Source organism: Amblyomma americanum, chromosome 10 (assembly GCF_052857255.1).
Source record: "Amblyomma americanum isolate KBUSLIRL-KWMA chromosome 10, ASM5285725v1, whole genome shotgun sequence".
In the NCBI taxonomy this organism is placed as follows: domain Eukaryota; kingdom Metazoa; phylum Arthropoda; class Arachnida; order Ixodida; family Ixodidae; genus Amblyomma; species Amblyomma americanum.
The window spans coordinates 139,324,273-139,396,361 of NC_135506.1; the positions used below are offsets into that span (position 1 = coordinate 139,324,273).

Below are 72,089 nucleotides of genomic sequence, written 5' to 3' on the forward strand. Positions count from 1 at the left end.
GGTACGGCCTCTCACCACGGGAACGACGCAACGAGGCACGACGATACTCTTCTTAGAGCAGGCGAGTGTCGTAGGCTCTACCACAGCTTCAAAAGATTCGCACTGATTGTGAATAGAGGAAACCCGCACGAATGCTGCAGAGAAAGCTGGTACAATAGTATCTTCTTCCACCGCAAATGCTCCAAAATCCGGTGTCGAGTTATCCACAAGAGCTGAAAGTAACGAAGAATTCAAAGCAACTTCTCCCGTACGACAGTCTAAAGTTGCACCACACTCTTGCAGAAAATCAATCCCAAGAATCACATCATGCGTTGACCGTGGTAGCACTGCGAATTCTGTTCTAAACGTTAGACCACCAATAACAACATCCGAAGCACACACACCAAGTGGAACCAAAGGTTCACCACCGACACCACGGAATAACGCTGCACGGTCACCACTAAACATCACTTTCCTACCTAAACGATTCTTAAACCTCAAACTCATAACGGATACGGTAGCACCAGTGTCCACAAGAGCCATTGTTTTCACACCATCAATAAACACTTCCAGTTTGTTCTTCAACATAAACACGGGCAGAGGTAGATTGGACGTCATCGACTCGCCGGCGGCCTCACCTCCATCGGCCGCGCCTCCTAGTTTCCCGGAGGCGGAGGGGATGCACGACGTCGAGGAGAAGGTGACCGCCGTTGGCGCTGAGGTGGCGGCGTCACACTGCGGTCAGATGCGGGTGATGAACTCCGCAAATTGCTCGGACGGTACGGGTCCCAAGTGGACGTTGGGGGTCTCTGCTGCGCGGTGTGCAGTTGCCCGTAAGTATTCGCCGGGGGTTGGCAGTCCTGAGAAGTTGGGAAACGACGGCGGCAATATCTAGCGATATGCCCTGCAATGCCACACCGGTAGCACAAAGGTTGAGAGCGCCAGCGACCGCCATAAGAGTCCTGGCGAACAAAGTCGCGACGTTGGCTGAAGCCAGGATCTCGCTGCTGACGAACCACGTCTTCTGGGTAGGTGGGCCTCCTTTCTGTCGGCTGGTGGCGATAACGTTGGGCAATGTTCCGATCGTCCATGGGCAAAGTGCCGTTGGGTGGAGCCCACGGAGTCGACAGGGCGGCAACATCTTCCTCCGGTGCAGAACTGTGCCGCAGATATTGTGTGTGGCAGAAGGTATCCCGGGATCTGGACAATTCCTCGCGCACAATCTCTCGAATCATATCAGCCATAGAATTTGGAGGACTGGCTTCAACACTGGCTATAGAGGTGACATTGGCCAATCTTCCGAATTTAGGGGTGATTCGACGCAGCTTAAGAGCTTCAAATGTTCTGCAATGTTCTATAACGTCAGCGGTGGTGCTCAGGCTCTCTTTGCTAATCAGGAAATTGTAAACATCTTCCGCAATTCCTTTTAGAAGGTGGCCGACTTTTTCTTCTTCAAGCATTCTGGAGTTAACTAGCTTGCATAACTTTAAGATGGCTTCGATGTATGCCGTGCAAGTTTCTCCGGGTACTTGCGCGCGGTGAAGCAATGTCTGTTCCGCACGCTTCTTCTTTGCCGATTCATCCCCAAAATTTTTCTTTATCTCGGTCGTAAAGGTAGCCCATGAACTCAGTGTATCCTCATGATTGTCGAACCAGTCAAGGGCAGTGGCGGCAAGGAAAAACACAACGTTAGCCAGTTTAGTAGCAGCGTTCCATCGATTGTATTTGCTCACCCGCTCGTAGTGTTTCAGCCACTCGTCAACGTCCTCTTCAGGTTTTCCAAAAAATGTGCGGGGCTCTCGATAATATGGCCAGTTGTTCGCTGTGGATAGCCCGGGTTGCTCAGCATTGTCGTCTCCAGGCATGTCCGATGGCAGTGGTGGGAAGCCTGCGAGTCTACGGCTCCTTCGGTAGATGGAATGCTCCGTGGTCGATACCCGGCACCTCTCACCAACCTGTTACGTGCTTTGCACGCACGGGGGTTTATTCAAAGAGGGGACCGGTCGAAGCAGGATGGAAGCAGGAAGCCTAGCAGCGTCCTTCAGCTCTCTCTTTTTCTTCCTCTTTCTCCGCGGGTCAGTCCTTCATCTTCTGCTTCTTCCGTCGAGGTTCTGTGGAAGCACGTTACAATATATATATATTAGCAGACAAGTTAAAGGAAATAAGGGGCCCGTTTGACAAATTTATGAAGGGAGCCAACAGTCACCGAAACCAAGGTACATAGGGGAACGTTAATTTTTTTTAATGTGTTATGCTTACCAGTGGGATAATATTACTTAGATTAATAAATCGCTTAAAGAAAATTACTTATAAAGCAGCAGAAAAAACAACCATGCCGCCGGTGGGATCCGAACCCACGACCTCCGAATATCGCGTCCGGTGCTCTTACCAACTGAGCTACGGCGACGGCTGTCCAATCTGCTGCTCTCGTGGGTATTTATGTTTACTGGGTGTAAGCGAGCCTTGAGAGTGTTCACCAGCCTCACCCTCGACCATAGCGGCGGACGTAGCACGTCCTGTAATACCGCGAGCGTAACGTAGAACGTCATCTAACGGCGAGGGCGGAAACTGTGCGAGAGCCCTCTTATGCTACCTATGGCATCAAGACTGCCAGAACCGAGACCCTCGTTAAGCTATTAGCAGACAAGTTAAAGGAAATGAGGGGCCCGTTTGACAAATTTATGAAGGGAGCCAACAGTCACCGAAACCAAGGTACATAGGGGAGCGTTAATTTTTTTTTTTTAATGTGTTATGCTTACCAGTGGGATAATAATACTTAGATTAATAAATCGCTTAAAGAAAATTACTTATAAAGCAGCAGAAAAAACAACCATGCCGCCGGTGGGATCCGAACCCACGACCTCCGAATATCGCGTCCGGTGCTCTTACCAACTGAGCTACGGCGACGGCTGTCCAATCTGCTGCTCTCGTGGGTATTTATGTTTACTGGCTGTAAGCGAGCCTTGAGAGTGTTCACCAGCCTCACCCGAGAGCAGCAGAGTGGACAGCCGTCGCCGTAGCTCAGTTGGTAAGAGCACCGGACGCGATATTTGGAGGTCGTGGGTTCGGATCCCACCGGCGTCATGGTTGTTTTTTCTGCTGCTTTATAAGTAATTTTCTTTAAGCGATTTATTAATCTAAGTATTATTATCCCACTGGTAAGCATAACACATTAAAAAAAAAATTAACGTTCCCCTATGTACCTTGGTTTCGGTGACTGTTGGCTCCCTTCATAAATTTGTCAAACGGGCCCCTCATTTCATTTAACTTGTCTGCTAATAGCTTAACGAGGGTCTCGGTTCTGGCAGTCTTGATGCCATAGGTAGCATAAGAGGGCTCTCGCACAGTTTCCGCCCTCGCCGTTAGATGACGTTCTACGTTACGCTCGCGGTATTACAGGACGTGCTACGTCCGCCGCTATGGTCGAGGGTGAGGCTGGTGAACACTCTCAAGGCTCGCTTACACCCAGTAAACATAAATACCCACGAGAGCAGCAGATTGGACAGCCGTCGCCGTAGCTCAGTTGGTAAGAGCACCGGACGTGATATTCGGAGGTCGTGGGTTCGGATCCCACCGGGCGGCATGGTTGTTTTTTCTGCTGCTTTATAAGTAATTTTCTTTAAGCGATTTATTAACCTAAGTATTATTATCCCACTGGTAAGCATAACACATTAAAAAAAAAAATTAACGTTCCCCTATGTACCTTGGTTTCGGTGACTGTTGGCTCCCTTCATAAATTTGTCAAACGGGCCCCTCATTTCATTTAACTTGTCTGCTAATAGCTTAACGAGGGTCTCGGTTCTGGCAGTCTTGATGCCATAGGTAGCATAAGAGGGCTCTCGCACAGTTTCCGCCCTCGCCGTTAGATGACGTTCTACGTTACGCTCGCGGTATTACAGGACGTGCTACGTCCGCCGCTATGGTCGAGGGTGAGGCTGGTGAACACTCTCAAGGCTCGCTTACACCCAGTAAACATAAATACCCACGAGAGCAGCAGATTGGACAGCCGTCGCCGTAGCTCAGTTGGTAAGAGCACCGGACGCGATATTCGGAGGTCGTGGGTTCGGATCCCACAGGCGGCATGGTTGTTTTTTCTGCTGCTTTATAAGTAATTTTCATTAAGCGATTTAGTAATCTAAGTATTATTATCCCACTGGTAAGCATAACACATTAAAAAAAAATTAACGTTCCCCTATGTACCTTGGTTTCGGTGACTGTTGGCTCCCTTCTTAAATATATATATATATATATATATATATATATATATATATATATATATATATATATATATATATATATATATATATATATATATGTATATATAATAAATGTGCAGATGAGGACTGATCGACTGCATTAAAAAAAGTTTCTCTATACTATTTCAATGCTAGTATTCATAGTCATGAACAAAGAACAGTTAACATTTTCTGTTGGGACATGATAGATTTAGGTTACTTAAATTAAGCATTTTAAAGGCTGTCGATGAAGGCATTGAGCCCAGCTCCACTGTGCTCTACATTAATAACGCCCTAAAATTGAAAAGAAGTTGAAGACTCGGGGGGGGGGGCTGCCCTCTCTGGAGAAAGGCTGAGGGGAGAACTGCCGCTCCTCCCCCCCCCCCCCCCGTTCGTTCGGGAGTCCCTGGCTGAAGGTGAAAACTAGGCACAGGGAAATCGAAGCACGAGGTAGTGAAGGTTTCGCTTCAAAAGTGAAATGCAGTCTGATGTCGAAACGCAAAAGGCACCCCTGTGCTGTTGTTAGATGTCAGTGCACATTAAAGATCCCCAAATGGTCGAAAATTATTCCTGAGACCTCCATTACAGCACCTCTTCCTTTCTTCTTTCACTCCCTCCTTTATCCCTACCTGTAGGCACAGTTCAGGTATGCATGGAGATATGTGAGACAGTTACTGAGTCATTTTCTTTCCTCAAAATCAGTTTTCTCTCTCCTTATGCATTTCCAGAGTTGTCATGAAGGCTAAAGTCGTGTATTAATAACGCTGTGCGAGGGCATGGAAGCTTACAACCTATGTGACGAGCTGTTTCGCGTCTGGGTAATGCTTTACTGTGGTTAGCACGGTAGCATAAAACTCTCAACTGGTGCATTAAGGAATTTCCTGTTGATCATTCAGTTACATCATCACCATCATACAACTGACTACACCCACCGCAGGGCAAAGGCCTCTCCCATGTCTCTCTCATTGACCCTGTCCTTTGACACCTGCGCCCACCGTATGCCTGCAAACTTCCTAATCTGATCTGCCAACCTAACCTTCTGCCGCCCCCTGCTACGCTTGCCTTCTCTTGGAATCCACTTCATTACCCTTAAGGAGCAGCAGTATCTTGCCTTCGCATTAGATGCCCTACCCAAGCCCATTTCTTCCTCTTGATTTCGACTGGGATGTCATTAACCCGTGTTTGTTCCTTCACCCACTCTGCCTGCTTCTGGTCATTTGACGTTACGCCTACCATTTTGCTTTCCGTCGCTCCCTGTGTTGTCCTTACCTTAAGCTGAACCCTTTTCGTTAGCCTCCACTTTTCTCTTGAGGGACAGTGGTACACTGACATTCATGATCTGAGAAAACCTGCCATATGCAGTCCATTCCATTCTTATCCTTCTATTATTTCCGTTGATGATTCGGATGAGCTGTCACTAGTCGTCCTAAGTGAACCTATTCCTCTGCCATTTCCAGCACCTCGCTACCAATTGGGAACTGTGAGGTGCTGGAACTGGTACTGCCAATTTTATTGCTGTGCGTTTTCACCGCCACAGTTAGTATCTAGCTTTCACGCACCCGCAGTTTGGAGTCAGCATGTTTAAGGTTGTTTCACAAGGAGAGTATTACTAAACATATGCAAATATCGTGCTTCTGTCACAGAAAGACTCCTGCTTGCGCGAATAAACATGCATGTTTTCGTTGCCTCATAGCTCTTAAATTCCGAAAGATACTTTGGCGTTCATATCGAATGTGCTTAGTGTTTGTTAATATTCATCGAGTGATTTTTCCAGTGTTTGTAACAGCGCTTTCTATGAATGCCTAGCCGGCGGCTCAGCGGCCCCCAGCCAGCTCACTGAAAAGCTGCAAAGAGTTGGCACTGTCGCATCCCACATGGGGGTTCGCTTGGCGAACCCCTTCGACAGTGATCGCCACCAAGCGGACCCAGGCGGCGAGTCCCAACCCACACCATCGGTGGCCGCCCTGCTTTCGCGCACTCAAGAGGCTTCTATTCCAGGAGCTAGTGGTATGACTTTTATTATATATATATATATATTATTAATACTATATTTATATTTATGTATTGTACTGCAAGCTCCAAAAATTATATATGAACTTATTTTTCCTGGAATACATATTCTGTGTATGTACTGCTTTTCTGTTTTTATGCCTAGAGGATTAGATGAAAGGCTCCAGCAAAATGAATTGCAGCATCCCTGCCTGGCGCTTGTGCCTGACCATTTTTTCTGTTGTAGGCTGCTTCTGTGCTTATTATTTTCTTTTTTCTGAGCATATGAGCTCTTCTGTTATTATTAAAGTGCGCATAACAGCTGTAGCCATGTCCAATTTTCTGTGGCATCTGTGTTGTCTTGACCTGTCATTAAAATATTGGCCTTTGTGACCAATTTTATCAAAGTTACAGCTAAGAGGTGCGAATGCACTGGCCGAACATATTTTCCAAAGTTGTCATCCAAGGAGCATGATTGGCAGTGTATGTGACAAATGTATTCCAGAAATGTTTCCCTTCGAAGCAGGCTAAGGGCATGTTTTATGCCTCCTGTTTTGTCACATAAACGAACTCTAACTGAAACAATGATTGAGTTACTGCATGACCCAAAATGGTAAAATGTCACCTAAAGGACCTTGAAAGCAACGAATACAAGCGTACAAAATAGCGCAAAATGCATTTAAAGTACCCGCTTCATTGTAAACCATTCAAAGGTTAAGGTAGCCTACAGTACTAGCAAAGATTGAAGAGTTTCTTGATCTAAAGTGACATTGCATTGGATTTGTCCTCATTTCAAGGTCTAATAGCAAGCACTTCCTCCGCATTAAGTGATGCAGAGGACCCGCTGTGGTCCTGGCACTATGAAGAGGGTAGCCCGCAGCAAGATGAGCAAATGAAAGAGGAGCCAGTGGCCACGGCAGCCTCTTTAACGTCAGCCACAACGGCATCCGCAGCACCCTCAGTACTTCCTGCTGCCACTACAGCAAGGGCAGCAGGTACCAGCCACATGAGCTCACAGAGGCAGTTGCCTGCTGTGCCACCTGCGCAAAGCGCCTTTTTTGTTCCAGCAACACCGGCAGCCGCAGCACCCTCAGTGCTTCCTGGGGTCTAGCCTTCACCTACGAATTACCTGACGATAATAGATTGCAGTTTTTAGATATCAACCTGTTTTTGAAGCCAGATCACACTTGCTGGATGTACTGGCCACGAGCCCGAAAAGACCTGTTGCCATACGAATCCGCACATTCCAAGACGGTAAAACGGGCCATTGCTACATTCTGCCTGAAGGGAGCCTTAGAGAGGTCTTGTGTTCATCTGGTGCATGACAGCCTCAACAATCAGGTTGGTAGGCTGCTGAGGGCTGGGTTCCCTTTTCCAGTTGTCGTCGCCGTGGCGGAAAAGCTACTACGGAGATTGAAAGCGAGAGCACCCCAGGAAGATCCCGTCCGAGAAAAAATCAGGCCGACGGTTGTTCCCTACATACACAGGGTATCACACAACTTGAAGAACGTAGCTAATCGCTACGGCGTGCCGGTGGTATTTTCTGCCCCGCGCAAATTGGCCTCACTCTGCCCTCGGATTGCTGCCCGAGAAAGGAGCATGCGAGGTTGCAAGAAGCGTCACGCCACTGAGTTCGTCAAGTGCACGGAGGGGGTTCTTTACGAGATCCCACTGACATGTGGAAAAGCTTACATCGGTCAAACGGGCCGATGTGTAAATGACCGGCTGAGGGAACACCAGCTTTCGATTAAGACCGGAAAAGGATCTAATCTGCCCTTACACTGTAGCGCATGCCCTTCGGCTACGCGTGATAGCCCATGCCTGCCTTTGCTGCCGAAAACGAGGATTTTGAGGCGTAGGCGTGACCAGATGGCGCGTGAAATTGCTTAGGCTTTTTTCATTAAGAACAAAAGAGATGACTGCGTGAGTGATACCTCGATAAGACTTTATCAGACAGAATGCAGATTTCTGGCTTGCGCTCAGTGACTGACATGGTGGTGTGGAAGTTATTAGTATGTGTTGTTCTTAATAAACCCAGTCGCAAGTCTGCGCCCGTCCTTGTGCCCTTCTCGTCCATGTTTGCATTATTTTGCGCAGTGCCTTTACTCAACGATGTACGACCGACTCGCCCAACAACATGCACCTCTTGAATTCTCTCCTCTCATCACACTTTGCACGCTGGAAGGTCGGCGCTTCTCCGCCGGCCCCACCTCAGGGGTGCGAAGCTTCCTGACCCACCAGAGCTACGCGGCTTACTGGCCGCGGCCATATTAGCTGCCCGACGTCTGAAAGAATGTAACCAGTAGCCATCTCTCAACTTGTATACGCATTTGTGAGCGACGGAGAAGGGTGCAAGCATGAAAAAGTCGCCGGGAAGTGCTGGCCAACTTTGGCGCGTGATTGTGGGTTCTCTGCAAGTGTAGAGGTGTATTCCTTAGCTCGGATGTTCATGAAAACCCAATGCAGTGATTGAGAGAGTTGATGTGCTCTCCTCGGAAGGTGGTTCACAACGCCTTTAAGTCTTGCTTGAATTTCAACCTCATCCAGCTTCTCTTAGTTGCTTTTTACTACAGAATGTCTGTGGTGTTTAGGATAGTCAAGCTGCCGCATTGCCTCAGTGGTTATGGCGCTCGGCTGCTGACGCAAAAGCCGTAGGTTCGATCCCAGCCGGTGCGGTTGAATTTTGGTGGAGGCGAAATTCTAGAGGTTTGTGTACCGTGTGATGTGAATGCACGTTAACGAACCCCAAGGAGTTTATATCTACGGAGCCATTCACTACTGCGTCCCTCATAACCCGACTCCGTTTGGGATATTAAACCCCCTTAAAGATAGCCAGTTGCTATATCCAGTTTGTAGTATGGTTTTATGCAGGGTAAAAGAACGCAGATTCTGTTTTTAGCTGCCACATGGTTGTGCAGTACGGTTTTAGTAATGTGTTCTGTTTGAACCAAATGTTTTGTCGCTCTTATTAATCAGTAGAGGTAAAGAGCGCGGCACTTCTGCTCTTGAGTTATTTCATGAGGACGTAACTGCCACTTTGAGGCCGACTTGGCACTTTCTACGGGGTTGGTTGACTGCACTTTTTAAACCTTCTTGTGGTCCAGCCACTTCTCTCCCGGAACACGGCGGTAGACTAAAAGCGGGTTTAAAAAGCGCCTCCGCTACATTTCCTGTTTGATGTTTTGAAGTATACGTAGTGCTATTTTTTGCTAATTCCCAGGTTTCCTGCATATGTAAATGAATGCTGTTTTGAAATCTAATTTTATTCCTTTGTTTGGTACAGTAGTTTTCCAGCAATGTGTTTTTCCTCATTATTTCTTTTGCATAGCGCGTAGGTTTCTTTACAGCTTTGTACCATGTATGATCATCTACTGAATCTAATGTACAGTCATGCCATGTTAATTTTACCCCTATTGAAAGGGGCCGTTTTTCTGGGACCAAACTTTTGGATTGTATTTATGCCTCATTCAAATGCAATGTCTATGTCGAGACAATGGACAGGGTGAAAATGCATATAGCCTATTGGGACATATGTATTTTTGTCTTGTTATTATGGACAGCGATGACAAACAAATCTGAAGTGCCTCTACCAGATGTTCTACCCCTTGTATATTGGTATTGATGGTTTTAAAGCTCCTCGCGTACACTAACGCTCCCGTGTTTCCCAATTTCCACATGCCACTATAGCAGGTTGCAGCCATAAAGCTTTATTTAAAGAATATTTGCTTCTTTTTCTTCACAATTCATTATTACGGCCAACTCACTTTATGGACACTTTTTGTGGGGAACACTGTCAAGTTTTTTGCTTGTGTGTGATGTTCCTGCCCAAGTGTTGGCCACTGTGGGTATTGCATAAATAAGCAAATAAAATGCAGCAGCAAGTGCACACAGTTTTTTGTTCATTTTGTAACAGTGCAATTTACAAAACTTCCTTGAGTTGTTGAAAACACCGTGTTCAAGAAACTATGGCATATGCTGAACAAATTTTAAGAGAACCTATTAACTCTCCAACTACACATAAGAGAGATGGGTGGGATGGTTTTCTCAGGAGGAGGAGGAAAGGCAGGGAGGTTAACCAGTGAATAATCGGTTTGCTGCCCTGCACAGGAAGAAAGTATTGAGGGGAGAAAAAGATGAAGGAGAAAAGACGGTTGCAGGAAATTAAGGTCTCTATGTAAAGTCACAGCGTTCAGCAAAATCAGCCTATCGTGCAGGCCAGAAGTCTTCACAAAGCGGAGCAGTGCCATGCGGGCCTTCACCGCCGGGGCAGTGGCCGAGAATCTTCGTTTCCGTCAGTGGGCGCAGGTCTAGATGCTCCAGTGCACGACAGAGAGAATGTCTTTCGGTGCTGTAGGCAGGGCATTCACAAAGAATGTGGGCTATAGTCTCATCACACCCGCAGATGGCACAGCAGGGCTGTCACACATACCTATTAAGAAGGAGTAGTGCTTGGTGAAAGCTACACCAAGCCACAGGCGACTCAACAAAATTGCTTCACGTCGCGGTAGGCCAGATGGAAGCCAAAGGTTTAGATCTGGGTCTAAGGTTTTTAAACGCGAATGCGAGAATTGGCCTGAATTCCACGCGGCAAGCGTGATGTCCCGCAACAGTGCTGCGTCGGCTCTCGTGATGGGGATGGACACACAATCACCCTCGTAGTCGAGGGTTTGACGGCATACCGTCTGGTCAGGAATCATGTTGATGCAGATTGCTGGTCACTGGCCAAAGTCAAAAGATGAAAAGACGTTTCGGGAGCACTACGGCTCCCTTGTTCACTATGAAGCAATCGGCGCACGGATTCGTCCTTTTGCAGCACCCAGTAACGTTTTTAATGATTTAGCATAGATAGGATGTAGAGTTCTGTCGTTCCTGTTTAATGTGTTAGACGATGTCTGTATGATAAGGGACTCATGATTCTGCCGTGCACTGCTTCATAGTGAACAAGGGAGCCGTAGTGCTCCCGAAACGTCTTTTCATCTTTTGACTTTGGCCAGTGACCAGCAATCTGCATCAATCACCCTCGTGGTGAGCAGTTCGCACGGTCTCGTCCGCACGGTCGTTGCCTGTGATGCCGCTTTGTCCTGGCAGCCAATGGTAAACAATATCGTGCCCTTTGTGGATGGCTGTGTGGTGGAGCTCTCGGAGTTCGGTGACAAGTTGTTCATGGAACCCATGACGAAGAGCAGATTGTAGCGCTTGGAGAGCTGCTTTTGAATCAGTGAAAACACACCATTGCTGCGGTGTTTCTTCACTGATATGCCACTTGAGAGGTTCATTGATTACCATTTCCAACATTACTGGACCCATATTGCCAGCCTTCACCAAGGACAACCGCGTCATTTCCCCATTCTTATTTCCAAGTTGACCAGTTCAGTCTTGCACTGGCGTCTGCTAGCCGTCCTGATTAGCTTGGTTTGTAGAGCAACTGCCCCAACGGGCAGTAGTCATAGGCTTGGTACCGGGATGAATTTATGCTTCAGTTGGCCGTTTGAAAGATAGAACAATGTCCTTTTCACACTTAAGTACCTATGGCCGCAACGAATGCAATTTTGCGTGATACAAAGCTCTGCACTGGCATTTTCTCATATCCATAACATAGAAGCTGTACGTCCGGGAGGTCACTTGAAATTAGGGGCTTGAGCTAGTGGCTTGCAAAAACCGCTTGTGTCTAACCTCCTAATTTTCCGGCACCACTAATGGATGTGCACAGTGAGTAGGTTTTTCTAAGTGCTGACACTGGTGTTTTTAAACATCAAAATCTAGGCTCCAACTGCCCGTTCTTCCAAGTGACATTTAAACTTGAAGGTTTCTTGGAAGCAGCTGTGTGCAGAGTGAGTTGCATGATTCGCCGTGTCTTCGTCATAACTTATCCGTCTTGATCTAGAAATGTTCTTTTGCGCAAATAAAACGACACACGAGAAAGGCGACACACACACACACACAAGCGCATGTGTGTCGCCTTTCTCGTGTGTCGTTTTATTTGCGCAAAAGAACATTTCTAGATCAAGATGAACAACCAACTCGCCCAACAGGAAGTTTTAATGAACTTATCCGTGCTTTGTTCAACAATTTACATACTCAATAGTTCAAAAAGCCTTCTGTGGTCAGGTATTGCAATAGAAGTGAAGGAATGCAGTCACTGTCCATAATTTTTTGTAGCTGTGTGGCTGGGTGTAGGTGCATGCTAATAAGCGATTCCTGCCTTGCTTGAAATCTATATGTCCTTAGAGGGTTTCGCTATGCAATTTGAATGAAATTATCATTTATTAGAAGCAGGAAGAATTATGGTACATACGTAATCATATGCCGCCGAGGCTGTAAAAGTGTGAAGGCTTGAACCGGACGCTCGGTGGATCATTTACAAATGTACAACAAGCAAGTAAGTAATTAAGTGGTTTATTAAAATAATAATAAAAAAAGAAAGGAAAAGATTTTTGCTAGCCTACCATCGATACTGAAGCACCTGAGTTGGGTCAGCAGAAATAAAGGATAGCAGGCAGAATGGAGAAATGAAATGAAATGAAAGAGGTGAGGGGACAGGAAAAGAGGATAGGAGGAGAGGTAATGTACACAAAAACTATTTACACAATGATAAATATGTACAGGTTGCGCGCGTGATTAGTTCATGGTGAAGCAATAAAAACGCGCACAGCACAATGTTCACTACAGCTGGAGGGGGCGCCCAACTGTTGGTCGTCCAAGGTAGCACTCGCTGAGCATTCGGCCACTGCGCGTAACTAACTGGCGGACACAACAACAAATAAAGAAATAAGAACTGGTGCAGTGCAACAGTGCATGAAAAAATCAGTTAAATATGATACAGTACAATATGATACCTTATGATACCGAAAATGATACAGTACAGTCTCAGTACAACACTACTAATAGTGTGAAAGCAGAAATACACAGGTGCAAGAGAAACAGTTTTTTCGCAGGTATTAAGGGCGAAAATGCAAGAACCATAGAAGTGTACAATGCGTATGTTGTGCTATTCATGTCGGCGCATGTTAAACGACTCCAGTTGTTCTAAATTATTTCCAAGCCTTCTATTGGAGCCTCTTTTATAACTCATGTCATTTCAGGGAATTAACCACCACAATTTAAAACTTTTATCCAATTTTAAGAAATATTTGGAACATGTGCTATGCAACAAGAAACAATATTCCATGGGTATTAGTGAACTCTTGAAGGGAAGGCTAGGATGTTGATTATTATGTAGAAAAAATGCAAGGAAAAATATAGTTGTCCTTCACACATCGCTTCTGCAAGCTGTATGTCCAGCATGATGATACCCCTCAGTGAAAGTACTGGGCAATGATCCTGTCTCTGGTTCTAAAACCACTTGCCGAATCCACTAGTGGCACTGCGGCTGGCGGCTGGGCTGCTCCAGAGACAGGAACCGGCGCAGTACAATCACGAGTGGCATCGTATAGTAGAGCGGGTGGGAAGGGGTCCATGAGCAGCCGGCCCAAGTTGTGCAGCGCCGCACATTCCGTAATCACGATAGGCACCGTGGCCGTCTTGATTTGTTGTGTCATGCCGAGGCATGGAAACCTTCTCTTCCACACCCCGAAGGTTCGCTCGATGGTGCATCGCGTTCTTATTTGTGACTTGTTGTACCTGTAGAAAATAAAAGTTTTCTTTATTGAGAGCTGCCTTTACCTTTGTTAAAACTACAGCTTGATCTTACTTGTACTGTGGACTTCCTGGTAGAACATCATCTCTCAAAGGAGTCATCAGGTATGGCCTGCATGCATAGCCCATGTCACCAAGGAGGATGCCGGGAATGTGCACCTGTTCGTACTGCACCCTGGCCCGACTGTTATAAAAAATGCGGCTGTCATGAGCCGAACCGGGCCAGCTGGCAACGAGGTCCAGAAACTGAAGTTTTGGACCTGTGATTGCCTGCAAAATAAATAAATTAGCACGAGTAAGATCGGCTTGGCCTGCACTGCGGCCACAATGTTATTCTGGAATATGGAAGTAAATAGTGTTAGGCAGCTGAATAAAAATGCATGCTTGTGTAAACCACTTGCATATAACATCAACACTGCTTGTTCTGAGCAATTTATATTCGTGAACACTGCATAAAAATGTTGCAGCAACAATGCAGACTTGTCTCGTACTGTTATGTTATTTTCATGTCTGTCATATTACTGAAGGCATGTGCTACATATGCAAAACAACTCCCTACTGTAATAGGTTACCTCTGCATTGAAAACAACTAAAACGAAGGCTTATTTGTGATGAAACAGCACCAGGTAATTATTGTCAAAGCTTACTCTACTCAAAAATAAGAATTAAGTTTGCATACAACATGACATTCCTACGGCCTTTACTGAGCTGCAAATCCAGAAAAAATTGCCGATTTAAACATTTTTCACATTACTGTTTGTTAGTAGCAACATATTCTTTTGTTATGATATTATTGTTGTGGTTATCACCAGCAACAGCGTAACGATGGTGAAATTACGAATTTACGTTATCAATACTAACATAACGCGAGGAGGCGAGAAAATTAAAAAATACAATTACGGTAGTAAGGCAGCCTCGACCCCTGTTTGCGCCAGGGCAACTGAAATGCTGGCTTCTCCAAGCATGGTGTCGAAGGGTGGCTGACATACCGTCATTAGCTCAAGGAGAAAAAAAAGAACGCACTACTTCAATACCTTGGAACCGATTATAGCGCGAAGGGCATTCCGAAGCATTAAATGGTGCCTCCCGCAGAATACTGAACATTATTTTTTCTAAGTTCGCCGAACATAATTTTTTTTGTCGCAGAACTTACCTGAACATTGATAGAGAAGTATCCTTTCCTGTTGCGGAAGACTTCTGCATCATTTCCTCCCGGACTCTTTATCGGGATGTGGGTGCAGTCGATGCAGCCGGTCACGCCAGGGAACTTCGCCACTGCGTCAAATTCCTCCATAACTCCCGGGCTTCGGCGGCGCTCGTGAACTTCACGAGCTCCGCGAGCAATGTCTCGGCTATCATGTGCGATATGCGCGCGATGATCCGCGACACTGTCGGTTGAGACACGTTCACAAGATCGCCGGTGACAATCTGTAAGGTCCCCGCGCCGTAGAACCGCAAGGCCACGAGCAGCTGAAGCAGCGGTGGCACCGGGAGACAGCGTTCGTCGGTGTTGGCGCGCAACGGAAGCCTCCCAAGCAGCTCCAGCACCGCTTGCTTCGAGAAGCGGTACCTGCTCAAGAATTCGGCATCGTTGTATATCTCCATGGGGTTTTGACGATCCCTGAGCACTGGCCGCGGAGCGCGCGCGTACCTGTACGCTCTGTCCTCGGCGATTTCGGCGGCGCGAGCACAGAAGTTGACCAAGTCCGAAAAAACTGCGGTAGGACTCGCCCATGTCGAAATGCGGAAGGTGTCACTTAAGCTAGCAGAGAGCCCAGCTAAGTTGTCGGGTCGATAAGTGCGCCTTTGATCTTGACTTAAGTGAAAGTGCTGTTTATGAAACGCTTTAAGCACCGGACAGTCACTTAAGTCGTACTTTAAGCTTAAGTGTCGTTCTTAAATACGGCGGTAAAACCCGAGAAGTGCCACTTTGGTTTTGAGGAGCTGCAATTCTTAGGGCACGTCGTTAGCCAAGAAGGTGTCCGGCCTGACCCGGAAAGCTCTCCGCAGTCGCCAAGTTCCCTACACCTACGGACAAAAAGACGTTGCGGCGCTTCCTGGAGTTTTGCGCCTATTACCGTCGATTTATTGTGGGCTTCTCAAGAACTGCCTGGCCATTAACTAAACTGACACGTGACAACACTGTCTTTCGCTGGGGTGAAGGAGAGCACCAAGCGTTTAATGAACTCCGGAGACGTCTACAGACGCCACCTGTCCTGGCGCACTTTGATGACGACGCCCCCTGCTTCATACCGATGCGAGCAATGTGGGTTTAGGTGCTGTTATTGGTGCAGCGCCAGGATGGTGTCGAAAAAGTGATTGCTTATGCCAGCAGGACTCTGTCTAAAGCAGAAGCGAAATACTCGGCAACAGAAAAAGAATGCCTTGCAGTGGTATGGGCGCTTATAAAATTCCACCCTTACTTGTACGCGTGCTCCTTTCAAATCATTAGCCACCATCATTCTCTCTATTGGCTGACGAACTTGAAGGATCTTCAGGGAGACTCTCGCGTTGGAGCCTTCGGTTATAAGAGTTCGACATGATGGTTATTTACAAATCTGGAGAGAAGCATGAGGATGCTGACTGCCTTTCGCGAGCACCGATTGAACCCTCCACCATGACCGATGAAGACACTGCTTTTTTAGGAGTCATCGATGACGCAACTATTTCCCAACAGCAGAGAGAGGACCAGGATTTGCTACGTCTTATTGATTTCTTGGAGAAGCGAACTACGGCTTTGCCTAAGATTTTCGCACGCAGCCTCTCTTCCTTCTTTTTTCGCAACGACGTACTTTACAAGAACTTCCGTCCTAAAGGGAACAGTCATCTATTCGTCGTGCCAACAGCACTCCGCACGGAAGTCTTGCAAACGTGCCACGACGAGCCAACCTCCGGCCACCTACGCTACACCGGCACGTTGGCTAGAGAACAACGCGATACTATTGGCCGAAAATGCCGGCGTCAGTGAAGCACTATGTACGAATATGCGTAGACTACCCACGTCGTAAATCACCTCCTAAAAAACCACCCAGCCTACTCCTCCCTCTTCAAGTGCCGAGTACCCCTCTCAAGAAAATTGGCATGGACCTCCTCGGACTATTTCCGACTTCTAATGCCGGAATAAATATATAATTGTCGCCACCGATTATCTAGCTCGCTACGCGGATACAAAGGCCCTGCCCAGGGGTACCGCCGCCGAAGCAGCTCGGTTCTTCGTTGAGAACATTCTCTTCAGGCGTGGCGCACCGGCACTCATTATTACTCACCGAGGAACTTCCTTTACGGCCAAGGTTTTGGAAACCGTTCTCCGCCTCAGCGGTACCAGTCATCGTAAAACAACAGCCTATCACCCTCAAACCAATGGACTGACGGAACGCTTCAATAAGACCATCGCAGACATGCTCTGCATGTACGTCGACGTGGACCACTAGAATTGGGACGAAATTCTTCCCTACGTCACGTTCGCCTACATTACGGCACAACAAGACACCACTCGCATGACGCCTTTAAGCCTTCTTCATGGGCGACAAGTGACAAATATGCTGAATGCCATGTTGCTCCCGAATGCCGAAGGCGACGATGTCGATCAAGACGCCGAGGAATTCGCACAGCGCGCAGAGGAAGCTCGCGAACTAGCGCCTGTGCGCATCAGAACTCCGCAGGAGTATGATGCACGACGCTACAATCTTCTCCACAGGCATGTAATGTATGAACCTGGCTACAAAGTGTGGGTCTATACGCCTATTCGCCGCCATGGGCTCTCCGAAAAGACTATTACGGCGTTACTGTGGGCCCTATGTTGTGCTGATATGTTTAACCGACGTAACGTATGAGATGGTGCCAGAGAGGTTTTCGACATCCAAGCGACGCCAGCAACAAGTCAACGTCGTTCATGTTGTACGTATGAAGCCTTTCTACTTGGACCGATCTTGACCCCCTACTTCCTTTTCTTACCATCGAGACGATGCTTCCTGAGGTGGGGGGCAAATGCCGCATGCAAGAACACGCCAAAGATGACGACTGGATCCACGAGCGCAAGGCTCGATGAGGAATACCCTGAAAGGCACAGGGACTCTTTCTGAATGACCAATAAACAGTTTTTATCTCCAGCTCTCCTCGGGGTTCTACCGAGTCGTGACAATATTTACTGTGGAATACAGCGCAGAGACAGGGACATAGGGAGCAAACAGGACCGGTGCTGACTAACTGCGGTTGATTAGAAAGGAACGAAAAATACCCTTTTCCCAACCAAGAGTGCATTTGCATGTAGTGTATGTCTTTTGCTGTTTCACATGCGCTTCAGTTTGTGAAACGATTTTTTGGTTTGTTTTTCTAATAAACCGCAGTTTATAGCGCCTGTCCGGTTTGCTCTCTATGTCGCTTGTCTCTGCGCTGTTATTCACAAACACTTTGTACTGTTGATGCAATACAGAAGGTTCATTCTGTCCATAGGGAATGCATGCACGATGTGCCTTACAGCCGTAGATAATTGCAAAAAAGCTTGTTAGTATTAATGTAAATACGTGAAAATAAACCACTATCCCGCATTGGCCTTGACTCTTCACTGAATCAAATTTAATCAAAATTTATTTCAGTATTGCAGATATTGTGGAAAACGCCGAAAAAATGCAAAAGCAGGCTTGACGAGCTCTGCGCTCCCTTACAAGGCATACAGTGCAACAGGTGCATTGTGTCATCACAATTCACAGACTGTTCACATAGATCATTGTAGCTGACAAGTACCCGGCAACGTTTTATATATACTAATATTTAATATACAATGCAAAAATATTAAAGATGTTATACGGCAGGAGAATTCAGCAGTGTTAGTAATATATAGGACAGTTTTGGTGCTCATAGTTAGGGCGGAGTCTTGGAACTTGCGAATGGGCATTCATTTGCAAAACGTAGACACGTTCTTTCGCACTCAAGTCTAAAAGGTGTTGTAGGAAAGTGTCGTTGTGCTTAAGTGATGCCTGAAAACGGTTTAACAGCGTATTGTCGTACATAGAAGTTACGGGAGCCAGATTTAAAGCCTTGAAAACGGGTTGAGTGTGGGCGTCGTAGGGTTTATTGGCGACAATATGTACCACGTTCTTTTGCAGCTTGTATGGTTTGGCTCTGTTGTGTCGTGGTACCGCACACCAGGAGAGAATAACTCAGCTGTGACAAAAACGTAGATTTGTAAATTAAAATTGATGAAAAGTAACCTGCACAGCATTCTAACTGTGTTAGAAGGTTTATTTAGTACAGCGTCTACTTGTTTGTTGCAAGACATGGGTTGTTAAAAATATGCCAAGGCTCTTATACGTGTGAAAAAACTCTATATCTGTAAGACCAAGCTTCAAATGTAGATTGGTGTCAGTGATACGTAGCTTTGATCTGATAACCTTTGTTTTAACAGCATTTATTGTTAAAGAGTTAGTATTACTCAAGGTGTGGAGTTTTTTTAATAGCGAATGTACTACTCTTATTAACTAAGAGAAGTTGGCTCCTTTCAGAAATAGGCTCATATCATCAGTGTAGGTCACAAATTTAGATGTACTGTCAATTTTCTCGACATCATTAATACAAAATTTAAATAACAGCGGACCTAATTCGCTACCTTGTCGTACGCCTGCGCGTATATCTTTTATTTCAGACGCAGAACCATGTATAGCTACCATTTGGCAGCGATGTTCAATATATGATGTCAAAAGGTCCAAGTATGTTCGTCAAAAACTATTGTGTTTTAGTTTTGTTGATGATGATTACGGATTTTTATGGCGCTAGGGCATCTAATTTCAAATTTCAAGTTTAAGTTTCAAGTTTCAAGTTTATTGCATTTACGTCATAGATGTGGGTAGGTACGGATGAAAAGTGATCGCAGATCACTTGAGGGACCCCCATACCCCCCTTTACATGGCATACAGAAGGAAATATGAGTACTATGTAAAAGATTACAAGTATCAGAAGATCGGCCAACTCTACAGACAAAACTTTTTACACAGACACAGATATACATGCAGAATATTTTTACATAAAATATATATATACTGAAACAGCATTTTATTCTTATGTAAAGGGGGCTCTAATATCGCGTAAGCTGGTTCTTGAAATATCGAAATTCATCGAATGTAATTGGTTTATTAATGGTGGCATATTGTAATGTAACATTTGATTCCCATAGTTAGTGCGGCAAAAAGGAATAAACCATTTTGCGGTATTGCGCAGGGTATAAGCCGGTACAAATTGAGTAAGGCAAGTCATGTCTAGAAACCCTCGAATATTATACTGTAGAAATTTTTTGTATCAGGTTGCTAAGCGATACTGGTACAAGCTATGAACTGGTATAATCCGGTGGTGTGAAAGTAAGTGATCGGTAGCGGCGTGGTAATCAACATTGGCAATGTAACGGACAGCTTTCTTTTGCAGCATGTAAATTTTATGCATATTAATTTTTGTTGTAGTGCCCCACATCAAAAAACAATATCTTAAATGAGACAAAAAATGGCATTATATATATTTAACTTGACTGAGACAAGAAGCAAGTATCGGAATTTGGCGAGAATACCAGCACACTGTGACATATGAGTGACGACAGAATCAACTTGTGCGTTCCAGTTCATGAGATTGCGGAAAAGTATTTATAGTGTTTTAATCATGCATTTGAATTCTACGTTGGTGCTTTCAAGCTTTATGTCGAAGTTCTGAATAATTGCTGATTGCCTTGCATGAAAAAGTACGGCTTTAGATTTTTAAATATTTAAAAATAGTACATTTTTGTCACTCAGGGTTTTTAATTGATTCATTGCGTCGTTTATAATTGGGAGAAGCTGAAATGAGATGCCTTCAAAAAATAAGCTCGCACCATCTGCGTAATTGACATATTTTGGTTTAGCATGTATTGTAACTATATCATTTATATTGTCACGTAGTGGTGACGGCAGTCGAAGCAGCCATGAAGACGGACGAAAGGGTCTTCTAAAAGAACTGTTTATTGGGCTGACTTGCACCCAAAATCGACTGAATCACTCGGCGGCGGCGAAGCAACAAGCGTGCTCGGCGGTCGTCGAACAGAGTGCCGGCCGCTGTCGGCCGTGCTCAGTTTAAAGCTGATAGCGAACTTTCGAGATAAAGAGTGCAAAGTTACTAGAACATTCCGGAACAACGTAGAATCAGCTCTGCCTGGCTGCGATCAATCGAGATAAATCCAGTCGCGTCTTGCGTAGCAAACAAAGCGATAAGTGATGTGGCGGCAGATTTAAAAAACGAACACACTGCAAATATTCGCGGCAATATTTAATATGAACAGGAGAGGTCCTAAAATGCTTCCTTGCGGCACACCAGTACAAACTGTTTGAGATGGTGACATATGGGACCCTATTTAGGCTTTCTGATAACGATGTTGAAGGTAAGACTTTATAAGGTTTAGGGGCGTTGAGCTTATGCCGTATAATTCCAGTTTCTGAAGTAAAACACCATGATTGAGGCGGTCGAAAGCCTTTGGAAAGTCTTCAAAAATTCCGATACAGATTTCTCGATTTTCAATTGCATCCAGTATGATTTCATTTTGCGTTATTAACGCCGTTTCGATTGATTTCCCGTGAATGAAGCCATGCTTGGAAAGGGAGAACTGATTGCACTTTAAGCAAAAATTAGTTATTCTTTTGTAGATTATTCTCTCAAATCCTTTTGAAAAGGCCGGTAATATTGAGATTGGTCGATAACCAGGCATCTCACTTTTATCTCCTTTTTTGTGAACAACGATAACTTGTGATACTTGAATTAACTTTAAGAATAAACCAGTTGATAGGGCGAGATTGTAAATATGGGTCAGAATAGAAGCTATGCAGTCAATTCCGCTTTTTATCGGCGCAATCTGAATGTTTGTATCACAAGCTCTGCTATTATTGCTATTATTTAAGGAGGCAAAAATTCTGCAAACTTCATTTTCATTGGTAGGATCTAAAGAGACACATCAAAGTGTCTCTTGGTTTTATATTGGGACTTAAAGTTTTTGGGGGTGCGTTTCGTGAAACAGCATCCTTAAAAAAGGATTGAACTTTTCTGCAAGTTCGATTCCTTCTACCTTATGATCTTTGAGAGTTAGAGTAGTAACACCTAAAGAACTTGATTTGCAATCAAGTGGTTTGTTTGTTTTCATCCAGACTTGAGAGCTCCCGATCAAAACGCACGACAGAATTTTTGTCGCGCATCTGTCGCGCGACACAATTTTGTGTCGCAAGACAAGCTGTTTTGTCGTGCCTTGTGTCGTGCGACAAGCTTCGTGTCGTGGGTTCTTTCGCGCGACAAAGTTGTTTGTGGTAGGTTCTGCCGCGCGACAGACATCTTTCCTGCATTTTGTCGTGCGAAGAAGATCCCTGTCGCAGCATTTGTCGCGCGACAGGTTTCTGTCGCAGGCACTGTCGCGCGACAGAGATTGCGTGCCTCAGCAAAGTTGCCTGTCGTGGGTTCAATCGCGCGACAGACTTCTATCGCGCCTCTTTTCACGTGACAAAAGTACCTGTCGTGCGGCCTGTCGCGCGACACAACAGCTTGTCGTGGGATATGCCGCGCGACAGATAGCTGTCGTGGGATGAGTCGCGCGACAGATACCTGTCGTGGATTGTGCCGCGCTATAGATACCTATCGTGGGATGTGTCATACGACAGATTCCTGGTGAGGGTAATTGTTTTACTGCAGAATTATAGAAATACTGTCGTGCTGTCGTGTGACAGCGATAGGATCAAATTGACCAAAGATACTTCAAAGCGCGTTCATTGTGGCGAGTCGCGAAGAGGATGCGAGGTGCTCTGGTCTGTTGGTGACGGGCACCGAGTGAAATGAAGTGCTCATTCACATTGGTGAATCGAGTTTTCAACTCGCTTCCCGCGACCTGACTCTCTCACCGAACGAGAATTGGCTTAGAGGAGCGGCACTGCTCGAGCACTCACCTAATTCCCTTCTTTTCCCACATGACAATGTGACGAAAGTAGTGGATGCTCAAGAGTATAATGCGGCTTTGAAAGCCCAAAAAGCTGTAATGCACAAGCGACGAAGCCAGCGGTGCCTGCGTATCCGCACGCGCTTGCGGTGGCGGCATGTAGCTGCAGCCACGACAGCGCCTGCACAGCAATCGGTGTGCGCAAGTCGAATGGCGCTACTGAAAGTCAGTGTCATCTTGGCTTCGGTGACATGTTCAAGCCATGTAACATAATGTACCGCTACTACTACATGCGCAGAAAAGGCCAAGGACACTTCTATGCGTCGCGGAAAAGAATGTCGTTATAATCGTCAACCAGCGAAAATTACTCGCCATAACCATGCAGCTACACAAAGGCAGCATGTGTGTACATGCACGCGGTTCTCTGTATAAATGTTCAAAGCAACCCCGATATCATTTTTCCGCGTTTCAGTTTCAAGAGCGTCAGCTCTTATTACTTACGTTTGTCAAGGACACGTCTGTCTGCAGGGAAGGTCAAATTGGCTAAGACAGTTACCACACTATATCACATAGCAACAGCGGGCGCGTAGAGCCTCAGTTGTCATAGATACCTTCGATCCGTTTTACATATGCCAGTATAGCGGCTATCGAAGTGGAACCCCGGGGACCCCTATTTGCATCAAACTTGGGGTCCGCCCGTTTGACGCATAACGATCGAAGTGGTGTCATTTGACTTGTCATGTTCCTGAGGATAAAATAAATATTTAGATGAAGCCCAAAATATGTGTGGGATTCGCACCGACGACCTTTCGCCCCCAAACCGTGCATTCCGGGGACTTCCAGACAGCCATAAGGCCTAATCGTTTGTCGCAGAGGGTTCCGGATGCGGTCAAACAATTCGTCTTGTTGTAATGCACACGTTTATAAAATTCGTTAACTGATATATAAGGAGGAAACATACCGGATATAGCGAAGGTGGCTGTAAATCGCAATAGTAGTGCAAAATCTTTGAAGTAGATGACGCTGCTTGTATCTTAGAACGAATGTTTCCGAGACGAAACGCCTTCAGATGTTTGTATTTTGTCTTCTCCACGTTTGCTGAGCACCCCGATCTAAACACTTGAAGCTCTCGTAGCTAACGCTCTTAAGTCCAACGCTGATGCAGTGTTGGCGGAGAATTTTTTTTAGCGGCAGTGACGTGGTGCTTATCATAAAATAGCAAAAAAAATATACATTACGACGCCGTTCATTGCCTTCACTAAAAATTTCATGACGGTGACACGAAAATGTCGCTAAATATAGACAACAGCGTATGCAGCCGAAGGTGAAATGCGGCGGCCGGCGAGTTTTAACCGATTTGATTCTCGGTCGAAATGAGAATAAAGTCTTGGGACTGACGTCAACCGCGCGCTTTAAAGAGTTTCGCCTGCTTTGACACAGTCTAGCTCCTGTGCACCCGCGCTCGTTCCTCTAAACTACTCTGGTCCCAGTGTGACTGTGTGCTGACAATCTGAGCGAAAAGGAGGATGTCTGGGGGTTTTGATGTGCACCACGGCTGTACAGTTGAGCGACATGATAACGTACGGGCGCGGCATGCCAGCCTGAATACCGGCCGCCAGCGTTAGAAAAATGCGACAGTAATGTTTGTTCAGGCTCATACTAAGCCGTCGGATGGAGTATCGTTGGCCAATATCGAGTCGTTGGTAGAAGCGATAACAGGAATACAAACAAATGTCTCCCCACGGCGCCTTTAATTGCTGCTGCTCAATCACGGTTGTCCTGGCCTCAGCTGGCTCCGCTCCTGAAGGTGTCGCGGAAATCGAGCATATCTTTGTTTTACTATGAGACGTGGTTCACAGTAAAACTATGACGAGAGCAGCACCTCAGCGCTAGCCAGTTTCGAAGTGCACTCAGCTGCTGCATCGAGGTGAAACTGGCTAGGCTTAGCGACGACTAGGGCAGCCAGGGGGTAGAGCGTAGTCCATTGCCCGGCGCGCCCGCGGGCGGCGTCGTTCCCGAAAGCTCGCCTCGCTCACTCCGGCTGGCTCACTGATTGGCTCAACAACTTGCGACCTTCACTCGGAAGGCTGGAAAATCGAGAAGCGAACGGCTGGCGCTGCGACTGAGCGATACTTTATGACCACGTTTGCAGTACTGGTGAACAACCTTTAACGCCCATATGCGTGGGTTATCGGCTGCGTTGCGGCGAGTCTTAGTTAAGATCGTCCGCGACGCCATCGTCACCGTCCGTGACATACCGGCTGAGAACTTCGATTCCAGTACGTGCCGAAACAGCTCGTCTTTATTGTAGCGATACGAACTCGAAAACACGGCTGTTTCGATGCGCTAGTGGGATCTTGCTTGTTAAACTACACGCGATCAGGATGCGGCGTTAGCTAAAGTGAGACGCAAGTATCGACGTAGTTTCGTAACGCAGTTGATATCAAAGCAATCCGCTTGTACTGGTCACCGATTAAGCTGTTAAGTTTCATGATCTCCGGTGAGCGTGCCAGTATCGCGCAAATTAATGCATCGCAGCTACTCTCCATCGTGCCAATTGCGTTCAACTTATCCACGATATTCGCCAGCTTGAGATACGGCTCTTTTCTTCGCTGTTTTTGTCGCAACTTAGTGATTTTATCTGGCATCAAACGAAATTGCATTCTATCGCCCCGCCACGGTGGCTCAGTAGTTAGGGCGCTCGACTACTGATCCGGAGTTCCCGGGTTCGAACCCGACCGCGGCGGCTGCGTTTTTATGGAGGAAAAACGCTAAGGCGCCCGTGTGCTGTGCGGTGTCAGTGCACGTTAAAGATCCCCGGGTGGTCGAAATTATTCCGGAGCCCTCCACTACGGCACCTCTTCTTCCTTTCTTCTTTCACTCCCTCCTTTATCCCTTCCCTTACGGCGCGGTTCAGGTGTCCAACAATATATGAGACAGATACTGCGCCATTTCCATTCCACCAAAAACCAATTAATATTATTATTATAATAACACCGTCGTCTGCTCCGTCGTCTGCTAGGGCATCCGGGTCACTTCAGGGGATCACAGGATCGCAGCATCTACAAACGACATGCCAGAAAAAGTAACTGAAAGCGCTTTAGTATTCCTAAATAATCTAAAAATAATTTAAAATAAATGCAGTGTCTTTGTTGTGAAGATAATATAAATATTCATGGTTCAAAAAACAAATTTTTTGTCGGTTGCAATTTTGTCACTGACACGAAAGCGCAGCCGTCGGCGCCATTGCAGCGCAACCGATGCTTCGTGTTTTGTATTATTTGCCTCTTTGAGGCATTGCTTGAGTACTTGTACGGCGGACACGTGTGAAGAACTCATTAAATCGGAAGGTGAGCAGGAGTGTGTTTTGGAAGCCAACGACCAGGATTTCGGCCTGTCAACATTGGCGAGTTTCAACCTGTAAGCCATGAAGAAAGACAGCGCTGCGACGTCTTGTCATCTGTAAAGGGAACGAAGACTCCTGCGCCGTTTTACTAAGCCTGGATGAATCGCATGGCCGGTGAGTCCCGCTCTGCGTTTCTTTGCTAATGATCTGTATTCACACGCGCTGTTTGTATGCGGCTATATAGGGATGTGAGTGGAGGCAGTCCGCCTGCGGTTGCCGCAGCTATAATGTGGCGCCAAAAAAGCAGGGCCTATATCCTGCATGGCAAGTGTTGTTCTCATTGTCTTTATGTGCATTTAGTACTCGCGTGCCGTGGTAAATAAAAATGGCACCAGATATCACAACAGAGTTACGCTTTCGCGTGTTAGCGCTTCGATACTCGGTGCAAAAGCATGGATTTGCACTGCGTAAAAGACGATGAGCGAGAAGTGCCGCGCGGCGGAGCGCTCGCGCTAGGCCAGCTGCGATCAGACACCGCACTTTTTTGCTCAGGGTTAGTACTCATCGGATTAGTGCTTGTGCCTTATTATGCGTCATACTAAATTCTGAAACAGTGATCGCATGCGAAAGGCTAGTTCATATTCATCGCCTTGTCATTTGTAAACTTGTCTGTGCTTCCCCAGTGGAACAGAATTTGAGGCAGTGTTATGTCAAAGTTAGATCAATCTTGTGTCTCCTGAGCTGTAAACGTTGATGCTTCCTCTCCTTCTGAGCACTGCGAGCTGTCGGAGATGCAACTGCACAATTATTTAGGATTTCTACCTTTTTGCTATATCCCTCGCTTTTGCGGCCCGCATTCAAGTCGTTCGCCATTGTCGATGGTTTTTTTGTTAGTTATTTTCGCTTTGTTATTTATTCTTGGTTGCGTGCCATCAGCTGTGGTGCCGGCGATTCTCCGAGCTCAGAACTCTTCCCAGGCACGGGATGCTACCCACAGACCTCCCTTCGCCGCACTCACGAGTGTTCTTTGGTATTTTTTTGTTTCTCTTGCCCTTACTTGCATGGCCAGTCGACAAATTTGTGCAGCTTTTAATTGTAAGCAGATTTGTTAAATGCGCTAGCAATTTTTCTATGATGCTAAGCTGTGCTGTGAGATATCAAGCTTCTTGCTAGTGAAGGCATGCTTTTTTTCCATTCTCTCTTCTCATTTAACCAAGGCAGACTGGTTGCAACTTTCAAATTAATACCTAGACATTGGTGCAAGGCACCATGATAGGAATTAATGAAAACCTGCACATCCTATATTCAAATTGGTGTGCGGCATTTCAGCCAGCTCATCTTTCAGTGTGGTTATAACAGTCATTGTGACTCTTCTCAAAGAATGAATATGGGTGCATTACATAAAATCTGTTCATTTGTTTTGTCGTGGGCTAGCTCATTGGTTTTTTATTTACTTATACTACGTCTAAGTTTAGTTCTTAAAGCAGTAGACGATTTCCTTTCTTGTCATTCATGACATGGCTACAGCCACTGACAGCTGTTGTTCTGGATGTATTTATTTGCAGTTGCCAGCGGCCAGCATCTACTGGGCCATGCGTGCTTCCTGCCTTCGGCTGTGTCATCCCTCCTGATCCGTTCATGGTAGTTATTCTTTTTCAGTGATGCATATCTTAGCTGCCTATTTAGAAAAATATTTTCAATATAGGCTTGCAGCTAGGTTTAGAAATGCATGAAACTCTACATGCACTTCACAGCAGTACCTCAGCTTATAATTACCGGAACTGTAGACTTGTACAAAATATCGTCGCTGATGTAGCTCTTGACGCAGCTGCTGTTAACATAAACGTGCTTTGACATTGCACACCTGTTGCCTGGTATGCATATGTGTCCTCGAAAAAGGACCTATATGTTCATTTATCCCTTTAAAAACATTGTGCTCTACAATGATGGTTTACCAGTATTTCTGACACAGAGACCAAATTGTCAGTCAGTAATGTAACATTGCACGATGACACCAATTCTTGTATGGCATAGCATCCTTGCAATGCACTGGGCAAGCTGCTGTCAGCACAGATTTATTGCTGGTTTATTTCCATAGCATATGGTTGTACTGCACAGATTGTACCTCTACCTTCTTAAAGCTGTATACTTAAAAAATTTAAAATTAGTTGAAGGAAAATTCAAGGAAATGTAACAGTAACTGTCTCATATTTTGGTGGACACTTGGACCGTGATATAAGGGAGGGATATAGAAGGGAAGTAATGAAGAGCTGATGCCCATGTTAGGTGCCCCTCTTTAGTTAAACATACCTCGCAATTAACACATTTGGTGCAAAACAAACATGGGACTTGCACGCTCACAAGCACCCTCATGTCAGTAAAACAAAGTGCCAATGTTGCCGTACTTTAGAGCTTTGCTCTTAAAAGCGCAGCTGACTGCTGCTCAAAGTTGAGAGCAAAAATATGTGTACTTTTCCTCATGTGCAGTCTGCGGTGCTGGTGCCATTTGCAATGGTGATTGACATTGAGTTGCATGATGCGCAGTCCGTTCCTGGAGTTAGTGATTTTGTCTGTCGTGTGAATGTGCTGTTAAATTTAGTGCATAACAATGGTTCTCTAGTTCATTTTAGGTAACTGTGTCTTGTGCCACATGCTACCACCCTTTTTCCTCAAATTTCCTAATCTCATTTAGCCATCTGATTGCCACCCATTCATGCATTCACCTACTCTTGGAATCATCCCAGTGTTTTAGTGTGGTATTGCTTATATCTTCTATGCATTACACATGCATTGCACTTCTTTTTTTGATTTAGTCAAGATATCTGTGTTCCTGTTTCTTGCATAAGCATAAGAGGCAACTCAAGTGCACCATCTGGGCTTGTGATGCAATGTGTAGGGCCCTTCGTTTTTGAGTAAAACCTGGTTTCTCCTTACTGTTGCACCAATAAAGATTTTTAAATATCAGGTTCAATGCAATTTCTGTGCAAATGTGCCTGTAAGAAAGTGTGCTTTGAAGGTGCACAAAGCCAAAGAACTGCTGGAGTGTAGTCGATGTCACATAATTCTTCTGACAGATTTTTTAAACAATTCTGGTTATTTATTTCCCTTTTAATGTTTATTGTTTGTCGGTACGTTGCTTATAATTTTTGGATAAAATGAAAACTACATGTACTGACTGGTATTTCATTCCAATAATTATACCCATTATTATGAAGCTGTGTTGGAAGGTAGGTGTGCATTTAGTATGCGTGCTTTGAATTTCAGTGATTGTTTCTGCAATGCAAAATGGAGGACAGGTCTCTGCTGTGCGAGTTTTTTGCAATGGAGTGAAAGTAGCTGGAGCAGCATTTGCTACTGTGTCACCCAGCCAAAAGTTCTCCCACAGACCACTGAGCTCCTAATATATATGGCTTAAAGCTCGAAGCTCTGGTTGCCCTTTCCGAGGTTTTCTGCCTTAACGAGTGCAAGCCCAAGAGCTCAGAGCTAACAAGCAATTGAAACCATAGAGCTATACACAGTAGTGCTGGGGCCGTGCAGCAAGTCAGTGTGAATTAGGTCGCGATAAACGTGGTTTACTGTAGAAAGCTAGTGTGAAAAAATAGTTGCGCTCACAGAAACCTCTGTTTTTTTCTTAGTCGGTCATTGAAACAAGGCAATGCATGTAAAAGTTGATATCTCACTGATCCCTCAATTTTTTTCCAGCTAAAGACCAAGAGTTGCATGGAAGTTGTGCAAGCCACCAAGTTGCGTGTGATTTTTGCCAGGGACCTGGAGCAGGCGGGGAAATTAGTGGATGGCCAGTGGTATTCACTCAGTAAGGCAGGCTTTTTCTGTAAGTACAGTTTTTGGCATGGCATTGCTTAGGGATGCATGCACTAATCTGACTACTCTACGCCCGCCCATGCTTCAAGAATAATGAAGTACATGAAAAAAATTGATTGCCAAAAAAATTGCCGCTTCTGTTATGTTTTTTCAGGAAAGTATTTGCCATTTAAAGGGCTGTGAAAACCTTAAAACTTATTATGTGCTTGTTGAGGCTTTTTTTTCAAATTTCTCCTTCCACGTCTGTGTTGGCCTGACCTTGTAGCTTGTCTGCATGAGATTGGCTGCTACCTACAGTTCGCTTTTTTGTTGCTCCTTTATTGCCTGTCACAATCTTTACTTTGCGTGGCAGTGTCATGCATTCTTGTTGACAGCGCGTTAAAGCACAGTGACAGAAGAAACACAGAGGACGACGTCTGTCCCTGTGCTTTAACGCGCTGCCAACAAGAATGGATCATTACCAACTAGCCCGGCAATTTGTCCTATTCAAGTGTCATGCAGTTTGGGAAGTAATCTGATCTTATTTCTGCATTGGCCTGAAGTGCAAGCTTTTGCATGTGGGGCAGGTTTATGGTGATTTTTTTGTTTGCTGTAACTGCAATTTGATGCAGTGCCATATACTTCATGCATAAATAATGAAGTAAGCACTAATTTTTGTAATAAATGAACATTTATTATAGCTGTGGCCAATATAAGTGCACTTGACTCTAAAATGGCTGTCTTCCGGCATTCAGTATTACATCTTAAAACCAGCCGGAAGACACAAAACAGGAGAAGAGATGAGCACAAGATGAGGCTGGTCTAACAACTGAAATTTTATTGAAGGAAAGTGGCAAAAGAAGACCTGCAAAGAGATTCAAGCACGCAAAACCCCAAAGAGTGAGAGGGCAAAAAACAATCGAAAGGCACTGACGTACTTGTAAACCATCTAAAAAACTAATTCCTTACAGTGAAGGTTCACCGACGGTTTAGCCAGGCACTTGTTTTTAGCCTTACTGATGTAGTAAGCCTCAACTATATCAGGACAGATTTATCACTTCCCTAAACCACTGATGTGCCGCAGAAATCAGGCGTGCAAAGAGAAAGGTCGTCCTCCGATTGCATTCACGAGATTGAATGTGCAGTGTCAGGTGAAAATTCGGCTTCCTCTCTATACAGTGAAAGTGCTCTCAGCCAGGCGCACATTCAGATATCTGCTTGTCTGCCCATAGTAGTTTCAGCTACGAGGCAGTGGAACGCAAAAAACCCGTTTACTTTTGCAAGTGGTGAACATTTTTTATCTGCCACTATGCATAGCGGACGATTACCCGTAGTTGCATCAAGCCTAGTTTGAACGAAGCAAAGGGCTCCTACCTTACTTTTAGCGGTCAAGACAACAGCAACATCATACTTTGGTGCAACTTTCTTGGGATGGTGCGAAATGGCGTGGAGGTAAGGTATAGAGCCCGTCTTTTTGTGCTGCTCAACTACGCCAGCATCATGTGAATGGTGTTCCGTTCCCTCGAGAGAGTAAAAACACACTGTGACATGACTTCCATAAAGCGGTCGTGATGCATGCGATTGCCAACCTGTCATTCACCAGCCTCGAGTGGTTCAACTCGTAGCTAAGAGGCTTTCTGATCTTGGGCTGTGGCACCAACATATGTGGTCTTCCGCAAAGCGTAGGTCTAAGTCAAGAAGCTACAAACGCTTATGCTTAGTGAAAATCAAACATAAAAGATAGGCTTTGACCACATGCCTAAAGATTTCTAAAACGTCTTGTGCCAAATTATCTGAGCCCTCCTTGTGCAAAAAAATTCGGTAGCTATCAACATAACGAAATGCTACTATGCCGAGGTCTTCCAAACAGGGCTTTGATGCGGTATCGACTCTGGACAGAAGAATGTCGCGGAGGAACAGTGCAACCTGGGACCCTCTGCATATGCCTGATTTCTGATGTAAATACCGCCTTGCCAACTCACAAAAGTGGAGTTTTGTGGAGTTCTAGTTTCTTCTGGATAGCAACCTGGGCAGGTGCTCTGCAGTGAGTATCGACATGGAGGGCCTGCACTATTCATTGTCACATGATAGACCTCTGAGGCATGTACAAACTGCATCAGGGTGAACAATGAACATGCTTTTACAGATGATTGCGTGATTTCGGTTGCTGGCTTCATGGGGCTGTTGTCCTTTTACTGCAAATCTGCATTTGTCAGTTGGCAGGGCGGTATTTACACGCAGGTCGTACCTTTGCTCAGCAACATTTTTTTGTCTAAAGTCGATAAGGCATTAGAGCCCTGTTTTGAAGACCTTGGAATAGTAGCATTTCGTTATGTTCATGACTATCTAATTTTTCTGGACATAGAAGGGTCAGATAAGTTGGCACAAGATGTTTTAGAAGTCTTTAAGGCATGCGGTCAAGGCCTGTCTTTTACATCAAAATTGCTTAAGCAGAACCGTTAGCAGTTCCTTGATGCAGACCTGCGCTTTGTGGACGAATATGTTTGTCGGGGCTACAGCTAAAGATCGGGGAAGGCTCTTTTTAGCTACGAGTCGGACCACTCGTTGCTGGGGAAGGATGGTGAAGAGGTGTATTTGTTGCTGGTTAAGGTCAGTAAAGATGGAAACACTTGATGGGTGTGCAATCGTGTGCATGACATAAGCTTTACATAAGTCATGCCATCACTGCTGAGGACGCATTCTTGTAGCAGGTTTCCAAGCATCTGGGTTCCCACTTGCCCATCTCAACAACCTGTCATAGTATGTTTTCACTCGCTCGAGGGTAAGGAGCACATACTCCGATGGTGCTGATACACCTTACTTCCACAGTATTTCAGAGTCTCAAGAAAGTCGCGGGAAAGCGTAATGCTGCTGTTGTCTTAACAGCGAAGTGCAAGACAGGAGGCCTTTGCGCCGCCATTAAAAAGGCTTGATAAAACTGGGTACTTGTCCACAATGGACAGTGTCACAAAAAAGGGTTCAACGCTTGCAAAAGTAATGGAGTTTATTGCGTTCCACTGCCTTATGGCTGCAACTAATATGGGCAGACAGGCAGATACCTGAATTTGCGCCTGACTGAGCACTTTCACTGTATAGGGGGAAGGCAAATTCTAATGTGGCACTGCGTGCTCAATCTTGTGAATGCAAATCTGAGGATGACCTGTTTCGTGTCACGCCTAATTTCCACGACACATCAGTGGTTTATGGAAGGGATAAATCTATCGGTAGAGAGTTGAGGCTTAGTACATCGGTAAGGCTAAGGACACGCGTGGCTAAGCCATCGGTAAACCTTCACCTTAAGGAATTTGTTTTTTTAGATGATTCATTAGTATGCCAGTGACCTTCGATTGCACTTCGCCCTTTCACTGCTTTGGGTTATTGTGCGCTTGTATCTCTTCGCGGGTCTTCTTTTGCGGCTTTCCTTCAATGATGCCGCCGCGGTGGCTCAGTGGTTACGGCGCTCGGCTGCTGTCCCAAAAGACGCAGGTTCGATCCTGGCCGCGCCAGTCAAATTTCAATGGAGGCGAAATTTTAGAGACCCGTGTACTGTGCGTTGTCAGTGCACGCTAAAGAACCCCAGGTGGTTGAAATTTCGGGAGCCCTCCACTACGGCATTCCTCATAGCTTGAGTCGCTTTGGGACGTTAAACGCTCACAAATCAAATAATCAAAATCTTTAATTAATTTTTTGTTAGTCCCGCCTCTTGAGCTCATGTCTTCTTGTGTGTTCTAGCTGGTTTTAAGCTGAGTCAGTACCAACTCGGCCAGTCATAAGCCTTGTTCAGTATTACAACATTTTGAATAAAGTGAGAAGTTTACTAGGCTATGTTGCCGGGGATCGTGTCCGCAGCAGTTGTGGGCAACTCAGAAGAGATAGCGTCATACGATTGGTTGTGTAAATGGCAGAGGATGATGTGAGGATGCTGCTCGAAAAGAAAATTTCATGATCGGATAATTATTTACAGCCAAAAATGTCCAAAATGTGGCTGGGCCAGAGAAAAATTGCCGTGAAATTTGAAAACGCTGAAAGTAGGTGGAGCTACAGCGTAGTACCAAGTTTGAAAAACTGGAAGTATGGCCAAAGCCAAAGCTTGGCGCCAAGTTTGAAAACTCGAAATGAGCAATCACGTGACCAGTGATAAGTGTCCTATACTTTACCAGGAGATAGGAAAAAGAATGATAAATTAGAGGCAATTAGGCAATTATTGAGAAGCGAATGGCAATGAACGGGTGATTAGACTGGGCGGGTATTCAGTGAGTGGGCAGGAATGATCCATGGAGGAAAGTTTGAAAACTCGAAATCGTTGCTGGGATGAAATGAGGGTAAAATAAGAGCTAATTGATAACCAATCAAGTCAACGAGAAAGCAACCATGGCGCCAAATTTGAAAGGCAACCAGTGTCGAGGCGTCAACGCTTTCACATCTTTTTTGCGCAGGTAGCAGCGATGATCTCTATTTTTTCTTTTTTTCAGCCAAGACAAAAACCATTTTTCTTGGCTCATGGGCGATGTATCTAGAAACCTGCGGCCAGGACAACGCTGGACAGCATGCATCAGCAAGCTCGAAAAAAAAGCACGAAACAGTAAATAAATATTGATAATTTTCATTTCAATTCTAGTGGTTTTGTGCACGAATTACTCTGGAATGCACAAAGCTTGTGTTAATTGACAGGTGACCATTAACAAGCTGCGCATTTTTGTGCATTGCCTACTCCGGAACACAAATCCTGTGTTAATTGACAGGTGACACAGTAACGACTGTTCCACAGTGTACGAGCACTACACAAGACACACTACAGAAGACAAGGCAAACTACAGAAGACAAGACAGACTACAGAAGTCAAGACAGACTACAAAAGAGGACAAACTACAGAAGACAGACTATAAAAGACAAGACAGACTACAGAAGACAGGACTACAAAAGACAAGACAGACTACAGAAGACAAGACAGACTACACAAGACATGCCCAAAATACGACAAGACTACAGACTACAGAAATTTTCTGTCTTAGAATCCTGTAGTGCGTTTTGACTGGGCTTCCATCGCAATTTTCGCTCACAAACTCGTTATGCTGATTTTTTTTTCATTTCTAAAGGAGTAGTTAATTTATTACGATACTCTTTGAATCTTTGTCGATCAGCCAGCGACTTTGTTTTCATAAATTTCTTTAACAACTTGGTTTTCTTTTTAATCATATTTAGAGATTCCCGGTTGATCCAAGGTTTAATATTTCTTCTTGACTTCTTGATCACCTTATCTTTAAAATGTTCTTGACATGATGACTTAAAACGCGAAATGAATAGCTCATCTTCATTATCGGCTGCATCGGCAGAAAATACAGCATTCCAACTTTCGTTTATAATACTTGAACGAGCGCTTCAAGTGTCGTGGGTGTGATGTACTGTGTTATTTTTACAGTGGGTAAATCAGTTATTTGCTTTTTGATGCCTCGTAGAAGTACATGGCCAAAAAGTGCCATAACACAAGGTATTTTCGACTTCTCAGGGTGGGGTCAAAGGCCGATTTCTGGAACACTTCACTCCAAACAAGCCGAGCACCAGGCCAGGGGAAACCTTGTATCCATTGTATCACCGGTGGGTCCCCGGCGGCACCTGGGATCGAACCCCGCACCTCCCGCATGCGGTATTTTAGCTTTCTTAATAAAGTGTTATGGTTCAGGCAATCGAATGCCTTGGAATAGTCAACAAATATGGCTAAAGCATTTGATTCCTTTTCGAACGATTCTAGAATGCATTCCTCCTGTGTTAGGAAGGCAGTTTCGGAAGACCACCTCCTTCTGAAGCCGAATTGGCAGGGAGTAATAAATTTGTGTTTGTTAGAAAAACCGGTGATGCGGTTGTGGAGTACCTTTTCAATACATTTCGAAAAAACAGGCGAAGTAGAGATAAGTCGCAAATTCGATGCGTTGTAGTCACCTTTGATCAGAGCGGTAACTTTCGGTGCCTGGAGCCGTCTAGGAAATTTTGCTTCCGAAAAAAATTAGGTTTCTAAAATGTTCTAGAGCGGGACAAATAATATGTGCTTCATGCTTATTGGCCACATTGGCCACATTTCTATGTCATCAACTTCTGCACTTTTGCAGTTAATTAATGACAGGATAGTGGCAGTGATTTCATGCGACGCGGTAGGCACCAAAAATGCACTGTCCGAAAGCAGGTCTGCATTTTCTGTGCACTTGGCGTCGTAAGTGCTTCTTTTTGCCCAAGAAACAAAATGATTGTTAAAGGTATTAGCTGATTCTTTCCCATTGAATATTTTCCCATCTGTAGAGACAAGCAATGGAGGGGCAGAGGTGGAATCTTTTCCAAGTACTGTGCTGATCGATGCTTTTCCATAAAAGTTCGGACCTTTTAAGTAGCTCATGATTAAATAGATTATCGTAATATCTTCTCCTGGCACCTAGAAGAGAATTATTTAGGCTGTTTCTGTGAACCTTCAAACACCGTAAAACGTCTATATTTTTTGTACTAATGAACCGGTGGTAAAGTCTATTTTTCTCATCTATAGAAGTAATGTGTTCGCTGGTTATCCATGAGTAAAACAAGTTTTTGAGCTAGTTGCTGACTTTGTTGATTCATAACGAAAGCGAAAGAGCACAAAACATGAGAATAAACACGCAAGCGAACAGATGAAGAGCGTTCATGCGTGTCTTTCCGTGTTTCTTCTCTTGTGTTTTGAGCTCCTTCGCTACCGTTATGAATCATTAAATTCACTGGGGATGCTGATATATTTTTATTTTATCTTATTTTATTTATTCATACAATACTGCCAGCCGCCTTTTGGTGGCCAAGGTAGGAAAGGGGATACAATGGCACAGTGCTTTGTCAACAACGAAAAAAAGGGGGAAATAAAGGCCTGCAGGCAGGCAGCAAAATATCTGCAGATCAACTCAAATCATAGAGGAGTAACAAACACTTTACATTAAAATCGAAAATAAGACGCGACAAGGGCAACACTCCAGAATCGAATCAAATACCCTAACTTGACCGGCTGGGGTTGATTGCAGATAAAAATGTTTCGGCTGAAGGTAAGGTGACCACTTCGCGAGGTAACGCATTCCAATCTGCTATCGTTCTTGGGAAGAACGACAACTTGTATACAGTGGTTCTGCATTTAGGCACTACAATTTTTTTATGGTGTTTGTGCCGAGTTTGTCGTGTTCAATTGTACTGCAAATAAGTGAGAAAATTTATTCCGGTGTGATTATTGACGATGTCGACGAATATTTTCAAGCGATGCATTTTGCGACGATCTAGAATCCAAGGTGGGTAAACCGGATGGGCTAAGAAGATCAGATACCGATACCTGTCTTCCATAGGCGTTGAAAATGAAAAGTAGTGCTCTTCTTTGGACACGCTCTATAATTTTGGCATCCGTTTTTGTATGCGGGTCCCATACTACGTCAGCATATTCGAGTAATGGACGCACTAGGGAAGTACACGCCACAAGCTTTGTTTCAGTGGAAGCATGTTTTAGCCGGTATCTTAATAGCCATAGCCTTTTAGATGCCATTGAGGTTATGTTATTAACGTGCTTGCTCCAAAATAGATTCGAACTGATCGTTGCGCCAGGGTACTTAAATTCTTCTATATGCGACACCAATAGAATTCAGTTGACTTAACGTTGCATGATCGGTTCTCACGATGTGTCCACTCTTCTACGAACCAAACAGGAAGGCTTCTGTGTCAACAGCAGTGACTAAATCGTAGTTCATGACACACAGGGGCGAAATGAGTGGTAGCTCCCGAGAAAGCGGGTGCAGTTAAGCGGTTCCTGTCGTATACGTGCGGGTCTCGCTGCTCTCTTCGCGGTTTCGAATGTCATGACCACAAAACTAAGTGCTATCATAGTCTCGCGGCACCTACATCACTAACACGTGAAGGAACGCGAAACGCGCAAAGAATGCGCAACAGTTGCAATGGCCGCGTAGGTCAGCAATGCAAAAGGAATAAAGAGAGAACAGACGCTACGCTAATTATTCCCACAGTTATGTTCATAGCGTATGGTGGCGACGATACGGCTTCAGAGGAGGTTTCCAAAATTAGCCGGGATGTTATTTGCTCGGGTTTTCCCCTCACATAGAGGAGGACAAAGGATGGCCATCTACGACTTAGCTCTTCTGCTTCAAGCGACGGGCTTCCTGATTCTTAGCAACACTATTAAAGTTTCGTCCTCCCTCATTCCAAAAAACCACGCCATTAATTTCAGATATATTTTGTCTTGTTAAGAAGTTTCAATAAGCCAAATGCTCACCCGTCCAGTTTCTCACAGGCATATCTGTTCACCTGAATATATTGAAGACAAATATTTAGTGTTGTTTTGTGTTGGGTTTTACGGCACAAAGGTAGCTAAGGCCGTCATGCGCCTAGCTCAATGTGTAGAATAAGTTTCCTGGAGAATGTATAGAAATGTGAAAAATTATTGATGATGCAGATGGCCTAAACGATTGTACTGTCTAGTAATAACAGATGAGAAAGAATTTGAAAATGGCTAATTGTAAAAGCCTTAAAGAAGGTCGGGCAGCCTCAGCGGCTATCCTTGGCTGGACAAGGATCCCCAGGCTCCCAACGAACGGAATAAAAACATCAGCCTTCTTCTCAGGAATGAGAAATTGGCTGAGGTGCACTAAAAAAGAAAAGAAAATCAGCTGGTCAGTTTTTCGAAAAATCCTGCTTCTCTCCATCATTATTGGATGAAACAGAGCATTGTGAAAGCATTATTGGATGAAAAAGAATGTATTATTTATAAATTGAGTAGAGTGTTTTTTCTTAGTATTTCCAGTTTCACACAAGATAATAAGATGTGGTTAATCGTAAGTTCACCTCCACATTCTTCGCAAACTGGTTTGTATTGTTTTGTTAGCTGGAAGTTGCGCGTAAGTGTGTGTGGCCTGTTCGGAGACGGCAGAGAATCGCTTCCTTGATGGTCCTGGTGAACACTCAACTTCCATTCGCCTAAAATGGGCTTTAACAAGCGTGGTTCGTTATTTACGTCATTGCTCCAAGACCACAGACCTTTGGGCTAGTTGGTGCATTGCAGTCACGTACAAGCGCAGAACAAACAGGGACAAAGAAGGATGTCTTGCAGCAAGGTTGTATGTAAGGTGCTTGTTTGTCAGTAAATCTTTAGTTGGAAGTAAGCGCTCGTGGTGTCCCATCCTTCTTTGTCCCTGGTTGTTCTGCGCTTGTACATGACTGCTCCAAGACGACTGCCATTTTTCTCTTAATTTACGCTGTACTAAGCTCATGGAATCCTTTAAAGGTATATTTACTTTTTTTATTTCCTTTCCACGAGCGTTAGCAGCGCAGAAATCTGCCCTCTCGTTATCTTTTATTCCGACATGACTCAGAACCCAGCAGAGCTTTATGTTTAGTCCTCGTGCTGTGGCTGTTATAACCTTGTATATGATGTCAGCAAGTATAGAAGTCTTTATGTTTCTAGGGTGTAGAGTTGTAAGTACACTTAAGGAATCAGTGTAATTAATACTGTCGGTTAGGTTCTCCTTTACTATTTTTTTCCATGGCCACAGAGACTGCGTAAAATACTGCAGTGAATATGGATGCGCACTGTGGAGGTCGTACTGTTTTCTCCGACTTCCCTCGCAGCACTGCGCTTCCTACGTAAGCGTCCGTTTATGAACCATTAATATAAAAGTGCGCAAAACTGCGGTATTTTTCTTCGAGTGCAAGGAATTGTTTCAATATATGTTGTTGTGGAGTTTGTTTTTAATGGAACTGTGTAACAGTGAGATCACAGTTTGCAGGAAATTGTACCATGGAGACAGTGGACCTCGTCTCCGAGTAATGTCAGGTAATGTATCTAGTACGCCGAGGTTTTCACAAATCTCTTCAAAACGCGGGACGAGTGGCCTGATCGCTAGCGGTTTGTTGTGAAACAGTGTTCTAGAAGGCGCAATTAGTGACTGTGGGGTAACGTAGAAGTTTCAGCAGCAAACGGATTTTTAAAATGTACGAGCCTGTGAGCATGGTTATTCTGTCTGTAAGTGATGGCTCGTTCGTTTTTACATAAAAACGGTTTATGGGTGACGTCCTGTATGCACTAATGGAAAGACACAAAACCTAAATTATGTACTGGATTCAGTCGTTTAAGGTATGATGGTCTCGCTGACCAATACACTCTACATCAATAATCAAGGGTAGAGCGTACTGCAGAGCGGTAACTTTTAAAGAAATGTCCTGTCAGCAGCCCTACGTTTACGTGACAGCACTTTGGGTATACTTAGAGATCCGGATGCTTTCTTTTACAGTGCGGTTATATGAGGCAGGAGAGGGAGCTTTTTCCAAAAGGTTATGCCTAGAAATTTGTGCTCATTTTTGACGGGTATCTGTGTTCCGTTCAGGTCTATCAACAGGTCGGCTTGTATGCCTCGTTTCATTGTGAAAACGAGGGCTACCGTTTTCTGTTTGGAAAACTGGAAACCGTTCTGATCTGCCTATGTCACTATTTTATTCATTGTCAACTGTATTTGTCTCTCGCATGTTGCTACGTTTGAGGATGTGCAGGCTATTTGAATTTCATCAACGTACACGTTGAATACAGGATAGACTTTGGGATTATTTTACTTATGGAAATAAACTTTTATAATGAACAATGTCATGCGTTATAGCACGCTAGAGGTACTCTATTTCCCTGGATGCAGTTCCTCGGGACGATTGAACCTGGGCGTACGTTAAAGGAACGGTGGGAAAGGCAGTCATTCAGGCAGTTCATAATCCTGCCGGGGATACCTAGGTCCCCTAGGCCGCGGAGGATCCCAAACCTCCAGGTTGTATTATAGGCTTTCTCAATATCGAAGAAAACAGAAAAACAGTGCTGCTTGTGCATAAAAGCTTCTCTTGTTGAGTTTTCGAGGCGCACTAGATGGTCAGTTTTTGAGCGTGCCTTTTTAAATTCGCATTGAAAGATATTGTTACGGGGAAATACTATTTACATTTGTTTAGAAGCATTGGGGTTTAGAATGAAGACTTCCTAGCAGGGAGAACCAACACGAACAGGGAGCCACACTAACCTTCTCTTCTTCGTTCGTCCTTTCACGCGAGAGGCCGTTTCGTCTTCTACTGCTACTTCGTCGTAACATGACTCCCGGCGGCACGAGCGCCGTATCGGCGTTAGGCCGGTGATCAAGAAGCGACGTGGTAGGGCTTGAGGCGCATGACGTGTACATTATCGGTGGGTGGTCTACATGTTGAGGATGCAGGCGTATGAGGAGCAACTTCATATGTGACGTCGGTGACCTGACGCACCACACTATAAGGGTCATTGTAAGGGGACAAAAGTTTCTCAGAGAGACCGACGCGGTGGGAAGGAGACCACAGAAGCACGAGCAACCCCGGTTCGTAGGTGACGTGGCGATGGCAATTGTCGTACAGAGACTTCTTTGCTTGCTGGGACGCTTGGAGCCGACTACGGGCGATTTGGCGAGTGTCTGCAGCTTGAGCGATGGCATCACGGGCGTAGGCGATGACGGGACGGTCAGCGGGTGAGACAAGTGTGTCCAAAGGCAGGACGACGTGTCTCCCATATAAGAGATAGAACCGAGAGTAGCCAGTTGTGTCATGCCGGGAGGTGTTGTAAGCGAACGTCACATATGGCAAGGCGAGATCCCAGTCTTTGTGGTCGGGGGAGACGTACATAGACAACATGTCTGTTAATGTCCGGTTCAAGCGCTCGGTTACCCAGTTGGTCTGCAGGTGGTACGCTGTGGCAATCTTACGCTCGGTTGAAAATGAGCGCAGGATGTCGCCAACAACTCGAGACATGAAATAGCGTCCGCGGTTCGTGAGAAAATTGACGACGGGCACCATGCTGTAGAAAAAGTTTGCGCAAAAGGAATTCAGCGACATCAGTCGTGCAGCTCGTAGGCAATGCACGGGTGATAACTTACCGAGTGGTATAGTCAGTGACTACTGCGAACCACCTATTTTCGGATTCCTAGGTCGGGAATGGTTCGAGGAGGTCGAGCCCTACATGGTGGAACGGCTCCACGGGCACGTCTGCAGGGTGCAGAAGACCAGGAGGTGGTGCCGAAGGCGTCTTCCTGCGTTGACGGAGGTTGCAAGTGTTTACGTAACGCTGGACTGTACGGTAAAAGCCAGGCCACAAGAAGCAGCGCCTTATCCGGTCGTAGGTTCTTACCATACCAACGTGTCCAGCTGCAGGCAGGTCATGAGTTCTGCGATTATAGAAGAGCGCAGCTGCTGGAAAATGCCTAGAAGGAGAGAGAGCCCGGCAGGACGGAAGTTGCGGCGATAGAGAATGCCATTTTTGGTACCGAAGAGCTGCAGGGAGCGCTTCGAGCTTCCAGAGCTGAGGCCCTCGATGATAGTTTGCAAATATGGGTCCTTGCGCTGCACCTCGGCGATGCTGTGTAGATCAGAAATGCCAAACAGGCAAGGGATATTGTCAGTGTCACTGAGATCAGGTGGCTCGACAGGGTATTGAGGCAGGCAGTCAGCGTCTTGATGAAGACGTCCAGACTTGTACACAACAGGCGTAGCGCCCAGCGGCCAAGACGCCCGGAAGGGTCTTCCAGCGAGGACAGCCAGCAAAGGGCATGGTATTCCGTGACGACAGAAAAAGCACGCCCGAACAAGTATGGCCGGAATTTAGCTACATCCCAAAGCAGGGCGAGGCACTCCCTTCTGGTAATCGAGTAATTTCGCTTGGCAGGTCAAAGCAGGCGACTGGCATACGCAACGACGTGGTATGGACCACGGGAGCGTTGTGCGAGCACTGCTCCGATCCCATAGCCGCAGGCGTCTGTGCGGAGTTCAGTAGAGGCCTCGGGATCAAAATGTGCCAGAATCTGTGATGACGTCAGCAGGCGGACAAGCGTGGAACACACTTTTTGTTGAATCGGGCCCCAGGTAAAGTCGGTGTCGGTCTTCAGCAGGTCAGTGAGGGGACAAGAGATAAAGGCAAAATCTTGTATAAAACAACGAAAGTAGGAACAGCCCAAGAAAGCTGCGCACGTCCTTCTGGAACTGTGGACGACGAAAGTGCTGCACCGCTTGGACTTAAGCGGGATCAGGATGTACGCCAGAGGCGTCGACGAGATATCCAAGAATGGTGAGTTGCCGGCGGCCGAATTGGCAATTGGACGAGTGGAGCTGTAGCCCAGCCGTAAGAAATACAGTCAGGATACCCCTAAGACGTTCAAGGCGCGAGGCAAAGGTGGGCGAGAAGACAACAACAACGTCCAGGTAGCACAAACGTGTAGTCCGCTTAAATCCGCCAAGGAGCGAGTCCATCATCCTTTCGAACGCAGCTGGTGCATTACAAAGTCCGAACGGCCTGACTTTGAACTGGTATAAACCGTCAGGTGTGGCTAAAGTTGTTTTTTCGCGGTCCTGCTCATCAACGGCGATTTGCCAATAACCGGAACGATCAATGGAAGAAATGTATTGAGATCCGTGGAGGCAGTCGAGAGCATTATCGATGCTTGGGAGGGGGCATTGTTGGGATTTAGGTAGCGTGACTGGGCCGGAGAAGAGACGAGGACGATCGGAGGAAGAAAACTCGAAAAACTTTATACAAGGACTATTCACAGTATGTACAAGTACGGGCAACTGAGAGGGCTTCTCAGTAAAGAGAGATTCTTAGGAGTCGAGAGTCTCCGATACCTCTCAAGAAGGGGGCTCTCTTGGCAATATTTATTTATCAATACTGCAATCCCCTCTGGGGATTTTAGCAGGGTGGGATACAATAAATACATAATGAAAACAATAACACAGACAAAGCATATAATACAAATTAGATCCATGGAGCGTATAAACAGTTAAAGACAACACATTTCTAAACAATACCTGAAATAAATGCCGATAGTGATGATTTTGAAATTTGATCATTGGTTAGTAGATTGCATTCAGTTACTGCTCGGGGAAAGAAAGAATACTTAAAACAGTTATTATGGGTGCTAAAGGCGGTTATTGTGCGACTGTGTCTCTGCCTTGTAGAATACCCAGATGAAAAACTAATTATTCCCGTGAGGTCGGTTTTATAATGACCGTTAATAAGTTGAAAGAGGAATTTTAGTCGTGATACACGGTTTCTTTGCGTTAATGGTGGCAGGTTTGCTTTCATTAGTAGTTCGGTTACTGATGTACGTCCAAAGCTATTATATATGAAGCGCACTGCTTTTCTTTGCACCATTTCCATCTTGGTGATGTTAGTCTTGGTGAAAGGGTCCCAAATTACACATGCATAGTCTAGTATCGGCAGAATTACAATTTTGTATGCGAGCAGACGGACAGAAGGGGTGGAAAGTCTCAAAGCCCTCCTCAAGAAGAATAATTTGCGGTTAGCATTAGCTACTACATATTCAAGGTGCTTAGTCCAAGTGAGATCATTAGTGATCCAGAGTCCTAGATACTTGTAGTGTGTTACTTCGGAGAGAAATATGTCGTTAGTAGCATATGGATATTTAAGTTTGTGCTTCTTGCGTGTAATGGTCATAAAAACAGTTTTTTGAAAATTAATTACCATTTGCCAAGCTTTGCACCAGGCAACAACTTGTCCTAAGGCATTGTTCAGCAGTTCCTGGTCAGCGGCATTCTCTATTTCCGAGTACAATACACAGTCGTCAGCATAAAGTTTAACCTTAAGGGGAATACCATGCAGTACATCATTAATAAACAAAAGAAACAAAAGAGGCCCAAGCACCGAGCCCTGCGGGACGCCAGAGCCAACTGAAAGTCGTTCTGAATGGTGGTCACTAAAAACAACAAATTGTTCTCGGTTCTCAAGATAAGCCGCAAGCCAATTAATTAGTTGAGAATTTTTCAGTATTGCGCCTAATTTGTGAAGTAACTTTTTATGAGACACCTTGTCGAAAGCCTTTGAAAAATCCATAAAAACAGCGTCTATTTGTTTCCCATTGTTAATTGCTTTAGCAAAGTCATGCACTGTTAGAACCAATTGGGTATTTGTAGAGTAGCCTTTTCGGAAACCATGTTGATGCTTCGTAAGTATATATATTTCTCCAAGAACTCTGAGATATGATTATGAATTATGTGTTCCAAAAGTTTACATACCGTAGATGTTAAAGAAATTGGGCGGTAATTTTGAATGCACTGTTTTTTTCCTGCCTTATGTAGTGGCTTCACTGTGGCCGTCCTCCAGTCGCTCGGCACTTGTCCCTCGCGTAATGATCTCGTGATCAGAACGTGCAGGTATTTTGAGGTCCATTCTGCATACCGCTTTAAAAATGTGTTTGGAATGTTGTCCGGACCGCAAGACTTTTTAATGTCCAGATTTAAAAGCATGTTTAGTATTCCTGTTTCACTTATTTTAACATCGGGTATAGGTGACGTAGGTAATTCGAAAGACGGCATTACGCCATTATCTTTAGTAAAGACGGACTTAAAATGTTTATTAAATTCATTTGCTATTTCCTTGCCATCGCACACATCTTTACCATCAACATGAAACACATCACATTCCTTGGAAGTCGGAGAAATAGAACGCCAAAACTTTTCTGGAGCTGTAGTTATGAAACTGGCCAGTGATTCACCATAGTAGCGTTGTTTATCGGCATATACTTTATTTTTAAGGCGGGAGGAAATTTCGTTAATCTTGTTTTTGACCGCCTGTGCAGCATGGATTTTCAATCTTTTCTTAAGACGCTTCAATTGCCTTTGGAGTCGTAACGTCTCACGGGAGATCCAGGGGTTCCTGCCGTTTTTCTTTTTAATTATCAGCGGGACAAAACGGTCAATGCACTCTTTTACTAATTTTTTAAACCTGCACCAAAGCGAATGCACATCATCTGTGCTATCTGAAAAGGCATCGAAGTTAAGCGAAAGTATGTCAATGATTGATACATCATCGGCTCGAGAAAAGTTTGGGTAAGATGGATATTTAGGCTTGCTATCCAAGACGGCATCAGCAATGGTGAGTAGGACAGCTTCGTGGTCTGAAATTCCAGGTAATATTTCGTAATTTGTATCTGCGCCTATTGATCCGCTGACAAAAAATAGGTCACGGATCAAACCAGCAGCTCCTTAAATACTCTTCGTATTCCCCAGATCCCTAGCTGCGGAATACAGTTCGAAGAATGATGTCCAATCACACGATGGCACTGATGATACCACCCACGGCAGGGCAGTCCTGATGCTTCTTCGCCGCTCGGTAGATGAAAAGGCAACGGGACCCGGTCACGTTGTCGTCCCCGCGGCTTCCAGGTGGCCGCGCACGTGCATCCGGAGGGCAGCTGCATGACACAAAAGTGCTGGCTGTCTCCCCGCAGGTGTCGAAAGATCCTACACTGGTGACCGGAACGAATACTCTTATGGTCGTCGCTGGCATTCCTGTTGAACACTACCGTTGCTATGGGGACGCTATCGTCGCTGCTTCCGGCATTCCTGTTCGAACACGTGGGGACGCTATTGTTGTCGTTCCCTCTGGCAGTCCTGCAGTCACGTCTCTTCACCGAATTCTACAGCAGGAAGGAAGCGCGAGCACAACAGCACCCCCGCCGCCAGATATTGCGCCCGGAAGATGAATTGCTCGCACGTAGCTCGGCTGACTGGGCGTGGCAGGAACCAGATGCTCTTTGGGAGTCTTCTGATGACCTTCAGTGCCGAAGCTCGGCATCGCTTCCCCTCGTCAGATGGCCGTTTTGGAAAATTCTCTGCAGTGCTAGCCAAAAGGGATCACAGACGCCAAACCACACCTGACAAAAGCAGGTGCCCTCAGATCTCACTCATACCGCAATACCAAGACTCAGGGCCAAAACTGCACTTAGCAAAAAACTTCAACTAAAACTTGAAGAGATGAAATATTTTGCCTGAATGAACACATGGTGTCTCCCGGCGAGTAGTATTGACAGGGGCACCTGTCCAAGGCGTGTGCTCCCGCTCGAGGCGCACTTGGATAGGAAAAAAAAATTCGCTAAATGAAATCAGGTTGGTGCTTAGAGGGCACGCGGTACGGGAATAGGTGACTTGATTTGGCCGACGTGGCGTTCAATTTTGCCCGCCCCAATACCTTAGAGTCAAGGAACATTACACCACTCACTCTTACTTATCCTGGCTTGTTTGAAAACACCGCCTCAAAGTAGCGGACGACGTTTATCATGTCTCCTCGTTGATTTTCCGACAAACATGGCTCTTTGTCGATTGAATTTAGCAGCTCATTCGCTGCCTGCTCGTCCTCATGTATGACATAAGGTATGTCTGAGATCTCTTCCTCTGGCATGTTCAGCGAAATGTTAACCATGACCTGACGCTGCACATACGGCTTCATCAAATTACTGTGGATTATCCGATTGTGTTTGTTCTTAGATTTGGCCTCATAGTTGGTGTCCGAAAGCTTGGACACCACCTTAGCTGGCCCTTCCCATTGCAACTCAAGCTTGTTCCTTTTTGACAGACGCAGCAACATCACCTGGTCACCAGGTTGAAAGGTGTGCTTGCGTCCCGATTTGTCGTAGTACACTTTAGACAGTGACTGCGCTGCTCTGACATTTGATTCCACGTGGTCGTTGGCTTTCGCAAGTCTTTCCAGTAGTTTCAGGACGTATTCCACTACACAGGGATCCTCTCCGTAACCCTCTCATGACTCCCTTGGCATGCGCAATGGGGTCCTCCAGTCACGCCCGTACACTATTTCAGCGGGGCTAAATCCTGTGCTTTCGTGGGGGACGGATGTCATTGCAAAGAGTGCTGCTGGAATGCAGCCTTCGCAATCTCCCTTATGCTCAAAACACAGAGACCTAAATATCCGCTTTAGCACTGAGTGCATACGCTCGACTAGATTTGACTGAGGGTGGTGAATGGAACTGCGGATTATTTTAATCCCACACCGTTCAAAGAACGTTGTTGTCAAGCAGCTTGTGAACATGCTCCCGTTATCTCTGTATCTCTGCAGGGAACCCCACGCGAGAGGAAATTGGCAAAAGGGCGTCTACAACACATGCGGAACTTAGCTCCTTCAAGGGAATGGTATCGGGAAATTTGGTTGCCACGCACAGTGAGGTCAGAATGTAGGGACAGCCAGAGTTAGACGCTGGCAGTGGGCCGACACTATCTACTACAATGCGCCGAAAGGGCTCTGTAATTATGGGAACTAGTGTCATGGGTGCTTTCCATTTATCCGTTGACTTGCCGACCCGCTGGCAGGTGTCGCAAGATCTAACAAGCTGTTCCACATCTTTCCAGCAGCGAGGCCAGTAATATTCGAGGGCTAATCTAGCTTTTGTTTTTTATGCCCAGGTGGCCCGCCCTTGCATTCCCGTGTGCGAGCTCTAGAAGCTGCCGCCGGTACTTCTCAGGCACTAGGAGTTGCTCATATGCGCGTCCCTTTGAGTCGCGGTATTTCCTGTACTGAAGGCCTGATTTCTCATGAAAGCTGATGTTCTTTCTGGCGACTCCCTCGCTCACCTTATTGCTTAGAGCTCTTAACGATGGGTCGTTTTTCTGCTCTGCAATAAGTGCTTTCCTATCAACCATAGTCAACTCCTCCCAACAAGTCGAAGCAGGTGTTAATTTCGAACCCTTCGCGTTTGTTCCTGTTGCCCCATTCTCTACGGAATCGGCAGTTCCTTGGATTTCATGAGCTACCGCTTGTTCGGGAACACCTCCATGGTCATGCTCACGCGGTTTAGACGGATCAGTTTTTCTGCACGGATCCCCCGGCTGGTCGGGAGAGTGGTTCGGTGCCTGCTCATTTATCGGCGCACAGTCCAGTTTCTTTGCGAGCTTTCGCGCTCGAGAACGTGTTAGCGCCATGCAAGCCAAGCCCGAGGTGAAAGAGAGACCTCTCTTTCAGCAGCTGCTCGGATTTGTTCGAAAACAGGCAGGGCAAGTGTGTCGGCGAGTTTGCGCTAACTGCCGCTTCTGTGTCTAGCCTGCCAAAAGTCCCCTCTAGGGTCACCTTCGCTACAGGCAAGCATGCACTCTGCTCTTCGGCGACCTGCTTAATCCAGGCGCATTCGCCGGTGTAGTCCGTGGAGGAAACACAGGACGGGAGAGCAACATCCATGGTAGCCGCTGAATCCCCCAGTGCCCTGAATTTCTTGCCATTTATAACCACGTCCCGCATGTATGGCTCCAGCAATTTAAGGTTTTCCTCCGACTCTAGCATGCATGCGAACGCCATCTTTTCCTGTTTGCAGTTCACTGAGATGTGACCCTCCTTGTTGCAATTATAGCAGACAATGGGGTTTCGCGCTTCAAACGCGCGAGATCCAGGTGCCTGCTGTTTCGGCGAATCGGCAGATTTGGGTGACTCCATCTTGTTTTTGCTACCTCCTCCTTTTGATCCCGCTTCCTCTGTTCGGTGATCTCGGCGTGCTGGTGGCACCCTTCGATCGGGGATTCTCTTTAAATAGGTTTTTCCCTTTCCTAACCTGTTATCGTACCCTGCCTTGCTTTGGAGGTTTTGGCGAAGGTAATACTCGTCTGCGAGCTGTGCTGATTTGTCTACGTCTATATCTGTTAGCCTATCTTGCAGCCATATCCGCAGATCTTCTGGAATCGCGCTATAGTACTGCTCTAGTGCGATGCACTCCAGTACCTTGTCATGACTTCCGTGCACCTCAGCGGTCTTAAACCACTCGTTTAGGTTGACTTTAAGCCGGTACGCGAAGTCAGTATGCGACTTTCCGCCTTTCTTTGCCTGCCTGAATCGCTGCCTAAAGGCTACAGCAGAAAGCCGGTACTTTCTAAGCAGTGCGCTCTTTACCTTCTCGTAGTCATCACACTCTTCCCGTGAGAGGCGAGCCACCACTTCGGCCGCTTCGCACGGAAGGAGAGGAAGTAACTTCTCAGACCAAGCGCTCTTGTTGATGTGCACCTTCCCGCATGCGCGTTCGAAATTTACCAAAAACAGTGCAATATCGCCTCCCACGCGGTATGGTGAGACGGGATCCTGCAATCTCTGCCTCACTTCCTCCTCTACTCAAGCTACAGGGCTAAGACACGCCATATTCCTTCCGTTCGAGGCGATTTCGAGCTCCTTCATTTTTCGAGCATGTTCTCTCGCTTTTTCCTCTGCTTCGCAGACCTCCCGTCTCTCTTGAGCCAACCGAAGCTCTTCTTTGTCTTTCTGCTCGCACAATCCCCGTCTTTCTTGAGCCAACCGAAGCTCTTCTTATTCTTTCTGCTCGCACAATTCCCGTCTTTCTCGAGCCTACCAAATATCTTCTTTTTCTTTCTGCTCGCACAATTCCCGTCTTCTTTGAGCCAACCGAAGCTATTCTTTTTCTTTCTTGCCTCCAACCATCGTTTCCCAAACCTCGTCGACCTCCTCAGTAGTCACCTCCTCCTGCCGCATAACCTCGAGAATTTCTTTTTTCCTTTTCGCAGAACGTAGCGAAATTCCCAGCTCCTGGCAAATGTCGAGCAGGTCCTGCACTTTTAACTCCTCCATCGTGAGTTCTACCATGCGTTAGCAAGCCCACCAAAACAAAAGCCCTGCTGGAAGTGGACAAAGCAGTTTTCCTAAATCAATTTCCCAGACAACAGGAATCCGCACCTAGCATCTGCCTGTGCTAGTACGGTCTGGCGAAATGAACGAAAAACATTGGGCACTCACCCTACCAAGGTATAGCTGACGCCTGTCAGTCCCGTAGCTGCCGAGGCCCGTTGGATCCGGTGACTTCACGTGGACGTCCCACAGCTGCCATCCAGTTGTTGGGATTCAGGTAGCAGCATCCCACCGCTGCCACCAGTTCTTGGGATTCAGGTAGCGTGACTGGGCCAGAGAAGAGACGAGGACGATCGGAGGAAGAAAACTTGGAAAACTTTATACAAGGACTATTTACATTATGTACAAGTACGGGCAACTGATTGTGCTTCACAGTAAAGAGAGCTTCATAGGAGTCGGGAGTCTCTGATACCTCTCAAGAAAGAGGGGGGGGGGGGGGGCTCTTTCTGGCATCAAACTAGCAGCTCCTTAAATACTCTTCGTATTCCCCAGATCCCTAGCTGGGGAATACTGTTCGAAGAATGATGTCCAATCACACGATTGCACTGATGATACCACCCACGGCAGGGCAGTCCTGATGCTTCTTCGCAGCTCGGTCGAGGGAAAGGAAACAGGACCCGGTAACGTTTTTTTCTTTATTGCCTGGCTTTGACACAGAAAATTGCACATAACAAACAATCAACAAAAGACAAACGCTATGTACACCCGACTCGAAGTCAGCCAGCATGAGTCTGGCTTCGTCAACTTAAAATTCACGCAGTGTACAGAGTGGCTCTAGTCTTGAGAGCCACTCCGGAGGCTCCGCTGCGGCCTTCTGAATGGCCAGAAACATGTCCATACTTTCTCGAAAGTAGATTCGGGCAGGTCTTGCGTCTCTGTCACAGTGAAAGCCTGCCATTCTCGAGCGCCATATACAGTGGAGGCCTGTCAGCATTATTAAATCATAAGGCACCCCATCCTCATTTTCAACACATAAGTAACGGATGCCATACGGGTCTAGTGGAAATTCTTTCTTTAAGGTTCGCTGTAATACATCCCAAAAATAAACCCCTTCCCAACAGTGTAAAAATAAATGGTCTATTGTTTCAGGCTTTCTGCAAATTAAACAGTGAGAACCCCAGGGTAAAAATAATTCCTTTCCCTCTCGTGGCCTCCAGGTGGCCGCGCACGTGCGTCCGGAGGGCAGCTGCATGACACAGGAGTGCTGGCTGTCTCCCAGCAGGTGTCGAAAGATCCTACGCTGGTGACCGGAACGAATACTCTTATGGTCGTCGCTGGCATTCCTGTTGAACACTACCGTTGCTATGGGGACGCTATCGTCGCTGCTTCCGGCATTCCTGTTCGAACACGTGGGGACGCTATTGTTTTCGTTCCCTCTGGCAGTCCTGCAGTCACGTCTCTTCGCCGAATTCCACAGAAGGAAGGAAGCGCGAGCACAACAGCACCCCCGCCGCCAGATATTGCGCCCGGAACATGATTTGCTCGCACGTAGCTCGGCTGACTGGGCGTGGCAGGAACCAGATGCTCTTTGGGAGTCTTCTGATGACCTTCAGTGCCGAAGCTCGGCATCGCTTCCCCTCGTCAGATGGCCGTTTTGGGAAATTCTCTGCAGTTCTAGCCAAAAGAGATCACAGACGCCAAACCACACCTGACAAAAGCAGGTGCCTTCAGATTGAAGAGATGAAATATTTTGCCTGAATGAACACATGGTGTCTCCCGGCGAGTAGTATTGACAGGGCACCTGTCCAAGGCGTGTGCTCCCGCTCGTGGCGCACTTGGATAGGAAAAAAAAATTCGCTAAATGAAATCAGGTTGATGCTTAGAGGGCACGCGGTACGGGAATAGGTGACTTGATTTGGCCGACGTGGCGTTCAATTTTGCCCGCCCCAATACCTCAGAGTCAAGGAACATTACACCACTCACTCTTACTTATCCTGGCTTGTTTGAAAACACCGCCTCAAAGTCGCGGACGACGTTTCTCATGTCTCCTCGTTGATTTTCCGACAAACGTGGCTCTTTGTCGATTGAATTTAGCAGCTCATTCGCTGCCTGCTCGTCCTCATGTATGACATAAGGTATGTCTGAGATCTCTTCCTCTGGCATGTTCAGCGAAATGTTAACCATGACCTGACGCTGCACATAAGGCTTCATCAAATTACTGTGGATTATCCGATTGTGTTTGTTTTTAGATTTGGCCTCATAGTTGGTGTCCGAAAGCTTGGACACCCCCTTAGCTGGCCCTTCCCATTGCAACTCCAGCTTGTTCCTTTTTGACAGACGCAGCAACATCACCTGGTCACCAGGTTGAAAGGTGTGCTTGCGTGCCGATTTGTCGTAGTACACTTTAGACAGTGACTGCGCTACTCTGACATTTCATTCCACGTGGTCTTTGGCTTTCGCAAGTCTTTCCAGTAGTTTCAGGACGTATTCCACTACACAGGGATCATCTCCGTAACCCTCTCATGACTCCCTTAGCATGCGCAATGGGGTCCTCCAGTTATGCCCGTAGACTATTTCAGCGGGGCTAAATCCTGGGCTTTCGTGGGGGACGGATGTCACTGCAAAGAGTGCTGCTGGAATGCAGCCTTCGCAATCTCCCTTATGCTCAAAACACAGAGACCTAAGTATCCGCTTTAGCACTTAGTGCATACGCTCGACTAGATTTGACTGAGGGTGGTTAATGTAACTGCGGATTATTTTAATCCCACACCGTTCAAAGAACGTTGTTGTCAAGGAGCTTGTGAACACGCTCCCGTTATCTCTTTGTATCTCTGCAGGGAACCCCACGCGAGAGAAAATTGGCAAAAGGGCGTCTACAACACATGCGCAACTTAGCTCCTTCAAGGGAATGGTATCGGGAAATTTGGTTGCCACGCACAGTCAGGTAAGAATGTAGGGACAGCCAGAGTTAGACGCTGGCAGTGGGCCGACACTATCTACTACAATGCGCAGAAAGGGCTCTGTAATTATGGGAACTAGTGTCATGGGTGCTTTCCATTTATCCGTTGACTTGCCGACCCGCTGGCAGGTGTCGCAAGATCTAACAAGCTGTTCCACATCTTTCCAGCAGCGAGGCCAGTAATATTCGAGGGCTAATCTAGCTTTTGTTTTTTTATGCCCAGGTGGTCCGCCCTTGCATTCCCGTGTGCGAGCTCTAGAAGCTGCCGCCGGTACTTCTCAGGCACTAGGAGTTGCTCATATGCGCGTCCCTTTGAGTCGCGGTATTTCCTGTACTGAAGGCCTGATTTCTCATGAAAGCTGATGTTCTTTCTGGCGACTCCCTCGCTCACCTTATTGCTTAGAGCTCTTAACGATGGGTCGTTTTTCTGCTCTGCAAAAAGTGCTTTCCTATCAACCTTAGTTAACTCCTCCCAACAAGTCGTAGCAGGTGTTAATTTCGAACCCTTCGCGTTTGTTCCTGTTGCCCCATTCTCTACGGAATCGGCAGTTCCTTGGATTTCATGAGCTACCGCATGTTCGGGAACACCTCCATGGTCATGCTCACGTGGTTTAGACGGATCAGTTTTTCTGCACGGATCCCCCGGCTGGTCGGGAGAGTGGTTCGGTGCCTGCTCATTTATCGGAGCACAGTCCAGTTTCTTTGCGAGCTTTCGCGCTCGAGAACGTGTTAGCGCCATGCAAGCCAAGCCCGAGGTGAAAGAGAGACCTCTCTTTCAGCAGCTGCTCGGATTTGTTCGAAAACAGGCAGGGCGAGTGTGTCGGCAAGTTTGCGCTAACTGCCGCTTCTGTGTCTAGCCTGCCAAAAGTCCCCTCTAGGGTCACCTTCGCTATAGGCAAGCATGCACTCTGTTCTTCGGCGACCTGCGTAATCCAGGCGCATTCGCCGGTGTAGTCCGTGGAGGAAAAACAGGACGGGAGAGCAACATCCATAGTAGCCGCTGAATCCCGCAGTGCCCTGAATTTCTTGCCATTTATAACCACGTCCCGCATGTATGGCTCCAGCAATTTAAGGTTTTCCTCCGACTCTAGCATGCATGCGAACGCCATCTTTTCCTGTTTGCAGTTCGCTGAGATGTGACCCTCCTTGTTGCAATTATAGCAGACAATGGGCTTTCGCGCTTCAAACGCGCGAGATCCAGGTGCCTGCTGTTCCGGCGAATCGGCAGATTTGGGTGACTCCATCTTGTTTTTGCTACCTCCTCCTTTTGATCCCGCTTCCTCTGTTCGGTGATCTCGGCGTGCTGGTGGCACCCTTCGATCGGGGATTCTCTTTAAATAGGTTTTTTCCTTTCCTAACCTGTTATCGTACCCTGCCTTGCTTTGGAGGTTTTGGCGAAGGTAATACTCGTCTGCGAGCTGTGCTGATTTGTCTACGTCTATATCTGTTAGCCTATCTTGCAGCCACATCCGCAGATCTTCTGGAATCGCGCTATAGTACTGCTCTAGTGCGATGCACTCCAGTACCTTGTCATGACTTCCGTGCACCTCAGCGGTCTTAAACCACTCGTTTAGGTTGACTTTAAGCCGGTACGCGAAGTCAGTATGCGACTGTCCGCCTTTCTTTGCCTGCCTGAATCGCTGCCTAAAGGCTACAGCAGAAAGCCGGTACTTTCTAAGCAGTGCGCTCTTTACCTTCTCGTAGTCATCACACTCTTCCCGTGAGAGGCGAGCCACCACTTCGGCCGCTTCGCACGGAAGGAGAGGAAGTAACTTCTCAGACCAAGCGCTCTTGTTGATGTGCACCTTCCCGCATGCGCGTTCGAAATTTACCAAAAACAGTGCAATATCGCCTCCCACGCTGTATGGTGAGACGGGATCCTGCAATCTCTGCCTCACTTTCTCCTCTACTCAAGCTACAGGGCTAAGACACGCCATATTCCTTCCGTTCGAGGCGATTTCGAGCTCCTTCATTTTTCGAGCATGTTCTCTCGCTTTTTCCTCTGCTTCACAGACCTCCCGTCTCTCTTGAGCCAACCGAAGCTCTTCTTTTTCTTTCTGCTCGCACAATTCCCGTCTTTCTTGAGCCAACCGAAGCTCTTCTTATTCTTTCTGCTCGCACAATTCCCGTCTTTCTCGAGCCTACCAAATATCTTCCTTTTCTTTCTGCTCGCACAATTCCCGTCTTCTTTGAGCCAACCGAAGCTATTCTTTTTCTTTCTTGCCTCCAACAATCGTTTCCCAAACCTCGTCGACCTCCTCAGTAGTCACCTCCTCCTGCCGCATAACCTCGAGAATTTCTTTTTTCCTTTTCGCAGAACGTAGCGAAATCCCCAGCTCCTGGCAAATGTCGAGCAGGTCCTGCACTTTTAACTCCTCCATCGTGAGTTCTACCATGCGTTAGCAAGCCCACCAAAACAAAAGCCCTGCTTGAAGTGGACAAAGCAGTTTTCCTAAATCAATTTCCCAGACAACAGGAATCCGCACCTAGCATCTGCCTGTGCTTGTACGGTCTGGCGAAATGAACGAAAAACATTGGGCACTCACCCTACCAAGGTATAGCTGACGCCTGTCAGTCCCGTAGCTGCCGAGGCCCGTTGGATCCGGTGACTTCACGTGGACGTCCCACAGCTGCCATCCAGTTGTTGGGATTCAGGTAGCAGCATCCCACCGCTGCCACCAGTTGTTGGGATTCAGGTAGCGTGACTGGGCCAGAGAAGAGACGAGGACGATCGTAGGAAGAAAACTTGGAAAACTTTATACAAGGACTATTTACATTATGTACAAGTACGGGCAACTGATTGTGCTTCACAGTAAAGCGAGCTTCATAGGAGTCGGGAGTCTCTGATACCTCTCAAGAAGGAGGGGGGGGGGGGGGGCTCTTTCTGGCATCAAACCAGCAGCTCCCCAAATACTCTTCGTATTCCCCAGATCCCTAGCTGGGGAATACTGTTCGAAGAATGATGTCCAATCACACGATAGCACTGATGATACCACCCACGGCAGGGCAGTCCTGATGCTTCTTCGCAGCTCGGTCGAGGGAAAGGAAACAGGACCCGGTAACGTTGTCGTTCCCGCGGCTTCCAGGTGGCCGCGCACGTGCGTCCGGAGGGCAGCTGCATGACACAGGAGTGCTGGCTGTCTCCCCGCAGGTGTCGAAAGATCCTACGCTGGTGACCGGAACGAATACTCTTATGGTCGTCGCTGGCATTCCTGTTGAACACTACCGTTGCTATGGGGACGCTATCGTCGCTGCTTCCGGCATTCCTGTTCGAACACGTGGGGACGCTATTGTTGTCGTTCCCTCTGGCAGTCCTGCAGTCACGTCTCTTCGCCGAATTCCACAGAAGGAAGGAAGCGCGAGCACAACAGCACCCCCGCCGCCAGATATTGCGCCCGGAACATGATTTGCTCCCACGTAGCTCGGCTGACTGGGCGTGGCAGGAACCAGATGCTCTTTGGGAGTCTTCTGATGACCTTCAGTGCCGAAGCTCGGCATCGCTTCCCCTCGTCAGATGGCCGTTTTGGGAAATTCTCTGCAGTGCTAGCCAAAAGAGATCAGAGACGCCAAACCACACCTGACAAAAGCATCTTTTCGACTTCCTTTTGTATCACTTGGCTTTCGAAAATGGACAGGCTGTAAGGCCGGCGGTACAGAGGAGCGGCGTCACCGGTGTTGTTACGATGCTGCACAATAGTCGTACGAGCTAAAGGGTGGTCACTGAAGTCAAATATGTCCTCAAAGGATGCCAGTAAATGGTTAAGCGAGTGTGCTTGAACTGCGGAGAGATAGGAAGCGATCATATTGGCATAGGGGACAGGTCTCAAAATAGCTGTGAAGTGACCGTCCGAAGAAGGCGATACGCAGCTTGTGACTACAGAGATCACGGATTCGTTGGTCGGGAACAGCGTGACGAGGCACATGCCTTGAGGAAGCGTCTGGACGTGCGTACTGAAGTTGAGAACAGGTAGACATGCGCTGTTTGCCGAGACTGTGACAACTGTGTGTGCAAGGGCAGCATTCTTTGTGACGGGCAAATAAAGGTCAGGAGCGATGACATACAGGCCGCTGGGAAGAGGTGGAACAGATTTAAACAATACTTACGTAGCGGCTGCAGGTGGTAAGCGGGTGAGCTCACCAGTAGAGACTTTGCACAACTGGGGCAGGTGGTTCTGAGAGGAATGGTAGGTGCAACTCAACAACACTTGCAGCGCAGTAAATAAGGGCTGCGTGCTCATATGGAAATCAAGGCCGAGTATGATTTCATGAGGGCAGTGGTTGAGAACGGTAAAGATCACGGTGGTCTGGCGATGAGAAATCGTCACACGAGCAGCACAAAGGCCGAGAACTGGGGACGTTATGCCATCGGCAACTCGAACAACGGCTGTAGGAGCAGGCGTCAGTACTTTGCGGATGCGGCGACGTAGGTCGTAACTCATCACAGAAATGTCGGTGCCCGTGTCAACTAGAGCAGAGACGGCAACTTCATTGACTTGTATGATCAGTAAATTCCGCGGGGCACGAACAACGAAACGAGGATTTTGGGGCCGAGTTTTCACTGCAGCATCACCTCTAGACGCTGCAGAAGCTAATTTTCCGCCTATGATCGGCCGTATGGGCTAGGAGAGAAAGCGCGTGGTCGTTGCGGCGAACGGGACTGGCGGCACTGTGGGGATGGTGAGCGGCTGAAGCGGGGCGGCGAGACGTCGGTGGTGGGGCTTGATGGCTCCAAGGGTCGAGAGAAAGAGTTTGAGCGGGCAGCGTCGAGGCGATAAGGGGAAGTCGAGAAACGGGTCCGATGGGAGAAGTACCATCGACTACGGCAATGACGGGCGATGTGGCCTACACGGGAACAGTTGAAACATATGTGCCTGGCGTCAGGCGTACCCCATTCGGAGGGATTGCGCGGTCGAGGAGTGGCGTAAACAGGTCGGGCAGGATAAAAAGGAGGGACTTCGGGTACTTGTGGGGGATGAATAGCGGCGACTGAGTTGAAACCCAAGTTAGTAACTTCCTGTCGCATGACGGCTTGAATAAGTGGAAGGTTCAACGGCTGCTTGGCCACAGGAGTTGCTAAGGGAGCCGGATCAATTGCTTCAAGGTCCCGGCGAACAATACGAGTCACGTTCTCAGGTGAGGTCGGCTGGTTCCGAGAACAAATATCTTGCCAGGAAGAGGACGCAGCCGCGTTGGGCAGGCGTGCGATATTTTGTGTGATCCGTCGGCTTTTGGCGTCCTCGAAGCGGTGGAATTTATTTATGATGTCGGCAATTTTGTCGCAGTTTTTGTAGATGAGCAGATTGAAGGCGTCGTCTGCGATGCCCTTGAGCACATGTCTGACTTTGTCAACCTCGCTTATCTTCGTATCCACAGTGTAGCACAGAGACAACACATCTTGAATATAAGAGACGTAGGACTCCATGAATGACTGGGCGCGACTGCCGAGATCTCTTTTAGCGGCAAGCTGCCGGCCATGTGGTTTGCCAAAAAGGTCGATAAGCTTTTGCTTACAGTCTGCCCAACTGGTCAGTGTCTCTTCGTTGGTAGCATACCACTTGAACGCCGTGCCCTTAAGGTAAAAAACTATGTTCTCAAGCATGAAGTTTGGTCCCAGCGGTTGTTATCTCTCCACCATTCAATCCTGCGAAGCCAATTCTCGACGTCGGCGTCATCGTTCCTAGACAAGGGTCCAGGATCGCGAGGGTGAGTGAGGACGACAGAGGACACCGAAGCTGCAGAATCTTAGGATATGCTTCCGTCATTGTCGGCCATGGTAGGCATCGCCCGCTACGTAGTTCCGTCTTGGCGCACCTCCACCAAGGATGTTACGGGGAAATACTATTTACATTTATTTAGAATTGGTGGGGGTTAAATGAGGAGTTCCTAGCAGAGAGCACGAACAGCAGAGAGCCACATTAACCTCCTCTTCGTTCGTCCTTTCACGAGAGACGCCACATCGTCGTAACAATATCAAGAAGTTCACGTTATACAAGGACAGATGTTAACCTTATATTAAGGACACTTAAAAAAAAGATTTCGCCTGAGAGCTTGTGAGGGCTATTGGCCTATAGCTACTTAGGGAATTTTGTGGTTTTCCAGGTTTCAGGAATGGCACTATGACGGCTTTCTTTCTTTCCTTAGTTAGGGAATTTGGTGGTTTTCCAGGTTTCAGGAATGGCACTATGATGGCTTTCTTTCTTTCCTTAGGTATCTTTCATTCTAGGAATATTTTCTTAAAGAAATTTAAGAGTGCCTCTACAGCAGCCTGGTAATTATGGGCAAGCATTTGATAGTGTATCCGGTCGGGTACTTGAGCCATTTTTTTTTGCCGAGAGAGAGTAGAGTATATAATCCTTGGAGACTAGTGAAATTGTTTTATTGTTGTTTTGCGCCTTCCCTTGTTGTAAGTCGGTATTTCTGCAATATTTTTGAATTTCAAGAATGACAGTGTATAGTGAGACGGGCTGTAAACTGCAGCGAAGTGTTACCCCAAAATGTCTGCCTGTTTGTTTATGGTGTTGTGTGTGCCAGGTGTTGTCAACATAGGAATCGTGAACGGTGAGAAGGTGCCATTTAATCTGTGAACCTGCTCCCACGTTTTTTGTTATTTTACAGTTTAGAGCTGAAATATAGTTTTGCCATGATGCTTTCTCGGCACTGCGACGAACATAACGTGCTTTTGTTATTGGCTTTTTAAAACGTATGACGTTCTCATGTGTATGGTTCCTTCGAAATTTACCCAAGCTTTATTTTGTAGCTTTTGCTTCCCTGCAATCTTGTCTTCACCACACCTCGTGGTTCTGTCTAACCACTCCACACGACTGAGGAATAGCTAAGGGAGGGAAAATATATAAAGCGCACTCAAGACAACCGACAAGGAATACCAACAACACAAGCACTTACTCGCAACTGAGCGTTTATGCATGAAACGCAGAAAAAGAGAGAGAAACCACAAAGGAAACAAAAGCGTTCACGCAGGTGCATGAGGATAAGTCTTCTTGCACGCGCGTGAAGATAATAAAACTCCTTTTCATGCAGAGCCACCATGGGGTCGGCAACACACGTGTGCTCATTTTTACGGATGTGATAGGCCTCTGAAAGCTCTCTGGTTAGCTGATTAGGTTGTCAAAACAAGATTTTGGTTTGACCAAGCAAAGGCTTACAACCACTGCTTTTCGCACAGTGCTTAGCAATATTGGATGAAGGCGACTTTTTCAAGGACAAAACATGCTTTTTCAGGCGTACATTAAGGCAGCGGCCAGTTTGACCAATATAGGTGCGGCCACAAGAGAAGGGAATGTAATACACCACTCCTTTTACACATCTGACGTAGCGGTTCTAGTGTTTCTTGGTGCACCGCTTCCTTTTATCACTTACACTGCTGCTAGAGCGCGCAACAATTTTCGCACAAACAGTACTATCTTTCTGAGGGGCAGAAAACAGAACATTAAAACCATATCTGCTACCCAGTTTTTAATCGATGAGAAGAAGCGATGAACCTATGGAGTAACAGCTACATTTTTCTTTTTTTCTCCTCTGAACCCGTAGCCGGTGACCTTTTTAAATCTTTAACTTTTTGAGCACTTTGCTAGATGCTAGAGACAACACATCCTCTGGGAACCCAGCAAATCTTACTCCGTTCACTTCCTCACAGAAGCGACAGCAATGCCACACTTCACAATTTTCGAATGACTTGACATAAATTTAAGACAGGTTTCACTGACTGGAGAATACATCCAGCAGACATGATCCTGTATAAAACGAAGTTTAATATCAAGAAACGGCAACAAATTATTTGTAGGCGTTTCGAAGGTAAACTAAGCTAAAATGTCGATTCTACTTCAATAGCTAAGTGTACGGCAGTTATGATACAATTGTGAACTTTTCATTTACTTAGTATTTGCTAAAATTTTCTGAAAATATTTCTGGTGGAGATTGGAGATAAAAATGTTTCAGCTGAAGATAAGGTGACCACTTCGCGATGTAACGCATTCCAATCGGCTATCATTCTTGGGAAGAATGGCAGCTTGTATGCAGTCGTTCTGAATTTGGGCACTACAATTGATTGATCGTGTTTTTGTCTAGTTTGCCATGTTATAGTGATTAGTACAGGGAGGTGACTGCCGCCTTATGGGTTGTCAATGACATCCCATCTAAAATCACTAAAACATATGGTGAACTAATTGACAAATCTAAACAGCTGATTTCCCCAAGGCTGGGCAGCAATATGTGGCGCTTTTTTGTGTATAGAAAACAGACATCATTTGTGAGGATTAAATCTTCGATTGTTTGGCCCCTAGAGTTGCAGTGCTCGCTTCTCCAAAAATGGGAGTGCGCGTTAAAATCACCAACTAGCCGATATGGCTCTGGAAGTTCATCGATCAGTTCTTGTAGATCACGAACTTTTAATAATAAATGTAGAGGAAGATACACGGAACAGATTGTTAATGTTTTGTAGCTTAAGATGCTGACTGCAACCACCTCAAGATTTCTTTCGAGTTTGATTTCGCGAGCAGGGACGCCGCTTTGGACGCCACAATGCCTCCCAAAAGTCTATTTGCCTGCTCGCAATCGCGTCTAAAAGTTTTATATAGTTTCACGATGTTCATATCCTGTGGACCTAGATCGGTTTCCTGAAGACATAAGGCTACGGGGAAAATTGACCCTAAACTATCTGTTATGTCACAGTAATTCCTCAACAGTCCTCTACAGGTCCACTAAACTAAAAAAGCCATGTTTATGTTTTGGGTTGGGAACGATATGGGCTTTGCTTATGTTCTGGTCCCGCTATGAGGGCTCTGTCTTTTTTCCGCTCTACAGATCGGTTCCGCCGCCGCAAAGCGGACGGATTGGTTCTTATATACTCGCCAGAGGTGTTGCAGGACCGTGGAGAAACCCCAGTTGTGTTATACCTGTGCTACACGGGCGTTTCGAATGCCTTCCAAACGAATGTCATTCGACTCGACTCCCAAACCTGCGCTGCTACACGACGTTTCTGAACGGCATGTGGTTCACATGGCATTCGAGTCGACGGAGCTCCGCGGAGACATTCTAGATTTTGGAATGTCTTCGAGGCGCAAGTGCTACTACTCTCTACCGCAGCGTCTTCGCGCCATATGTGGCAGCATAACTTTTGAAGAGCAAATACCTTCGTTAAACGATGAAATTCTAAATACTATTTATATACACCACACGGATCTTTTCCAGAAGTTTTGTTATCAAGCAAATATTTACCGCATACTCTGGAACCCATCGTAGGAAAGAAAGGCAGCCATTTTGGCCCGGTGCCAGTTTTTTTTCAGTTTGTGCTGTTACTTTTGCTGTGTATTGTCTTTTTATTTTTTGTGCGTGTGCGTCTTTGTGTACATTTTAGTGAGCTTTTTTTTTATTCAGTGAAGTTTATTGCACTTTTTCGTTTTCTGCGACACACGCAGGAGATCGAGCCCAATGTAGCCAACAGACCGCACACAGAAATTGGGAAGGCTATGGGCTTGGGCCTCTGTTAGAACAGAGGCGTTCAGTAATGAATAAATAGTAAAATTTATTAGAAATGATATATTGCTGTCAAAAGTAGCAATTTTATAGTGGACTGTAACTATCAAATTAATTGTTGCTGCAATATTTGTTTAAAGCAAAACTTGACGGCAGCAGCGCCCCTGTAGTTTTGCGGCAGAATACTGAAGCTTTCGAATGCTCTTAGAATAGTCGTGTAGCACCGTGCGGGTCCGTCCAGTCCGAATGCCATTCGAAGTTTCGAATGCCGTTCGACTCGAATGTCAGTTAAACGTGCCCGTGTAGCTCAACTATTAGTTTCGGGCCTCCCCCGACGAGGGGAAGTCCTGCGGGATGCCGACCCACGGACCGGCGCTGCCTAATTGGCAATGGCAGGGCAGCTTTCGCTCACCCTACCTGGAGCGTGGATGGCCCTGCCATAGGCTCTGTGAACGCAGCGTCGGCAGGTGCCGGAGTGCTGTGTGGTGCTACGCCCATGCGCACCACCTGAGCGAAGTTGAGTTTTGCTGTGAAGTAGAATGTGTTTGTGAGGGCAAATTCCCTCCTCGCTTCTTTATATGAAATGTTTTCTTTGGTCTTTGTGGTGATTATTTCCTTTTCCTTTACCCGGGACGGACACGCCCTGGAGTACGCAGCGTGGTCTCCTTGCCAGTTTGCGCTGCGTAGGCCTGCGTCACATTCCTCAAAATGGCCATCCTTCGAAGCGCATTTCGGGCAAGTTTTGCGGCCGCGGCAACTATGTGAGCCGTTGCCAAACTTTTGACAATTGAAACATCGGCGGGGAATGGGTATGTAGTGTCTGACTTTGACTTTCAAGTATCCAACTTCGACCGTTTCGAGGAAGGTGCTGGTGTTAATTGAAGGACCAAGTGTTTGACACCTATTTCTTTCTTATCCTTGCGGATTTTGATTGGGTGGACGTCAATTATATTCTGTTCGGTGAACCCTTGAAGATTTTGTTTTTTGTTAAATGGATGAAGTCAACCTCTGAGATAGCGCCCCGTACTGTGTTATTAAGGGGTCGGTGGGGAGTTACGGAGACAGTGACGTTCCCTATGGAAGCAATGTTTGAGAGTTTCGAGCACTGGATGCTATTTCAGAGTTCAAGGAGTAGGTCGCCACTGGCCATTCTTGGTATCTTGTAGCCAGGGCCCATGGTATCTGTTATCATTTGAATACAAGAAATGGTGATATTATCAGGGCTTGCTTTTTTTCGCGTTCACCTTGTATCACATGATACTTTGAGAATGCCGGTTGTTTTTTTGGAAAAAATACAATCTGCTTCTTTCCGCCCTTTTTTGAGAGAGGAATCAGGTTTGGAAGGGAGGGGAGCCATAAAAACTTAGTTTTTCCTTCATGGTGTCTGCCACCCGCCATGGAGCCCAACTAGGGCGCGGTACAGGAACTTGCTAGCAATCCCTGCACACGCCAGCTGTACACCCCAACTATAACCAAATATGACACAACTCAGAGAAGTTTAACACACAAGGGTAATCCTCGTCGCGTATGAAAAGTGAGAAAAAAACGAGAACAGAGGAGGAAACAGCAAAGTTGTAAGAAAGATGGTAGGAAAGTGAAAGTTGGAGGGGAGGACAGGAAAAGGCGACTGCCGATTTTTTTCGGTCGGGTAAGGCCGGAGGTGCCGTCTGCAGGAAGCTGAGGCCAAAGTGGTGTGTTGCCTCCGCCCAGGGGCCTTAAAGGTCCAAACGCTCAGCATCGGCTCAACCACCAGGATCCCATTTTCCCCGAACACGCCGATGCCACGCACGGCTAGGCACGGGTGCTCGGGTCCGTGGTGATGCACTGTACACCATCTTCCCCCTGCGGGGATATCCCTTTGGATGCTCAGGAACCCGTCGTGGCGCCACTCACCAATGTCTGCACGCTGCAGATGCCCCCTGCGAGACACAAACAAATATTTAGTAAAAACGACAAATCATTACGAAATGAGCAAAAACTTTCGTGCAATCTGGGTCAAATAGACAGCTTGAAGATTATTGCACCGCTCGACAGTATAGCGAATATGTTCCTAATTAAAATGCGGATTCTGTCACATATATTAAGGAGCCTAAATTAAATTTTAAAGGAAAAAGGTGTGAAGAAGACGACACAAATTAACCGAAGAATAAAGAAGAGGAAGAAGAAGCATTCGGTGAGGTGGAGGGAGATGATTGGTGGAGAAGCATTTGGTGAGGTGGAGAGAGATTGGTGGAGGAGAAGAAGACGACAACAAGGCATACGTGTATTAACACCGAGGCTATAAAAGGGCGAGTGAGAGCGAGGCCCCGGTGGGGGTGGGTACAGCAGAGAAGCGGAGGCTCAGGCCGGTGAGGGACGCATCGGCTGGAAGAGAGCGACGCCGGCTACTGATCCGGTGAGCTCGCGTTCTACGACATCGCATCGTGGACTTCCTGCTGTGCCTGAGCCCGTTCCGGGGAGTCAACAGAGGACGCTACCACCTGCTACGGCCAGGGGTGTCTCCAGCGCTGTTGCCACCCATCCGGGTGGTGCCCCCAGCACCAACAACACCGGCATCACCTCCACGGGTGCTTGGACCGGGAGCTTGTACGACACAGCCAGCGACGCCAGCCCAAGCGCGTCGAACGCCGCCAGCGACGCCAGCCCAAGCACGGCGAACGCCGCCTCGACGCCGCCTACTAGATCCATACAACGCCGCAGCCACACCGAACCAACCATGAGCACGAACGCCGACCGCTAATAGTAGAACACTAGTAGTAGACGCTAGTAGCAGTGTGCCCGGGTCGTGTGTATTTATAGTATTTGTGTTTTGTGTTAGTTTTGTTAGTTTTGTGTTATAGTGTGTGTGTCACATAGGCTGTATTAAATCTGCGTTTGTGTGGGTACGCCGGGCGCCTAGTCCATTTTTTCGGTCCGAGCCTTCTCCGGAGAGATTCGTGACAAAGATAAGTGGCGAGCCTGCCAGGATACATTTCCTTTTTCTTTTTTGCTCTGTCTCCGATTTTTCCGATTTTGTCAACCGAGGATGCTACCAACTGCTACGGCCAGGGGTGTCTCCAGCGCTGTTGCCACCCGTCCGGGTGGTGCCCCCAACGCCAACAACACCAGCATCACCTCCACGGGCACTTGGACCGGGAGCTTGTACGACACAGCCAGCGACGCCGCCAGCGACGCCAGCCCAAGTGCGTCGAACGCCGCCTACTGGATCCATACAACGCCGCAGCCACACCGAACCAACAGTGAGCATGAACGCCGACCGCTAATAGTAGAGCACTAGTAGTAGACGCTAGTAGCAGTGTGCCCGGGTCGTGTTTATTTTAGTATTTGTGTTTTGTGTTAGTTTTGTTAGTTTTGTGTTATAGTGTGTGTGTCACATAGGCTGTATTAAATTTGCGTTTGTGTGGGTACACCCGGCGCCTAGTCCATTCTTTCGGTCCGAGTGTTCTCCGGAGAGATTCGTGACAGGTTCACATACGGCATTCTTAGCATTCCTGTTCGAAAAAAAAGAGGGCAGGTGCCTCTTTGTCTGTATGAGAGAGAGGTTGTTCAAAAGAACACAATAAAATAACCAAGAAAACTTGCCAGTGAATCCAAAATTTCCACCTCTAGCCCTTGGCTGCCATGCTTAGATGCCTTCACCAGTACAATAAGTACACGCTCTCTCCCTTTTTGCGTTCAGAGCATGTTTGGGGTCGATACAGCTACTCGTCCAGAGAATGCACCTTAATAAGCATTCCATAACTGCATGATACACTTGGTCTCGAAAGCTGGTGGCGACCGCCGGAGCTTCGTGTTCACGCAGCTTAAGGGGCATGCACCTCTCTCCTTTTTGAAAAAGAATACAATGGAAGGCGACCGTCGCATCTCTCTTCGCGCTAACCCCTTCTGTCGCCTGAACGCCAAGAGAAAACGCTGTCTGTTAACGAAGGTTCCTGGTTCCACAAGGCGACGATGTTAACCTTGAGCTTGAAATGAATGATTTTGAAATTCGAGGGAGCACCACATTATTACACAAGTTGGAAGATGAAGATGTCCCGGACTTTCTCAACTGCTTTGCATAAAACATTTTGCACACTTTGCGGCTACAAGCGATAAGTCATTAGCATACTTTGGAGCACATATTCTGTTTAGAAAAAGTGAGCAAGTATACCCTGCGTTCAAGTATGTCATACGACCACACAGCAACCATGCGAACCATCTCCGCACAAGTCCTGAGCGCGAATATTACTTCCACTTTCGCTGCTGAGCGTTGTCAAACCTCTAGCCAGCGGCATGCTTGGAATTAAAGGTTAAATCTTGCGGCTCGAAATAACACCTCCTTTTAATCAGCCCAATTATGTTGTTTCTTTAAATTAACACACTGCAAGATGACCACTTTTCTTCACTGTTGCCGCTGTCGGTGCTTTCCTTCCTACTCCTGATATTTTCGAGCTCCTGACCTGTGAGAAACAAATTTTTTCAAAGTGCCCCTTGTAGCAATCCTAAACCTAGAACCCTGGCTTGTGCAGTGGCGTCTCCAGCATATATTTCAGCCCAGCATTCACGACATCCGCTAAAAATCAATTGGCTGTTGGTAAAGATTGACCGGTGGGTGAAATACTGCTTGAAGTTGAAGCCCTGGTCACTGTTTAGGGCGATGACATGAAAGACAAAGCGCCACGGAGTGCATTTTAACTGTTAGTAACAGCGCAAAGAAGACGTGGACCACAAAAAAGAACACTCACAAGATTTCGCTGCGCTGTTTTTGAAACACGAACCAACTACTTCGGCTCACGGCAGACAGAGAACAGCAGAAATGCCCTGAGCGGTCCCAGGCGTAGCCCGGATTAGACCACAAATTTCTCACTAAAACTCCGGAGACAGTCTAAAACTCTCCCGCCATACAGATAGCTGAAAGACGCTATGGAAGGCGCCGGGGAAGAACACGTAGAGCACGCCTCGTCCTGCCCACTCCCACAGAAGTAATTGATGCTCGTTTCCGTGTTATCGCTGAGATCTATTTCGACATCCGAACACGGTTCCGTCAAGGTGGTTCGATCACCGGGCAATGTGCTGCTCGCGCCGCTTATTTAAAGCAGGCCGATTCTCGAGGGGCAGCTCCCGTTCGGGAATCGAGGGCGGCCTCCCGTTCGGCGGGTGCGCGGCCGGGTGCTACTTTTCGCATTTCACGGGCACGCGGACGCGGTAATGAGCCCCCATCCATCTCGGGAGAGAAAAGCGTGCCGCATTCCACCGCTCCAACCGTGTCATTTTTTTCCGGCGCGCCTCTCTCCGCCGCGCGCTTGCGAGGCCGATAATGGTCGCGAGCAACTGTCATGGCCCCTGCCCTACACTATACCGGGAGGAGAAAAGAAGAGCCGGATTATTAATCGGCCCCGAGCCGCCGACCTCGAAACGCGAGCCTCGCGGCGCGCCCCCGCGATCTAGAGCCGGGTTTCTACGAAGCGCACCCTTCCGCCTGGCTGGAGGGAGCGCACCGGAGATTGTCCTGCTGCCGAAAACGGGCACTGAGGCAGCCAGTGGACGGCCGCGAGCGTTCTGGAAATACAAGGTGCACTTGGGCTTAGGAATAAGCAAAAAGCCCAAGCTTGCCATGAGTGGTCCTGTTTCGTTCCTGAAACGTGTGCGCACCGTACAGTTCAAAACCTGTCCTCACTCAGATGGGCTCGGTAGCTGTCCGACAGCGCAGAATACAAATCCGCTCCTCTTCGCTATGCAGGCATTTACGGTCACCGTTAATCTGGTCATCGGCATTCTGGTATCTGCTTCTCCTGCACCCCTTTATCTTCGCTGTGCGATTAGCAACAAATTCTCCCTTGTATATAAGAAAAGCAGTAACTACTCCCCAATGCAGCTGCCATGCCCGCAGTGCTGCGCAAGTGTTGTTCAATCTTCGCACGCAATCGTTATGCTTTTACTCCTGTCGGGCGATACGGAAACGAACCCGGTTCCCAAGAACTATGCAACCATTCTTTTCCAACTCCAGAACCTAACAGGCCAAGCAACACTAATTTTTGATTTACGCGAAATTACGACCCGACTCAAAACAACTGACAAAAACCTAGCACAATTAAACGAGCGCATGATAGCTCTCGAATTCCATTACGCTATTCTTCATGCAATTAATTCTGATTAGGACAGCCTGAAAACTTTAACCACTCAACTCAGCCACCACATCGTAAAACTAGAAGCGCGTGTAGACGATGGCGAAAGCCGCTCCCGTACTAATAACCTGATATTTTAGTCATTCGCCGCTGCTTTACTCATTTAGATTTTTTCCTTCATCCATATCTAATCGGGCTCGCTCACAGTCTTGGGCGTCACTCGACAGATTGCATCAGGCCAATCATTGTAAAATTCAAATTCTTCAAAACAAAAGAAAGCATCCTCTCCTGTGGAAAAACAACTTGAAGGAACATTTTAACATTGGCGAAGACTTTTCTTCTGTAGTCCGTAACGATCGCTAACAGCTAGTTGCCTATGCGCGATCAACAACAGATGAATTCGCGTTGCGTTTCGAAGATTTAGACAATATATAGAGCCAAAACGTTAAACACTCGAAGAGGCATCGTAAACTGTAAACTATATGCAATAGAAACCATCCTTTCAACAACTTTCCGTTCACCATTGGAAACAAACATTGTAACCCCCACTTTCCTTGTCTGCGATTTTCACCAATGTCCGTAGTTTCATATCAAAACAAGACATAGTTTCTACTCTAACAGCGAAATTCTTGCCGATTTACCAAATTTCTGTTTGTTTCACAGCGTCCGTAAAGATAGGAAGGGATGAGGAGTACTTATTGCAACCAGACAGGAACCATCATGCACAGCCATAAACCTTTCATCAGACATCGAAATATTATGGGTATTTTTTCATTCTTAACCACAGTCAGTTCTCTTCGGCGTTTGCTGTAAACCCCCTAATACCAGCAGAGATTTCCCTAGGAAAATTGATGACGTACCACATGAAATCAAAACAAAGCTTGCTAATGCAGGCATTTTACTCTTCGGAGATTACAATTTTCCTAGCGCTTTTTGGAACAATCTAACCTCTTCGTGCAAAAGTGCTGCTAATCAGTTTTTTTTGTTTGCCATAATTTTAACCTAGTACAAGAAGTAGCAGAGCCAACTCTTATAACTCAAGACTGGCTAACACCCTGGATCTAATAATAACGAATCTTCCAGAACGCGTTCATTCTATCAGATATCATCCAGGTGTCAACGATCACAAAGCAAGACATGCCTGCTTCACCATAAAGCTATTTTCCTTATAAGCAACAAAGAAACAAACAAACCAGTTATAGGATAAAGGAAAATCAGTTGCCATCAAGAAAACTTCGCGCCTGTCTATTCATTTTTAATCTGATATTCATCAAAGAACACTTAACAATAACTGATATTTATTCAAGAAGAAACCTGATAATTGTGCGAAATAACCAGCAAAACCCATTTTTCACCGGTTATTTGAAAAGTCGGGACAAGGAAAAAAAGCGTCTTTACCGTTCAGTGAAATTGTTCTTAAGCCGGAACACAAGAAACAAGAATTACTTGGCTGAAAAACATTACTTAAACAAAATTCATGAAGCCAAATGAACGTTTTTTTTTTCTTTGCGATTTGCCTAAAATGCTGACCAATACCCCTCCCCCCCAAGTTTTGGCAAGTCATCAACCCGTCGCGCACGCCTGCTGTCTCCCTAGCCGATGTATCTGGCGAACTCATTTGTGATACAGACTGCGCCAAGATGTATAATAAAGCATTCTCATCCGTGTTTAGAAGGAAAACTGAACCGTCAATACCTCCAGAAGCGACATATGTTCAAGATGATATGCCTCCCTTAATATTCTTCTGAAGAGGAATCTTAAAAATGATAAAGCTTTCATCCACTGCCGGCATAGGAAAATATTTTTTTTTTACAGTAGCCTCACTGGCCACACTGTTACAAAGGAAGTGGGTTTAAAGAAACTATACATCGTAAAAAGTAAAGGCTTAAATCAGAAATCATGATGCAGAATCATTGATCGATAATATACTTGGTGATAAGTGGCTTGAAAGATTTACGCGACTTCAATGCAAGCGATATGGCGTGGAAAGTGGTGCCACTTCTTGCCAGTCTTCGGTAAGAAAGAAGTAAAAAAGTATGTTCGTTTTACAAGCAGGGATGGCAACTTTATGCAGGTGATCAATATGTGCCGATACGTATAATGGGCCTGAAGAAAAAAAATTGTGTTGGACAGCTTATATTGACGTGAAATGGACATAACGTTATACTTCGATGGGTTGAGAACAATAGACCATTGCCGAGACCAAATAAAAACGTTATCAATATTGGATTGAAAGAGGTAAGTATAGTTAGCGTTATGTATACCACGAAAAAGAGCAGTCGTCAGCAAAAAGCTTGACGAAATAGTTAATTCCAATCGGAAGGTCATTAACATATACCAGAAATGCAACCTTTGTCCGTAAAGTTTTGAGACTGGTTTATTTTATTTTCTACAAATGATTCCCGAAAAGTAATGTTGGTTCGTATGTGTAGCGCCATCTTTTCGAGCTAACCTGAGCTATTTATGTTAATTGCTCTGGCACGGCCAGATGGCAGCACATGTAAAAACATACGTTGTCAGTAGTCGTCTGCGCACTCTACTGTGAGTGAATGTTGACAGATGGACGTCCACCTCGAACAGCGTGTAAAAATAAAATTCGGTTTAAAGCTTAGCAAGACCGCCACATAGACGTATGAGCTCCTTCGTTACGCTTACGGCAACGAGACATTATCGTGGGAGCGAGTTTTCGAGTTGCACAAGAGGTTCGTTTCAGGGATAACGTCGGTGGAGGATGACACAAGGCAGGGGCTCCCTTTAACCTCACGGAATGAAAACAACGTCGCTCGGATCAGAGAAACTGCACAGCAAGACCGCAATATTGAAGTCCGCATGCTATCAGATGCTCTCTTCATTAATAAAACAACATGCCACCAAATTTTGCGTGGCCTGTAGAAGGACGGCGGATTCGGCGAGTTGGTGTTCGATAACAAGAAAATTGAACCAGCGCTAGACAACTGCACCAGAAAGAGGAGGAGACAAACACGTGTGACAGAATGACAACTTGGGGAAACGAAAGCTGAATGCCAGACTTTAGCCGCCCTCCCTCACACAGGACCAGAAGGGCAGGCGGGCATCAGTGAGCGCTGATTTGCGCTCCGAGGCAGAGAATGCTCCATTCGTCGACAGCACGATCGCTGAAGAGGACACATGTTGTTTTCAATACAATCCTCAAACAACGAGGCAGAGCATTGAATGGCGTTCCACAAGCTCTCC

At 46.4% G+C, this 72,089-nt stretch overlaps 1 protein-coding gene, 1 long non-coding RNA gene and 1 other non-coding gene across 3 annotated transcripts; 2 read left to right on the forward strand and 1 right to left on the reverse strand.

The window, feature by feature from the left end:
- The first annotated feature begins 3,487 nt into the window (after positions 1-3,487).
- On the forward strand, positions 3,488-3,562 carry TRNAS-UGA (transfer RNA serine (anticodon UGA)). Its single transcript has one exon. It is a non-coding gene; the product is annotated as a tRNA-Ser (tRNA).
- A 22,658-nt stretch (positions 3,563-26,220) lies between these two features.
- LOC144107620 (uncharacterized) lies at positions 26,221-27,754 on the forward strand. The gene is made up of 3 exons (XR_013309332.1): positions 26,221-26,284; positions 27,047-27,140; positions 27,676-27,754. It is a non-coding gene; the product is annotated as an uncharacterized LOC144107620 (long non-coding RNA).
- Positions 27,755-41,074: 13,320 nt separating this feature from the next.
- LOC144108737 (uncharacterized) lies at positions 41,075-41,758 on the reverse strand. The gene has a single exon (XM_077641903.1). The coding sequence runs from the start codon at positions 41,756-41,758 to the stop codon at positions 41,075-41,077; it is 684 nt and encodes a 227-aa protein (XP_077498029.1).
- Positions 41,759-72,089: the final 30,331 nt, after the last annotated feature.

Bases quoted from the DNA above. Each gene is read 5' to 3' on its own strand.
- LOC144108737 (XM_077641903.1), bottom strand. From the start codon at position 41,758: ATGGTGCCCGTCGTCAATTTTCTCACGAACCGCGGACGCTATTTCATG.